The sequence below is a fragment of the Tenrec ecaudatus genome, chromosome 2, assembly GCF_050624435.1.
Source record: "Tenrec ecaudatus isolate mTenEca1 chromosome 2, mTenEca1.hap1, whole genome shotgun sequence".
In the NCBI taxonomy this organism is placed as follows: Eukaryota; Metazoa; Chordata; class Mammalia; order Afrosoricida; family Tenrecidae; genus Tenrec; species Tenrec ecaudatus.
The window spans coordinates 228,085,992-228,148,351 of NC_134531.1; the positions used below are offsets into that span (position 1 = coordinate 228,085,992).

At 39.7% G+C, this 62,360-nt stretch overlaps 2 protein-coding genes across 3 annotated transcripts; one reads left to right on the forward strand and one right to left on the reverse strand.

The window, feature by feature from the left end:
• The first annotated feature begins 3,413 nt into the window (after nucleotides 1-3,413).
• On the forward strand, nucleotides 3,414-18,369 carry CCT8 (chaperonin containing TCP1 subunit 8). Its single transcript, XM_075542385.1, has 15 exons — nucleotides 3,414-3,586; nucleotides 6,699-6,789; nucleotides 7,081-7,160; nucleotides 9,698-9,847; nucleotides 10,379-10,559; nucleotides 10,648-10,709; nucleotides 11,461-11,598; nucleotides 12,179-12,357; nucleotides 12,992-13,058; nucleotides 13,137-13,224; nucleotides 13,791-13,906; nucleotides 14,559-14,630; nucleotides 14,707-14,871; nucleotides 15,200-15,319; nucleotides 18,162-18,369. The coding sequence occupies exons 1-15, from the start codon at nucleotides 3,527-3,529 to the stop codon at nucleotides 18,237-18,239; spliced, it is 1,647 nt and encodes a 548-aa protein (XP_075398500.1). The 5' UTR covers nucleotides 3,414-3,526; the 3' UTR covers nucleotides 18,240-18,369.
• On the reverse strand, nucleotides 18,177-60,656 carry USP16 (ubiquitin specific peptidase 16). 2 transcript variants are annotated; one of them, XM_075542383.1, is made up of 18 exons: nucleotides 60,499-60,656; nucleotides 56,970-57,071; nucleotides 54,758-54,936; nucleotides 47,973-48,076; nucleotides 46,612-46,715; nucleotides 45,120-45,304; nucleotides 44,501-44,596; nucleotides 43,178-43,308; nucleotides 42,685-42,772; nucleotides 40,435-40,513; nucleotides 37,714-37,805; nucleotides 37,313-37,369; nucleotides 35,882-36,058; nucleotides 33,341-34,001; nucleotides 30,261-30,355; nucleotides 28,843-28,929; nucleotides 19,701-19,857; nucleotides 18,177-19,607 (listed from the first exon to the last, which is right to left on the reverse strand). In XM_075542383.1, the coding sequence occupies exons 2-18, from the start codon at nucleotides 57,028-57,030 to the stop codon at nucleotides 19,483-19,485; spliced, it is 2,478 nt and encodes an 825-aa protein (XP_075398498.1). In that variant the 5' UTR covers nucleotides 57,031-57,071; nucleotides 60,499-60,656; the 3' UTR covers nucleotides 18,177-19,482. The 2 variants fall into 2 exon arrangements, with proteins under 2 accessions (XP_075398498.1, XP_075398499.1); XM_075542384.1 differs by lacking the exon at nucleotides 60,499-60,656 and having other exon boundaries at nucleotides 54,898-54,936; nucleotides 56,970-57,066.
• Nucleotides 60,657-62,360: the final 1,704 nt, after the last annotated feature.

A 62,360-nucleotide genomic window follows, 5' to 3' on the forward strand; every position in this document is an offset into this window, starting at 1 on the left:
TGCAGACAGGAGCTGGAGGCACAGGGAATCCAGGACGGATGATACCTTCAGGACCAGGGCTGTGAGGGGCGATACTGGGAGAGTAGAGGGTGAGTGGGTTGGAAAGGGGAAACCGATTACAATGATCTACATGTGACCTCCTCCCTGGGGGACGGACAACAGACAAGAGGGTGAAGGGAGACGTCAGACAGGGCAAGATATGACAAAATAATAATTTATAAATTATCAAGGGCTAATGAGGGAGTGGGGAGCAGAGAGAGAGGGGAGAAAAAGAGGACCTGATGCAAAGGGCTTAAATGGAAAGCAAATGCCTTGAAATTGATGAGGGCAAAGAATGTACAGATGTGCTTTACACAATTGATGTATGTATGGATTGTGATAAGAGTTGTATGAGTCCCTAATAAATGTTTAAAAAAAAAGAAAGAAGCAAGAGGGCCCCACTTAGAGTGGGACAGACTATACAGTCTGATTGCTCTAGATGGCTGATAATCCTTATGGGGAATAACCTCTGATCTACTTTCATTGACCTCCAAGTGTATAGTCATTTGCCAGGTATAGCAAGCAGCTAAGTTCTGCAGCTATATTTGGGGGAGACAACTTGGGAGAAATCGTTCTGCTTCCCACAATTATGGCAACTGTTTTTTTATTATTCCAAAGGAGTAATCCTGACAGATTTTCTCAAAAGGCACAGGATAAGCACAAGGACTAATTGTGAAAGTTTTAAGAAAATTGATGAGAAAAAGACAGAAAAGTTGAGCTTTTTTTTTCCTTCGCCCATTACAGCAAAAAACCTTTCTTCAAAGGTTGCAAGTGACTGTCCTACAAAAATTCACTGGGAAACCTTACCTGCAGCCACACTCCAGTCCTGTTCTTGCCTCCTAAGACATTTTATTTTGTTTCCAAAACTCAAAAACCATTTCAAAGGAACACATTTTGAGTCCCCGTGGCTGCCAAAAGTGCCAATATGCCCTGGTAAATCAAAGAGCACAAAATTCTGCCAGCAACGCTTAGAAAGGTAGAGATACTGCCTTCAGAAGTGTGTAGAACCAGGAAGGTTATCTCAAGTTTCACATTTTAATTTTTGTTAAATAAATGTTTCTATGATTTTCTAGCAATACTTTTTTACTGACCCTTCAGTAGAGTGTGGTTAAGAACATGAATTTTGTTTATGATAATCTGAGTAGAAATCTTGGCTTTTACATTTACAAGCTCTGTGGTCTTAGTGAAATTATTTACCATGTGTGAATTTCAATTTTTCTTTCTATAACACAATGCATAGTTAATTTGTAAGATTTATAAGTTAATTTGTAAGTACTTAGTATGTTGAGTATTGTAGGGTACATGAGTATATATATATATATATATGATACACACACATAGCAATATCTAGGTTGTTGAACTTAATTCATTCCAAATCCATGTTTGAACACTGAAAAATTTGAGAGCTGAACCTATTTTTCCCATAAGAAATAGTGGAAAACCAAGTAATTTGTCCAATATTTATACTTATAAATTCATTTTCAAGACTTTAACACAAAATTAGAAGCTCTAGGTTGTGGAAATACCCCCTAAACATTTAAACACAATAAATACAGTAATTACATATCAGAACACAATACTGTAAATGAAATCAACTTATTTTCATTGTTTTGTTTAAAATCCCGATTTCGGAATGGCACATGGACTTTATTTTAAAATCTCCATTAGCATTCTCACATAGCAGAGCCTATCTTTCACCGGCTTTTGGCCTGGCAATGCCTTTTCCTCTTTTAGTAATGAAGGTCTAATTGGGTTGGATTTTTTTTCCCAAAAAAAAGTCGTTTTGTCGTTGAACGCTAGCTGGGAAACGAAAATCCTCCGCTGCCATTTAGCAAACGCAGCCGCAAACTTGGCGGCTTCTTCTTTGTATTTGCACACACTCCATCCCCACGCCTCACTACACTGTGCGTACCTGTTCTCTCTGGGGCTGGCTTTGAACACTTCGGGATGCTCAGCACTCGCTCCGCAACATTTCACATCACATCACTAGGAAGGCTTTTAGCTTTCTCCAGTATCACTGTCTTGGACAAGCTATTGCTATAAAGTTGTTTCTGAATATCCAAGTTAACAGTAACTTGTCAACCTGTTTGATGGTCTGGGTTGTTTCATGGTTAATGATTTCATAACTTTCGCTATATTCGCAGCTTTAAAAAAAACAATTCTTATCACATCCATACATATATCAATTGTGTAAAGCACATTTGTACATTCATTACCCTCATCATTTTCAAAACATTTGCACTCTACCTAAGCCCTGGCATCAGCTCCTCATTTTCCCCCCTCCCTCATGAGCCCTTGATAATTTATAAATTATTATTTTGTCATATATGTCTCCTTTCACCCACTTTTCTGTTGTTCATCCCCCAGGGAGGAGGTGTAATGGGTTCCCCATATATTCGCAGCTTTAATCACATTCTTTTCAAAAATGTTAATAACATTGCCTTAACCACGTTATATTCAGACACCAAATCAGACTATCGGGGACCTGATTCAAATTTGGCAGTGATTTCTTTTTTTAACTCTAGCATGGTTCTCGGTTTTCCTTCGCTTTATTGCTGGCGTCACTAACTTCCTTTGGACCTACGGTTACAATATTTTAGGGGGAGTGGGGCGGGAAGCAGTGATGAAAGCTTTAATGCACTAATACATGCAGTGTATGTTGTCTGAGCAAGAGCAGCGCTTAGACTGAAGTGTCATCCCTGCGACAAGTGACTCTGGGCCTAAAAATATTTTTTCAAGTCTGATTTTCAAGCAGAAACACACACACGCACGCACGCACACAACTTCGCTGTTTCTGTTCCATATAATGGAAAGTTCCAGCGTGAAGCCGTGAGATCGAGCTATAACTGTACGTACAAAACCAACACCAAACTCACTGCCGTGAGTCGGTGCCCACTCATAGGCACCCTCTCGGGAAGGAAGGATACGACTGCAACTCTTCACAGTAGAAAGTCCAGTCTTCCTTCGAAGCATGGATGTAAGTATATACAGGTATACACACACATTAGGTATGATAGCTGCTTGGTTTCGGAGAGACAAAAAAGGCACATCTGACCTAATGTTGCAGGCGGGTCTGGAAAATTATACGGAAATTAAGCTTGGGAGGTGTAGGCTCGGGTCAAAACGCACACACGCCCGCCGATTCTCCACCCGGGGAACAATCCTCGGGCTCCGGAACTCAAACTGCATAAGGCTCCTTGCGCAGGCTCCCAGCGCAGGCAATAACAGGAAGTGCGATCTGCGATCGACCTGCCCGATCGACTTGATTGAAGATCGTCTGCTCGGTCTGGCTGAGGGGGCTGCCATAGTTCTCGCGAGGCTTCCGCCAGGCGGTTGGGGAATGTGCTAGAGAAAAAGGGCGTGTCCGGCTGGAGAAAGGACCAGCGTGAGGCGGCAGCTGGTTGCGATCCCAGAAGGCTGTGCGCGCCCCTCGTTTCCCCCGGAATCTAGAAACGTGAGCGCGTGGAGTGCTTTCTCAGGCCGGGCCATGGCGCTTCACGTCCCTAAAGCTCCGGGCTTTGCCCAGATGCTCAAGGAAGGAGCGAAAGTAAGAAGTGGTGAAAGGGGGTGCGCTGGGAGGGGCTGCACGGAGCTGCGGGACCGCAGCGAGGGAGGAGGGCCTACTAACGGGCCGAGCGTGCTCCCTCGGCCCGTCAGGCGGGGAAGGCGAAGATTCCAGAAAGAGAGGCGAGCACGGTGGGGCGCGCCCGCCCAGACCCACGGGCGCTGTGGTTCCTCCCCGCCCCGGGAAAGGCCGGATGAACGGAAGGTCCCGGCGACCCGGGCGGGCCACGCCGCAGGGTTTACGTTCACTTCCTAGCCGGGCCTATGGGAAGCCCCTCGAGCACCTGTCCTTCACCTGTAAGATGGGGCCGATTAGATCCCCCCTTTCTGAAGGATGAAGGCGGATAACGTGGGTGAATTGCTTTGGGTTTGCGGGTCGATTCCTGTCCGGTTCATGCCGTGGTGTCTACACTCCAGGGTGGGAAAGGACGCCCGCTGAGTTTGCCGTCTGCAGAAGCAGGCGTTCAGAGCAGTAGGAACGCTACATGCAATCCTACTGGGTTCTGGTCCCCACTCCTGTTTGATATGAAATTTGGCCCTCGAGACCTTGCATTCCTCATCTTTAAAGAGGCGGGAGCCGAACTTTTGCGTTCTAACCATCTGATTTACTAATGTAACCCACAAGGCAACCGAGGCTCAGGACCAAATAACGTAATTTTGTTTTATGTTAGATCTTGAACATTCAGAAAGGAAGAGTGCGCACTAGCAGGTGCTTAGTATTTGCAAGATACCGTTTTGGGTAACTTGGACTATGGAATGTCAGGACGTAATAGAAATGCTGCAGAAATGTTGCTGCAATGGGCATTGCCTTCTCCCTTCCTAAAAAGGAGAAAAACCTAAGTCCAAGGGAAGACAATTCATTAATTAGATTTGAAAACTTATTTTATATCCACTGTCACTTAATCGATTTCAACTCATACCAACCCCATATCACAAAGCATAATTTAAATGTTTTTCAGATGTCAGTTGCTGCAGAACACTAGATGAGATAATTGGAGATATTAATTCAATAAATGACTTACAGGTCGACAGTGAAAGAGATTTGTTTCCCCAGACTTTACAATCTGAGAAAAGAATTGTCAGGGAGGAACTCTACTTAGTGCTGAGTTGATAACGAACCAATAAAGTTTAGTATTTTTTAAAACATTTTCTTAGGGGCTCATACAACTCTTATCACAATCCATACATACATCAATTGTGTAAAGCACATCTGTACGTTCTTTGCCCTCATCATTTTCAAAGAATTTGCTCTCCACTTAAGCCCTTTGCATCAGGTCCTCTTTTTTCCCCCTCCCTCCCTGCTCCCCACTCCCTCATGAGCCCTTGATAATTTATAAATTATTGTTTTGTCATCTTGCCCTGTCCGACGTCTCCCTTCACCCCAAAAGTTTAGTATTTTTTAAAGACTGAGAATTAAATGAGTTTTGAACTGTTAGGAACAGTAATAGGGATGATGGGGCTAAAGCTTATCAAGGGGTGAAAAAAATGGTTAAAAAAAAGAAATTCTAAAAGCTATAGCTAGGGCCAAGGGCTCCCTGGTAAGAAGGGTTAAACACATTGAGTTACTAACAGCAAGGTCAGCAGTTCGAAACCATCTGCCTCTGGAAAAGGAAACAAGCTTTGAATTCCATAGAGTATTACATCTTGCAAATCCACAGGTGCAGTTCTACCCTAATACGGTTGTTGTGAATGAGAATTGATTCCACAGTGAGTTTGGTTTTGGGTTTATAGGCAGGTGCCAGGAACCATAATGGGTTGTGTGCTAGCTGCAAGATCAGCAGTTCAGAACCACCCAGCCATCAGCAGTTGTTCCACAGAAGAAAGATGAGGCTTTTTACTCCAGGAAAGAAGAGTCTAGGAAGCCCACGTGGACAGTTCTGTCCTATCGACTTGCGATGATTTAGAATGGACTAACTGTGAGGTGGGCAGAAGCCAAATCCTTCTGAGACTGTATCCCTGAAGAGGGTCTTGTATTTTATTTAGGCTGAAAAGCCATTGAAAGATTTTTTTTTGAAAGGTCTTATGGGGGTGGGAGGATGCAATGTATGGTTGTTGTTTTTTTTAAGTGTGAGAGTAGGGGAGGAGTCAGAGTGGAAACCGTAAGATCAGACAGTACTGCTAAAAAAAGCCTACTTCGTTTAATTGAAGAAACTTCCAAAGTAGTGGTTATTTACATTTCTAGCTCAGAGTTGGTGTTTTTTTTAATGAATTATACAAAAGTTCTGGAACTTTCCTTCAATAATGGAAGTGTTCTTTGTACCATTAGCCAGTTGTGATTACTGAGCCACTTGCATGACTGATATACCTGAAGAAACTTTTTAATTTTTAGTGACTATATTTGCCTAGCAGTTAACTATGTTGGCACAGCAGAGCTCTAGAAGAATATTCATATGTACAGGAGGCTCATAAGAGGCCCCATATTAATTCCACCTCTAAAAAAATAATCATGTGTTCGGGGGAATTGTTTTCCAACTCAAAAGAACCTTTAGAAGTCTGTTTATGTTAGTACTAAATATTTGCAGTCCGATGTTTCATTACTTTATAAGTGTGAAATGCCGATTACCCCAAATCCTGAATGAGACGTCTAGGGTCCTAACACAAAAGAAAAATGTGTGTACATTTCAGCATCTAATTCGAAAATACTGATAAACTTGGAAGAGGTATTTTACTGGCACTCTTCCCTGCGATACTTTTTCACTGCATTAAAAAAAGTATGGGCCTTACGATTTGATGTATAAGTAGGTGTCAGCTGTCTCAAAATGTCATGTCTTACTCATCCTGCTATTGAGCAAATATAGGAATCGTTTAATGAAAACCAGTTACTGTGCTTTACATACATACGTAAGTCTGATCATCTCAGTTCTGTGAGGTAGATAATCTTGCCCTCATTTTACAGATGAAATAAGTGTTAGCTACATTGCAACAGTCATGCAGTGTGGTTAATTAACAAAAAGATTCAGAGCCAGTCGGTCTTTGAATCCATGTCCCAAATCTCTAAGTAGTACTGATTATTACAAGCAAATTCTTCAAAGACATTTACTGTATTTGTATTGAATTATGTTTCCCCTTCTTGCTTAATCAGAAATATTTTACAGCATTTTTCAGGATTAGAAGAGGCTGTATACAGAAACATTCAGGCTTGCAAGGAGCTTGCCCAAACTACTCGGACAGCATATGGCCCAAACGGTAATTTCTAATTGCATTGGAATCAAAATGTGACCTTTATTCCATTGAGACCTACTGTTTGTTACCTAGTTGAGTCTGACTCATTGCAACCCTATATAGGATTAAGGACCTGTAAATCCTTCTGTTTATTGAGCATTTGCTTCCTGCTAATCCTAAACTAAAGGAAAATCAAAAATATGATAAGATTTGGCATCCTCAACTTTCAAAATGTGAATATATTTTATAGTGCTCAACTAGGTTTACCTGGGTTTAGGGAAAGAATTGAATAATAATGTTTTTTTTCTTTTCAAGGAATGAACAAAATGGTTATCAACCATCTGGAGAAATTGTTTGTAACAAATGATGCAGCAACTATTCTAAGAGAGCTAGAAGTAAGTTTTAAAAGAATGACTGTTTTGGTAACATCAAATAGATTTTAACATAGAAGATCTTTTTTATTGCAGGTGGGTGGGACGGCAGTGAAACCTGTGTCCAGAACAAGCCAGGCTGCCTTGCTTTCCAGGGTCTTTCAGGTGTTCTACTTTGGCAGGGTGCCATGTAACTACTCTTCAATCACTTACTTTAGTGGAAAATTTTTACATTTTTATTCTCTGGCAGGTTTACACTTTGTACAAGATTTCTGCTTTTTCAGGTTTTACTGTATGACTAAATTTCCTACTTGAAAACTTATACAGAATTAATTAAAGTGTTTGAACTCAACATTTTAAGTACTCCAATTTAAAAAATCTTCATTAATGTTTAAGATTCTGTTGTGATAAAGGTTTATATGTTAATAATCAGAGCTAATAGATTCTATTCTAGTTTTATAGATTGACAATGACATAAATTATTCTGTAATATAGAAACACCTGGTTCTGAAAGCTACAGCTTTTAACCATCCATACCATTTGCTTGACTTTGTAAAAATATAATTAATGAAATTTTATTGAGCTTCAGATTTTACATTAATAGAGGCTACAGAAAGAATACTGCCATCGTGTTATCAGGAAGGTCCGGCATTGGGACACAAGGGCTGCAATATGATTGGGGAATTACATTAAGTACTTAATTCAGGGAGAAGTTTGTAAACTTAGCCTTTAACCCACCAGGACTTAATCCTATCTTTTAAATGTAACTGTAGATACATTAATATTTCTATAACCTTTTAAATAGCAATATAATTCTTTTAAGGGATGAACAAAATTTGATACTTGATGATCCAAGTTGTCTTTATGTCGATGTTAAATACAATGAGCCAAACGCACTGCCATCGAGTCAATTCTGATTCATAGTGACTCTGTGTGGACTTTCTGAGACTAATTCTTTACAGGAGCAAAGAGCCTCATCTTTTTCCTGTAGAGTGATAGTAATTTGAACCACCCACTTTCATAGCAAATAAAACAACAGTATCAGCTTACTTGAGTTGGGGTTTTAACAGAATTCAGGTGGACATCTTCCCAATCAGTAAAGGTCTGAACCAGAGGTCCTCAGACCACGGCCCGCCGAGGAAATTTTATCCGGCCTACAGGGTGTTTTTGCCGCCCGCCACTGCCTGTCCTGTTTAGCAACCGACTCGTCCAGTGTGCATAGGAATTTATTCATAGTTTCTTTTTAAACTATAGTCTGGCCCTCCAACAGTCTGAGGGATGGTGAACTGGCCCCCTGTTTTAATAGTTTGAGAACCCCTGGAACAAATTTATGGGGCTACTGACTGACATAAAACAGTAGTTTTTTACAGTGGCCCAAACATTTTAAGGAAGGTCACAGGACCTCAAAGATGAGGCAAAAGAGGGAAGATGCTCAACTTCAGCAAATGAAGATGCTGACAGAATTCCAGAAATTGGTGGATGGAAGACGACCATAACTATAAGCTAGAAGCATTGGAATCTTGACTCGGCATTTTCAATTTTAGGCAGCTTGGCCGTAGCAAACATTCAGCTTGATGGGTACCAAATGGCATTGCACAAAGATAAACTAACTGGAAGTGCTGTTTTGTTTTTTTAAGCAAAACTAAAGCTAATGAATGAGGTTGATTTTTATTTTTTTTTTTTAATGAAGCAAATCATAATCAAAGACAAGTCGTGGGATTTACCAATACAAACAACTGGCTTTTGAGAGTCTGCTGATCAAGTAAAATTCAAGACGGATCTCTAAACATTGTAGTGCCTGTTTTGGAGAACTCAAACCTTTATAGGTTTCCTCAGAGCATACAGAATGATCACAGATTTGTTAGAAGTTTTTATAAATTTGAAGACTGAAGCCAAAGGCCAGGAAAGTTGCAGGAATGATTTCTCTCCAACCTGCCCCCCCACACACACACACACACCACATCATGACTGTACCTGCTCATTCTTGGGTACAGGGATGTCCTATGAGAATCCCATTGAGAAACTAACCCACTCACCCTATAGTTCTAATCATGCCCGTCAGGCTCTCCTCCTACCACCCCAAAAGGGGTGGGGGAATACCTGACTCACGTTCCCTGAGGATGCCAGAATTGCTTTGGTGTGCTATGAATCAGAGAACACAGTATTGTTTGGGGAGGGTTTAGAAAGGGAAGCAGCACCTTTGAAGTGTATAAACCTATATAAGAGGACAGGAAATACTACGCTTCATGTTTAAATATTTTCCATGTATGTTTATATGATACTGTAGCAATGCGTTCTTGCCTTTGGATAATGATGTGCTGAGCCTTACATATAGGTAACTATCAAAAGAGATACACTTGGATTTGTTTCCATTCCTAGTGATATATTTGTGTGATTAAGCCCAAAGGGATTTTTTTTTTCATTCGTGATCAGTTTAACAGGATCTAATAGTTACCTGTCCCACAGAGAAATTGAAATCTTCATTTAAGAATAAACGGATAAATTTGTGCTGCTTTAAAGGTGGTGTTTCAACTTGATATTTAAATTTAAACCTCTTCCAGGTACAACATCCTGCTGCAAAAATGATTGTAATGGCTTCTCACATGCAAGAGCAAGAGGTTGGAGATGGCACGAACTTTGTTCTGGTATTTGCTGGTGCTCTTCTGGAATTGGCTGAAGAACTTCTAAGAATTGGCCTGTCCGTTTCAGAAGTGAGTGTTTAAAACTTCACCCTATTTTGTGTGTGTGTATATGTAGCTACTTTATAAATTTTAAATGAAATTTATACTAATAGCTAACAATCATTGAATTTACTTTTGCCACGCATTGTAGTATATAAGGTGGTTTTACAAGAGTTCATGGAAGTTCCTTATAATTTTATTCCATTTTCCGTGGGTGTTTTGAAGCTCATATAGTTGGCATTCATTGTGTCATTGTATCCTTAAAAGAATTCAGAGTATGGCCTGTATTAAAATAAGCCTTGCTTGCTTTTACATGAGCAAAGCCAGTCTTTGCTAAGAGATTAAAGGTTACCAGCTGGTGGGGTTAGGACTCAAATGCAAGCTTTCGCCAAAGCCTACATGCTTCACTAGTAGGTGCCCCGCCATAACTGCTTTTTGAGGGGGGCAGGGGGAAAGTGGTGGCTTGAGGAATGGAATTCATTATCATTTTGTAACAATCTGTAGAAATGAAATTGTAGCAATTTCATTTGAAGAAAAGTAGTTACTTTATCTACATTTCAGGTCATAGAAGGTTATGAAATAGCCTGTAGAAAAGCCCATGAGATTCTTCCTGATTTGGTATGTTGTTCTGCAAAAAACCTTCACGATGTAAATGAAGTCTCATCTCTTCTCCATACTTCCATTATGAGTAAACAGTATGGTAATGAAGAGTTTCTGGCCAAGCTCATTGCCCAGGCATGTGGTAAGTAAATGAAAAGGCCTAGGTAAAATATCTTTATTTCCTCTTTTCCAAAAAAAATCCCTTTTGATATATTTTATTTTCTTAACAGTATCTATTTTTCCTGATTCTGGCCACTTCAACGTTGATAACATCAGAGTTTGTAAGATTCTGGTAAGTTGTGAAAATATGTAATGTTACCTAGATGAGTCATTTTCTTAGGAAAAGACTCAGCTACATGATATCTCATGATTTATATATTATTTGCTTTTCAGGAGCATCAGTTTATAATATTTTTGATATTTCTAGGAAGTGTAATACCACTGTCTTTTAACATTTGAAAGGTTGTTATATGCATTTTTCCACCATCACGCTCAGGTTAATAATAGTGCATAAACAAAATATAAATTTCTGTTGTGTCTCTTGACTTGGAAAGCAATGAAAGTTGCCCTGTTGCTTTATAATAAAATTCACACTTGAGTGTTAGCATTGTGATAGGGCATATTTTCCCTAAAATGGTGTGCTTGATAAAGTATAGTGGACATTGGTTCCATGGCCAGTTTGACAGTATTACTGTTTGACTTACATAAGTGCATGGGATGTCTATATGTGTACAGATATGCCTACCACTGTTTTACTAAGTATGTTCTAATCAAATATTTATCTGATGCAAAAAGCAACGATAGTTTTTTCTAATTTGGGTTCTTTTGAGTGTACTGATGAGCAGGCCTCCCATCTTTAACAGTGGTTCATTCCCATGGTGATTCTAGCCTTGAGTGGAGTATAAATGCTATTCTTCTGTGGAGTCATTCCTTTGGTGTATTATTTTACTTTAGAAAAGAATGTTTGTAGCATGTGCATAATTGACAACTTAGCCCTGCTGGGTTTCGTAAGATCTGTGATGATTGGGTACTTGTTTCCTTAGGGCTCTGGTGTGCATTCCTCTTCAGTATTGCATGGCATGGTTTTTAAGAAAGAAACTGAAGGTGATGTGACATCTGTCAAGGATGCAAAAATAGCAGTGTACTCTTGTCCTTTTGATGGTATGATAACAGAGACTAAGGTATGTAGAACATACAGAGGTTGACTTCAAATTGAGCAATAATGGAAAACTGGTTGAACCGGGAGCTACAGAATAGTGTACTCTGTATGAGAAGTATTTTTATTTTTAAAAATACTCGTTAGGAAACAAAATATGATAATGGCATTTGAAAGTGAAAAGTCTTAAAAACTAAGTTAAAAGTTTGGAATTTATTTTGAGGTTACTGTGACTTCTCTAGAATTCTTGAAATGCAGGTGGTTGGGTTTTTTAAGATTGTCCTAGAGAAGGGGAAATATTTGTCATTTAATCCACATATTTTGAAGTTGGAGAATAACATTGTTTTAGTGATATGTCTTGATCTTCATCAGAAGACCGCTTACCTAGACACCTGCCCAACATAAGTATCCTCCAACTTTTCCAATAATGTGTATTTGGTTTATTAATAAATTGGGCTTCTATTTCATGTAGAATTTCTATTTTGCTTAAAAATACGTTTTTATCTTCATAATTTCTCCCAGTATTTTACAGTATCTCTTTTGTAAAAATAACTGAATATTTGAATTTGTTTAAAGAGCACTTGCTTGCCTGCTTGTTTTGCCAGGGAACAGTATTGATAAAAACTGCTGAAGAACTGATGAATTTCAGTAAGGGAGAAGAAAATCTCATGGATGTGCAAGTCAAAGCGATTGCTGATACCGGTGCAAATGTCATAGTAACCGGTGGCAAAGTAGCAGACATGGCTCTTCATTATGCAAACAAATATAATATCATGTTGGTTAGGTAAGGAAAATCTGTGTTCTAATAGCCTGTATGATATAAATGGTTATTTGGTGGATATTCAGCCAACGGTGAAGACTTTTAGGAATGGAAAAGTATAAGGTGATAGGACAAATGCAAAGATGCTTTAACCTAATCTGAACAGAACCAAGTCTACTGCAACTGAGTAGATTCCAGTCCTGGTGTACTGCTTTTAGTTAGGCTAGAGTTGAGAACACACTTTAGTTTGTAAACATAATTATAGGACAAGGTGAAAAACCTGCTTACTCATTCCTGCCTCTACTGCCATGCCTAATACCTGCAATAATGCACAGCGCATCACTGCTTACACAACAAAGTTGCGCCAAGTAAACATGTTTACATACTATGGAGTCCTATAAGTTTTGTTAGCACTATAGATTTTTGGCATCTTCTAGTGACTTCTACTCCCAGTTTGAGAATAACATCATGAAAGCCTACAACAGCGCTGCTGGCGAGTTGGTCCCCTCCCAGATACAGGGATTGGCTTAGCACACCATTACAATTCAGATATTCTGGGCTGGAACCTACTCAAAAGAATGTGACTCAAGAGCCAATTTCTTGTTTAACTTGTGCATTTAAAACTACTAAAGTTTGTTTTGGGGTGCTTTTTTTCAAGACTGAATTCAAAATGGGATCTCAGAAGACTTTGTAAAACAGTTGGTGCTACAGCTCTTCCTAGATTGGTATGTATTTTGGAAAACATAAAAGATTATTGGACAGAATTGTTTTATTTTTATTACAATGATTTTTTTCATCCCCAGACTGCTCCTGTCCTTGAAGAAATGGGCCATTGTGACAGTGTGTACCTCTCGGAAGTCGGTGATACACAGGTGGTTGTTTTTAAACATGGTAAGTAGTAATGGTAAAAGCTGGTTTGTAGATGTATTAGGTAGGGTTCTCTAGAGAAACAAAACCTTGATAGTTCAGATTATTTTTATATATGTGTTTATACAGTAAGAAGGAATATAACAGTCTATACAGCAGTACAGAGGGTTCAGTTCAACTAATTTTCATGGAATAGTTAATATACTGGAAGTTCTTTAACTTCTGGGCTACCAGGTCTCAAGGTCAAGGAAGCAAACAACAATCTCCAGGCAAGGAAGACAGAGTCTGAACATAGGCATCAAATGTCAGGGTGGGTTAGCAATATTCAGTAGTACAGGAGCTTATAGAAGCAGGCTGATAGGATCTGGAGCTCAAGCACAGTGATTGGATCCACCAGCCTCAAGCTCGAGTCATATACTCACCAGGAGCCTGTGTTGGCTTGGCCTGCAGGTAGTGTAGCCTATAGGTTGAAGCACACTGGTCCAATTACCAGGGAGCCAAAGGGAGATAACCTAACTATCACAGTAGGGATGTTGTTTATCTTATATAGGGTTGCTTATTTTATCTTAACTTATTTAATTTATTGACAGAAAAGGAAGATGGTGCTATTTCTACCATAGTACTTCGAGGTTCCACTGACAATCTAATGGATGATATAGAAAGGGCAGTAGATGATGGTGTTAATACATTCAAAGTTCTCACAAGGGTGAGTATTAGCAATCATTTTCTTTAGGGCAGCAGTTCTCAGTCTGTGGGTCGGGACCCCCTTTGGGAGTCGAATGACCCTTTCACGGGGTCACCTGATTCATAACAGCAAAATTATAGTTATGAAGTAGCTACGAAAATAATTTTATGGTTGGGAGTCACCACAACACAAGGAACTGTATTAAAGGGTCGTGACCTTAAGGTTGAGAACCACTGTTGTAGGGCCTTAGGAACGTTAATGGCAGGCACTTGAGCAATTTTTATATCCATTGCTGATTAGTATGACAGCTTTCCAAAATGACAGTGCCAAGGATATGTTGCAAATCATGGGGATTTTTTGTTTGGTTGTTTGTTTTTAACTGTCTCAGAGCTAGGATTATTTTAAATTATCCTGGACCTGTCTTCCCCCAGAGGACTTTTATTGGCGCGTAGCTGTGGAAACGCAGATACAGGCCCGGTGGTGTTTGTGTTCTTCTGAATGTTCTTACTTTCCTCTTCATGCATCAAACACTGAGCACCCAGCTCTGCAACAATTGTAATTGCAACAAGTAACAAGGGCTGGTTACAAACATTAGTGTGGTGGTAGTAATGGAAGCAGAAAACTGTAAAACTGCAGACTGTCTCTTAAGGTGTGTGTTTTTTATTTATTATAGGACAAACGTCTTGTACCTGGAGGTGGAGCAACTGAAATTGAGTTGGCCAAACAGATCACGTCATATGGAGAGGTATAACCTTTTGTTAGTTGACTTTTTCCCCGTATGTGATTGAAGTAGAATATTAATAAATGCATTTCTGTTGTAGACCTGTCCGGGACTTGAGCAGTATGCTATTAAGAAGTTTGCAGAGGCATTTGAAGCTATTCCCCGGGCACTGGCAGAAAATTCTGGTGTTAAGGCCAATGAAGTAATCTCCAAGCTTTATGCAGTACATCAAGAAGGAAATAAAAATGTTGGATTGGATATTGAGGTATTTTGTCACATGGGGTAGATATGACCTTATATTGTTTTGTGAGTATCCAGCCTAAAAATGGAGCCAGTAAAGTTAATTACTTTAAGGACAATCAGTAAATGTTAAGGTTTGATAGTAAATGGTTTCCTAGAAATTAGTATTCATAAAGTCTGATTAAATATTTAGTTCTGTTGTTTAATTCCTTTCTCTTTTTTGTAATATTTAAGTGGAGTGTTTCTATGCTCATTTAGTTTTCTGGTGCTGTTAGGGGGTGTGTTTTTATTGAGTAGAAACATTTTTACATAAAAGGACCCGAAGTGAAAAATGACAATTGTTATGTTGACAGGCTGAAGTCCCCGCTGTAAAGGACATGTTGGAAGCTGGTATTCTGGATACTTACCTGGGGAAATACTGGGCTATCAAACTGGCTACCAATGCTGCTGTCACCGTACTTAGAGTGGATCAGGTAGGGGAAAGGGAAATTCTGGTCTTTTTTTTTTAATATAATTTTCCATGTTTATATATTTTCGTGAAACCGAACATAGCATAGTTCTTATTACTCCCAGAGTTGTAAAGGTGTTGCCACTGATGCCCGTCCATTACAATTACAGGTTTAGTTTATTTTTGGATGCCCTTTAAAATGAAAGTCCTCCCATGAAGAAAGGCTTTTAGTGTTTGAAATTTGATCTTGTTCTATAACTTTAAAACGTTTTAGCCTTAGAATCCTTGAATAATCAAGAGGACGTTTAACATGTAATAGTAAATAATAATTATAAGTTAAAATGTTAGAATCATAAAGCCCTAGAATAGACATTGACTAGAACAGCTGTTCTCAACTTGGGGTCAAACGACCCTTTCACAGGGGTCACCTGATTCATAACCGTAGCAAAATTACATTGATGAAGTAGCAACAAAAATAATGTGATGGTTGGCAGTCACCACATGAGGAACTGTATTAAAGAGTCCAAGCATTAGGAAAGTTGAGAACCACTGGACTAGAGGAAGCCAAAGCCTGAAATTAGCTTTCTGTGGAGCAGGCTTTGATTTTTTTCCCTTTAAATTTCAGATAATACAGGTATTCAAGTCATAGCATTTCCATCATGTCTTGGTGTGCATGGGAACAGTTGTGACAAGGGGGTGACTAGATTGTCTTGTCATGATATAGTGGTGAACCTGAATTCATATTCATTTTTTATGTGTTTTCTAGTGAGCTTAATGAGGCTTCATTACTCTGCAAATCTCTCCAAGTAATTTTTAAACTGTTAAGTATTAGAAAGTGCCATTGCTGGTAGCATGGTATAAATTTATTGAACAAAAATTGTGCCAGATTAATCTTGAGAAGCAAATCCTAGGTGGAAATTATTGGGAAGAATATTAGATTAAAATTCTAAACATAGAGAACAGGAAAGCAATTTTTAGCTCAGGATAAGAATTTAGTCACTAGAGACTACTAAAAAGGACCTGGAATCTAGTTCCTACTTTGGAAATATGATCAAGCTGGGTGCACATAAACACTTAAGAGAAGTTTCCCGATTGCTGGTTGGAGTAGGAATCAGTTAGTTGAAGACATTTCTTTTACCTTCAAAGAATATCATAATAGACTTTGGTTAAATAAACCGTTTGGTCAATATAAAATTGTTACTACTTTGTAACTTTTCTAGACTTTTTAAGTGAAGAAAACATGTTAATCATCAAAAGTAGGAGAAAACAAGAAGCCATATAAAAATTTTAAGCAGGTCGAAATGTGATAGGAAGTTCCTTAACGGGAACATTTTGAATAGTTAAGAGGCAGAGGCAGATCAGCACTTGATAAAAGGGATACGTTGTAGCCTTTGCACGCTGTATGTAAAGTAAGTATCATCAGTAAATTTAATTATATTTAAAATCAGTTGTACCTGATTTTCAGATCATAGATAGTCTGGAAAGATCACTGCAAACCAAACTTGAGCATTGGGTAGTGTTATAGGGACTGGGCTTATCTCGCTATAAACAGCTATTTCACTCGATGTCAACTCAGACCGTAGAACTTGTTAAAGTCTCACTGAATCAAAAACTCTGTAGGGAGAACCTAGCAGTCAGTTTTAATAAAGTAAATATGTCCACTATGACCTTTAACTTTTTTCCTAATACAAGATATATATTTTTATTAACATACCTTTTTCTCTAATTCCATTGAACTTACATTAAAGTGGCATTCCAACAATTTCAGTTTTAGGATGGTCACTTCAGTATAGTAGCTTCTAAAGTATAAAATATTGAAGGTGCTAGTGGGTTTGTATTCCTTGAAATACAAGCCAGGTCTAGATTTCTTAATCATAAAGTAAGCGTCTTGAGTGGGAAAGCATATCCCTTCCAGCCTAATCTTGCCCCTTCTGACTTTTTGTTGCCAAAACTTCCAATATGACAAGGCGTAAGTACAGAATTCATAAGGAAAGGGTTCCTGCAATCATTGCCTTCAAAGTGTGTGTAGACCTGCATGGAGAATATGCCAAGAAACCTTAGCTTCACAGTTTGCTTTTTTTAATAAATGGTATCGCTACTCTCAATGCTGGTCCTGAGGAGTTCTATCTGTCCTGGGTTCCCTGTGTTTCGGTCCTGAGGAGTTTGTCCTGGGTTCCTTTTGTTTACAGCTCTTATCTGTACCCATGTACATGCTCCGGTCTAGCTGGATTTATAAGACTACCAAAGCTGCCAAAACTTTAAAAATCCAATATACCACATGATTGTGGTTGGGAAATGCCGAGTTAGCACATTTTAAATAAACCAAGTTACCAAAGAACTGAAGTTTATCTACTTTGGCTTATGAATACTTCCTGCCATTTGAATAGTTCTCGCTTGTAGATCATGGAAATTTATTCAGTGTTGAATGTAATTTTTTTTTATCAACTGCTTTAGATTATAAGGCGGCAGGTGGGCCTAGAGCTCCTCAGCCACAAGGAAATGGGATCAAGATGATTGGCAAGATGTGCCTTATCTATAAATAGCAAAGCAGGTGCCATGCCTTTCTAGAAGTGATGCGAGTACATGATTTTTCATTCAGTTAGTGAGGTGCGTGCCTCTCACTGAGATGTATTTTGTTGTAGCTATCATCCAGGAAAGTTAAACTTCTCCAAGTTGTTTCATTTCTAACAAGGAGGCTAAGAAACATGCTAGTGTTGCATATGCATCTCAGATAGCTTATGTTGATTGCTAGTCTTGAAGCAGGCTAATTTGTGTGGTCCTTTCAGACAAGATGGGGCGTTTTCAGGGTTGTTGGCTGTGGACAAGTGTGATCTCTTCTGTAACAGTTCCTTTTGTTTGTTCTGTAGATCATCATGGCAAAGCCAGCTGGTGGACCTAAGCCGCCAAGTGGAAAGAAAGACTGGGATGAAGACCAAAATGATTGAATAGCTTAATTTTACCCTTAAATTTGAGTAGTCTGTAGTCTAGGAATTACCCTCTTTTCTTATTCTCCTTAAGTTAAGTGCTTTGTGCTTATATCCAGCTGGATGATATAATAAATATGTTCTTATCAAAGCATTGTTGTCTGAAGTTTCTCAATGAATATATTACAGGGTTTCACATAGGTATTCAGCAATTTCGATCCTTTTGCAGACAAAATGTGCTGCCCTGCTCCAACTGGATTTCCAGAGGTTTTCTCTATACTATTTACATAGTCCAGGGTTGGTTTGGGAGTAAAAGATGGTAACAAGGAGAGATTTCTGGACATAAAATATTAAGCAAAGCCATTTCATAAAGTAGAGCCCAGGTTTCCCTCAAGGCTTACTGAAAAGGCAGTTCAATTATAATCTATAAAGCTAACTACAGATGCTGGCTATATAAAGGATTCTTCAAATATTGTTTGAAATCCTTTTACATATTACAAAAGAAATTGAAATATATATCGATGACTGGGTCTTGAAGTAACTCAAGGTTTGGGGTGATAACTCTTAGGACTGTCCTATCAAGAAGGATTAATTAGGATAAAATAAATCCTAATAAGCTATAATAAGTTTGGACATGGTATCTTTAAGGGTTCTTAAATTATGTGCAGCTGAAACACTAGCTAATTTGGATAAAAAGGAATTTATTGGAAGAGAGTACGTCCATCATGTTAGTGTTAAGGGGAACCCTGATCCCCAGTTGCAGGCACAAGGGAGAGGCCAATTGAGTTTACATCAGGATTTTCTACCCTTGCTCAGTGTCACACACTGCAAGGAAGCAAAAAAAAAACAAACTAGTGACCTGACTGCCAACTACATACCTACCAGTATCAGATATCACAGTCACTTAAACACTGGATTTTATTAGCTGCTTCAGAACATTTAATACATGTTAGCAGATATCAATACATCTTAAAACCTTCAAGTAATAAAACATTTCTGGGGTAAGTCGGTTTATTGTGTTCTGTCCCACCATCTCCACATTAAACACAAGTGGACTTGAGTAATTTAGAATTTCCAGAAATGAAACCGGTAAAAACCACTCAATATAAAACCATTGTAAATTTTTAGATTTCCTTCTGTATTTCAATAAACATGATTTCTTCTGCCATGTAGTTTTAAGTACATGTAATTTACAGTTAGTCTTGCCTTTTTATTAGCAGCCATTATAAAAGCCATAAATGTGTTTCTGGAGAATTTGAAGTTGTTACAGTATTCGCTCATAAAACAGGAGGTACGCTTGTGAGTTTAGTACTTTGGTTGTAGGCACAGCTTGCACGTGTGTGTCGCTGATGTGAAACCACTGGCCTTTAGTTGACTCCATTTCAAAATCTGTCAAGAAGAAACAGGAGATTAAATCCAAGTGGGGTCACGTCCATAACGTTTGGTTTTGCCATTTGCTGTGAATTTCCCGGGGCATCTTACCTTGTGGAATGTCACCGTGGAGTACAAGATTACAGAGGTGATGATTTGCGGTTCTTGCCTTGGCATAGGCAGTGTAATGTCCAGACCTCATGGTGCCACTGTGCTCTACAACTCCGTATAAGGAATACAGTACTCTTGTGTTTTCTTCAGCCACGTTCTTTAAAAAATGAACAGAATTCAAAAGGCTCAGTTCTAGCCCCAATCATAGGTGATGTTGGCAAATAATTTTAAACTATTAAACAAAAATAATTTGAGTCTGAACTTATCCATTTCCCCCCTCTTCTCAACCTACTCAGTTTTTATTAGAAGTTTTACTGGAAGTTAATACTACAATGGCACTTAGAAAAACATAAACCCAATTCCTATTTCCTGCTATGGGTGCTGAATAAGTGAAATTACCAGAGTTCCTTCAACACACACAAGCTGGCAGGCAGGTTGTACCAAAAAGCTTCAAATGCTCCCTAGAAAGCTGGTGAGCAGCAGCCTCATGGTGCCTCAAGTATACTTTCTCTTAGAGACACCAAAAGGATGTAAGACTTGGTAATGTAAACTAGGTGGTAGCGTACTGTTGAGTGGTTCCCACCAAACTACCCTTTCTAAGCCATCCGTACAATTGTTAGGTTCAGGCCCATCATTGCACCCAGTGTCAACCCTTATCAATGACCTCCATTGGCCTACCAAGCATGATCTTTGACATTGACTGGTCTCTGCTGGTAACATGTCCAAAGTATGAGAATCTTCACAGTAACATCCTTGGTTTTAAGAAAAAAAAATAAAACAAGTTTTAACACGTTTAAAGAGGTCTTGAGTAGATTTACCCAAAGTAACGTGCCATTTGCTCGATTTGTTTTTTTCTACGAGCATTAATTGTGGACCTAAACACAATGAAATCCTTGACAACTTCAATCTTTTCTCCATTTATCATGTTACTACTGGTCCAGTTGTGAGGATTTTGGTTTTCTTTACGTTGAGTTTTAATCCATATTGAAGGCTGTGATCACTGATCTTCATCAGAAAGTGTTTCAAATCCTCACTTTGCAAACAAGGAGGCTGTTTCTGCATATCTCAGGTGTTTAATAAGCCTGCCTTCAATCTTGATGCCATGTTCATATAATCCAGCTTTCCTGATTAATTGCTCAGGATACAGACTGAGGAACTATGGTAAGATGATGCAACCCTGAAGCACACCTGTCCTGATAATAAATCATGCGGTATTCCCTTTTTCTATCTGTACAAATTCCCTTTGATCCATGTACAGGTTCCACATGAACACAATGAAGTGTTCTGGAGTTCCCATTCTTCTCAAGGCTAGCCATACTTTGTTAGAATTCACAATCGCACATCTTGTCATAGTCAACAAATCACAACATCTTTCTGATATTCTCTGCTTTCAGCCAAGACCCACCTGACTTCTGAAAAGGTATCCCTTGTGTTACATGCTCTTCTGAATCAAGTCGAACCTGCTTCAGCTCCGTCAATGTACTGCGACAATCGGATGATCTTCAGCAAAATTTTACTTGCATGTGATATCAATGATACTGTTCTGTAATTGGAGCATTGTTTGGAATGGGTATAAATATGGAATTCTTCCAGTCAGTTGGCCAGTTGTCTTTCAAATTTCTTGGCACAAATATATGAGTTCTTCCAGTGCTTCATTAACTTGTTAAAACATTTCAATTGGTGTTCCATCAAGTCCCGGAGCCTTGTTTGATTAATGCTTTCATTGCGGCTTGGACTTGTTCTATCAGTACCATTGGTTCTTAGTCACATGTTACCTCTTGAAATGGTTTTTGGTAGTGACTCTTTCAGTGTATTCTTTCCATCTTCTTTTGTTTCCTGCATGGCTCCATATTTTGCCCAAAGTGCAGTGGTTCTCAATCTTCCTAATGCCGCGACCCTTTAACAGTTTCCTCATATTGTGGTGACCCTCCCCCAACCATAAAATTATTCTTGTTGCTACTTCATAACTAATTTTGCTACTGCTAAGAATCAGGCAACCCCTGTGAAAGGGTCTTTCGACATAAAGGGGTGACGACCCACAGGTTGAAAACTGCTGCCATCGTCTTTAGCACTGCAACTCGACGCTTCAATTTTTCTTCAATTCTTTCCAGGAAAGATACGCTGAGCATATTCGGCCTTTTTGGTTTTGTAACTCTAGGTCTTTATACGGTTTATTACAATACTTTTTTCTCAAGCTGCCCTATGTTCTGTTCAGCTCTTTTACGTCATCCCTTTTCCATCTGCCTTAGCTACCTGACAACGAAGAACAAGTTTCAGAGCCTATCCTGACATCACCTTTGATTTTTTGTCTTCCGTGCTGGCTTTTTTAAATCTGTTGCTTTCTTCGCTCAATGTTTTGATGTCATCCCACAGCTCTGTCGTTAGTGTTCAAGGCTTCAAATCTGGTCTTCAGAGGTTCTTGAAAGGCCGATGGGATATATTCAAGGTCATATTCTGGCTCTCAGATTCAACCTGAACTCTATGGGCAATAGGGTATATCAGCCCCTAGACTAGTTTTAGCTGTTATTTGTAGTCAATTTAATTTGTATATTCCACCTCTAGAAGTCCATTCATATAGTTCCCCTTTTATGTTGTTGAAAAAAGGTATTTGTGACGAAGTCATCATTGGTCTTGTGAGATTCTATCATGTGATCTCCAGTTTAATTTCTACTACTAAGGCTATATTTTCCAACTACTACTGCTCCTTCCGTTTCCAACTTCTGCATTCCAATCACCAATTATCAATGTATCTTGACTACAGGTCTGATCGATTTCAGACTGCAGACGCTGATAGAGTTCAAGTTACAACACTAGCTTTAGTAGTTGGTGCGTACATTGGAGTAACAGTTGTATTGACTGGGTTTCCTTGTATTCAGTCGGGTATCATCCCATCACAGACAGCATTGGACTCTAGATGCACAAATATCCTTTTTGAAGATGAATGCAACACCATTCCTCTTGAATCAACAATTCCCAGGCATAGTAAACCATTTGACTGCCTGTGGGAAACTGAGGAACAGGAAAAGCGTGTATTCGCGCAAATTCTATATGCTCATAAATAAGAAGCCTGGAAGGTCAGGATTCTGGTAGAGGGGGGCCTTCACATTTTTGAGTTGGAGACTAATCCCTGTCATATTCTGTCTAAAAGTCATACCCATTATGTTCTCCCATAATATTGCTACCTTAATGATACCTCTTAGGTGACTGATTACTGTACAGCCAGAGGCCTTTATCTGTAAAAGCAGACAAGTTTCTTTTGTTCTCCCGGCTTAAGGAGCAGTCCATTTCCATATGCCTGTCCCCCATGCTAGTATTAGGTCTCTCCCCCAATGAGCTTACCAACCACAAGGGTTAAGATACTGATCACCTTGTTACGTATATCATTGATGAGGTCGTCCTGAGACTATATAAACACATTGTTAAATACATTTGCTCTCTCTCTCTTGTTCTTGACTCTGTGGAAGGGGTGAGCCCTTACATGCCTGATCTGTTGTCTATTTTCCCTTTCAATTCCATAACCGCCCCTCCGGACCCATTCAGTTGTGGACTGGGCCCACAACTGCCTAAATCAAAATGGCCAGTACCAGGCCATTTAAGCCCAGTATGGCCTAGGATGCAGCCCCCCTCAGGGCCTACTTTGGCGTTTACATGTATCTACCTGGGTCCTTCTTGGGACCCACAGCTAGCTGCTCTCTCTTATCTCTTACACCCTTCCCCCAGTGCTCTCTCTGGCCACAGCTCCCCACTGTGTTTCAGTGCGCTGTTCTACAAAGTTGCTTGTGACCAGTTGTGAGCCCTAGCGAGGCTTCCACGAGGCGTGGCACATTTCCCTGAAATATCATGTACCCTTTTCAGACCGTAAAACCTGAAGCTTCTCCAGTCCTTTATAAAAACACTCTTGGTTTACCAACAGGTTTGGGCGTGAATTCTTCCTCGTGCAAAGCCAGGAACCGAGGTATTACCCACTTGGTGGATCCATACAGTTACATGTTGGCCTATGATCTGCAAAGTCAGCAGTTCAAAACCACCAGCACCTCCACAGAAGAAAGACAGGCTTTCTACTCCTGCAACAGTTAGTCTCAAAAATCCACATGGGCAGTTCTACCCTGTCCTTCAGGGTCACTATAAGTCATGACTGACTCACTCACTAGCAGTGAGTTTCCAACCTGCATCTTCGGGCACTCTTATCTGAAAATGCACTGTTACTATCCGTGAGGTTTTCAGTATCTGACAATGTTTCAGTGTATCAGGGTTTTAGTGGATAATTCCAAGGAGATGGACAACAGCCTATTCCTTCTTCAAAGTCTACTCTTTCTAGAAGTTCTGCTGCAACCTGTTAACTCTGAGTGAGCCTGCTGGCATTTCAAATCTCGGTGACTTAGCTTCCAGCATCACAGCAAGCCACGATAGTATGATAGGCCATAGAATGGAGAAAAGGACATGTGTTCTCCAAGTTCTCCAGAGCCACTTCCAGAAAACTACATTTATGTGCTCTTGTAGGAAGCCCTCCTGAATGGGATTTATGACCCTTCACTTGTATTACCCCTAAAATAAAAATCCAAAGTCACTGTCATTGAGCTGATTCCAACTCTTAACAATTATTTCTTTTGTTCATTGGATATTTTACTTCCTAAAAGACGTAAGATGTTAAATACATTACCCTTTCCTTTTCCACTTTAACTCTCCTCAGCCATCCATTACATATTCTGAGTTGACAAGCTATCCCATGGTAAGTGACTGCTCTAGAAAGGGTTCTATCCCATTCCTGTAAGCTTAGGAATACTGAATGTGACCTCACTTGGTGGTGACTGTCTTAAATACTTACTGGCCTTTAACTGCCAGTTACGAAGCATCTAGAAATATTTTACTCCACGTCTTACTACTGTAGCTATTATTAAGTAAGCGTAAAAGAAAAAAAAAACAGTGGGAAAAAAAGAATGAGTAAAAATAGGTGATCATAGCAATTCTTGACATAGAATTGCCCCTGTGGGATTTCCAAGACTGGAAATTTCTAGGGCACTAGACAGCTTCCTTTTTCTAGTGTGGAGTCGCTGGTGGTTCCAAAATGCTGACCTTGCAGCCCAACTCGTAGCTCACTATGCTACCAGGGCCCCTCTGTATTGTCCCTATGCATCTAAATTCAATTAACCTGATCTAAATTCAATTAACCTCATATTTCACCATCTTGTCTTATCTGCTTCTTCCTGGATTTCAGTGCCACATGGATGAATCGCCTGGTGTTTAAGCAACTAGCCAACTTTAGCTACCCACCACCAGGACTATATTCTGGATCTGATCATATATGTTCCTAATTGTCTAATCTCAATCCATAAACCTTCCAAATCTCAACTCACTTATTCTGTGTCTTTCACTCCACAGGAGCCTCCAACCCTTATTGTCTCCTATAAAGTCTCTGGCCTTCTGTATGAAACCTCAACCTCAACATGTAGTCCATGAGCCAGCAGCATCAGCATCTACTGAGAGCTTCCTAAAATACAGATTCTCAGGCCTATTAAACCAGACTATTTTTTTCCCAAAGCTAAGTAAATTTTTAAAATCATTTTATTGGGGCTCGTACAACTCTTATCATAATCCATACATCCATCCATCCATTGTGTCGAGTGCATTTGTACATATGTTGCCATCATCATTCTCCAAAGATCTGTTTTCTACTTGAGCCCTTGGTATCAGCTTATTTTCCCCCTCCCTCCCCGCACCCTCCTCTCCCCCATGAACCTTTACTAGTTTATAATTATTATTTTGTCATATCTTACACTATCTGACGTCTCCCTTCACCCACTTCTCTGCTCTCCGTCCCCCCCCAAGGAAGAGATTATATGTAGATCCTTGTAATCTGTTCCCCCTTTTTCCCTCACCTTCCCTCCAGCCTCCCGAACCAGGCTATTTTTTAACACGATTCCCAGGTAATTCATAAGGACATTAAAGTTTGATAAATTAGATCAAATGTATCATTTTTAGCAATAACCTCTAATATCTAACACCAAACTTGCCACAATACCAAGTTCAACATAAAAATGACACTTTTGTGTCTCTGACCTCACACTCAGACAGCTGTTATTGCTAAAATACAAAGTTGCATAACCATGTAGAATGGTACACTTATCATCTTGCACCTCATCAGGAGTCTTAGCTATACCATCTTGTCCTCAGAGGTCTCATCCATGGATGCTCTTCACAACAATGGGCCCAGACTTTGCCCACTCTTCCAGATCTAGTTGTGAAGGAGCTAATGTAACCTCAGGGTCACCCCATGTGTGTCCGAGGAAAACTGGGCTTCACAGAGTTTTCAATGAGAGAATTTTCATAAGTAGATTGCTGAGCCTTTGTTCTACAGAATCTGTGGATGGGTTCAAACCTTTCAATTAGCACCTGTGCCACCATTCCAACACCCTGCTCTCTGCCTACTTCAGGAACATTGAGACACAACCTACCCAACTACAATCTGCTTGCTGCTTGTTCTTGCTCTTAAAAAAAAATTTAATTGATCAATCCTGCACTTTTAAGTTTTGGGCCAAACTTCAATATAAATTACATGTTATCGCTAATATTCTGATCTATTTCTCAACCCAATGAAATTCTCAGCACCATTCTTGCAAAATTTACCACCTCTATATTGTCCAGTCCGTAAACACTGCCTTGTCCCCTTCTCTGACATTCTGACACTGAGGCCACTTAGTCCTTTCTTGAAACTTGAGCACAGGCCAATGGCATTATTGGAGAAGATAAAATTCTGGTGATTTCACATTTAAAACAAACCCAATCAAATGTTTATTTGGAAAACAAACTTCTGCTTCTCAGCTAAAGTTATCCCATGATAACAAATATAATTAAAAACACTACCTACCAACTATGAAGGAATTTCTATGATGTAAAATTTTGTACTTTATTAATGTTTACAGTAGTGTCTGAAATCTGTACAAAATAAAATATAGCTACTCATATGCCTTGCTGTTTCTCCAAACTCAACTGGTTTTCTCTCCCTCTCACGCGATGTTCTGAATAAGAGCTCCTATCCTGTGTTATCGTCTATGTATTGTTCATTCTCTCTCTATCACAGTCCTAACACATGTTCCTCAGGTATGTGCATTACAACATTTTCTAGACATAAATAACCACATGGATTGCTCAAAAATATCTGAAGTTCAATGTATCCACAGTGAAACACATTATCCGTCATCTACCTCCCAACCTGCCCTTATCCCTTTGTCTTCTGTCTCATCTCATTAGTCGAGTCACTCAAGTCAGGCTCCAGGAGTCTCCTTGCTGTGTCACCCTCAGCATCCACCTAGAAGTCTGCCTCACCGACCAGAGCCAATCAGAAGTGTGGAGAGTCTTACCCCCTTGACTCTCTTCTTTTCCACCCCTCTTCTGACTGCCCCAAGTTATACCCTCATTATCTGTGCGCTGAACTCAAATGCGGACTCCAAACTAGTATCCCTGTCTCTTGTCTTGCCTTCCTAAAACCAATGGATTTTCAACTCACAGCAAACTCATATAGCAGTAAAACTGACCCCACAGAATTCTCTTTATAGGAGCCAATTAACAGTTTTTGTGCTGCAGAGTTGATTCAAAGCACTGACCTTTTAGATTAACAGCAAACACTTAGCAGCACTGGGCGGGATCCTGCACCTGTCTCAATGACCTCTGGTTCTTTAGGCTTTATCCAACAGTCCACCATATTTCCTTTCAGCAATGGGAGCCATCGGAGCTTGCCATCTGACTTGCTGATCTTGAATTCATCCCATCTCTGCACCCACCAGAAATGGTCTTCCTGTTTTGCTTTTTTCCCTGCTTCCTAGTTCATCGGTTCTAGCAGCTACATGAGTTAATAAAAGCCTCTGGTTTAGCATATGACCCACAGATTTTTTTTTGTTATGAACTTGTTTGTAACTAAAGACTCCAAGCCCATTTCAATTTTACCTTTCTTCTTTTTTTTTTTTAAAGCCACTTAAACCACTGTTTAGGTTTGAGGAATAAATTCTCTGGATGGGATGCTTTTTTTTTTTTAAAGCAACACTATATATATTTACACAGCTCATCTCAAGAAATGAAATCAACAATATCCTCGTAAACCCTCTATATATGTGGGATTCATCCTCTCCCATCCTTCTCTCTCCCTGTTCCCACCCTGTCCATCTTCTCCCAGTCATCAAAGTTTTGTCTATTTTTTTATAAATCATGTTTCTTCTTGTTTTTCCATACGACAATGGTGATATTAAATATTTGTCTTTGTAAAATGAATTGTAGTTTATTAAGCATAATGTTCTCTAGTTTTGTCTTTGTCTTGGGGCATCTCAGAGAGTTGTCATTGTTCTTTATTGATGCATAGAATTCCATATGGATATACCAGAGTTGCTTTATCCATTCCTCTATTGTTGGGGCCTCTGGTTGTTTCCATGTTTTTGCTATTAAGAAAACTGCATTTGTTTACTCACTGTTTTCTTTATTGCTTTAGAGCATACGCTCAGAGATATAACTGCTTCATAAGAGACTGGTATTTGCATTTGTTTCATGAAGTGCCACACTGATTTCCATAGTACTGGTTGAGATCTATAGTCCCATCAGCAACGTAAAAGTATACCTATCTTTCCACATCCTCTCCAGAATTTACTCTTTTATTTTACTGAATTTTGCCAAAGTGTCAGGGTAAGATATCTCAATTTGTATTTCTCTTATTGCTAATTATCTTGAACATTTCATTATGTGGTTGTTGGCTGCCTGGATGACATTCTTAGTAAATTGTCTATTCGTGTCTGTGTCCATTGTTTGACTGGGTTATTTGTATTTTTCTTGTTATTATGTTATAGTTTTCTACAGATTTTGGAGATTAGCTCTTTATCTAATGTATTATTACTGAATACTGTTTCCAAATCTGTGGGTCCTGCTGACTTCTTTGATGAAATCTTTTGCACTGAAATAACCAATAACAGTCTAATACTCAAAATCACTCATCAAAGAACCTTGTTGTTGTAAAGATACAAAGACCTTAAAAGGCCCATCTACTCATTAATTTTCATCAAGTTCCTATTCATGTAAACTATTAATGGAATATTTACTAAGCTTTTGTCTTTAAATAGCTTTTTGTAAAAAGGATTTCCAAATAAAGACCACTTTCACCTACCTTGCATTTAAGAGTACAAAAAGGAGCCAAATCTAAGATTTCTGGAAATTTGATGTGTCTGTTAACTTTGCGTAGGTTAAAACCAGCCTAGAAAATAAAACAGGGCGGGGGAGAAGGGGAAGCAGATTGAGTTCTGGAAAAGTTGCGCAGGGTAAGTAAACAAAGTACATAGTCCTTCTCTTTAGCCATAAAGAATGCCAACATTCAAGCGACTTCAATCTTCTTAGGAGGTTCTTCATCCGTAACACTGATTGATGCTGTGCTGGCTTGCTCTGGCTAAGTGCATGCATACACATACCCTCCTATGGAGCCAGTTTCGGCCATCCAGTAAAGCCATCTACATGTTTTGAATGATAAAACTCAACACTAAAAGAAAAATTTTCTGGGGCACCAACAACCTGAACCTCTCTCTCCACCGAGGTTTACTGTATTTTGCAGACAAACTCCAGTAATCAAGCCGATACCAACTGTCAGTAGGAGAACATTCTAAAGAACCTGTGCGTAGTTGTGGAATTTGGAATCGAATTTGAAAGCTGTATTGTTAACTTATGCCAAAACATTTCAAGAAAATGTTTTCAAAATTATGAAATTACAGTGCTTTTTAACCAAATGTCAGTAAAAACACTAAACCAGAAAAAAAAAAAGAAGAAGAAAACATCACTAAAGCACCTATAAGTACAAGCTTTTATATCTACAGCTAGGAAACTGGGTTGGTTTGTTTGCTTGCTATAAAATAAAATGGTACCATTACTAAAAACTACATGATTTCTGGTAAAACTGAGTAAGGCCTACGCCTAAAGTGTTCTTCCATCTTGGTGTTTTTCTGCATCAAATACCTTTTTACTCATAGATATTGTTCACTTCCCTACACCTTTGTTTGTTATTAGCATCAAGAAATAACAGAAAAGCAACCAACAGAGTAAACACTGACATGTTAACAAATAACCCGGCAATAGATACTGTTGTGGACTGAATTGTGCGCGCCCACCCCCACCCCCACCCCCCCGCACCCCCACCTAAGTATGCACTGCAACCCTAACCTGCCTGTGGATGGAACCCTGTTGAGAACAGGACTTTCTTTGTTACAGTAAAGCAGTTATATCAACAAAAAAAAAAAAAAAGGAAGAAGTTGTATCAGAGCAGGATGTGTCCCAAAAGCAGATTAGACACAGGGGGAGGGATGTTTGCAAGACAGATGCGGGTGGCCCAGGAGGGGTCACCAAGAACCAAGGAATCTCGGAGTGACCATGAGGAATCCCTGTGGCCGACACCCTGGTTTGGGCTCTTAGGCAATCAATTGTGAGAACATAACTTCCTGCCACTCAGCGGTGGTACTCCGTGGTGCTTCTACTACAGCAGTACTAGAAAACTAAGGCAAATATTTAAAACAGATTGTGAGTAACAGATAAATAGGGTACCTGCTGAAATCGTTTTAAATGAAGAGTGAGAACAGGAGGAGCAAGAGAAATCAGCATCTGCTTTTTGGCATTGGTGTAAACACGCTTCCTGTCACCTGAAGAAAGAAAAACAATTTGACAGTAGAAAAACCTTTTTAAACTTGGAAAAAGTGTTACACCCCAGTGGCGCAGTGGTTACAAGTTTGGCCTGCAAACCACTCAGTCAGCAGTTCAAAACCACCAGCTGCTCCACAGGAGAGACAGGCTTCCTGCTCCTGTAGAGGTGCTCATTGTTGGAGACACACAGGGGAGTTCCACCCTGTCCTACAGAGTCCCTAGGAGTCAGAATTGATTCGATGGCACTGAGTTTGGTTTGATTATAGTCATTTCAGACCTCCAAATCAAGGGTGACCAAACTTTGCCTGCAAAGGGTCAGATAATAAAAAAGGGGAAATTATCCACACATTTTTGACAAAATTCAAAACAATATACTTTCTGTAATAGAGGTTTACTAATAAGAAGCAACAGAATTTTAGGGGGGAGTGGGGGGATAGTATCTCACGTAATTGGGGTTCAAAGTTGTGCTTGCTCCCTATCATCAAAACAATTGAAAATGCTCATGTTGGGGTCTTAAAGGCTTGAAGGTAAAGAAGCAGCCATCTAGCTCAGAAGCATCAAAGGCCACATGAAAGAAACACACCAGCATGTATGTCCATGAGGTGTCGAAGGGATCAGTTATCAGGTATGAAAGAACCAAAAATCACATCATTGTCAATGAGGGGGAGTGCAGATTGGGGACTCAAAGCCCATCTGTAGGCAACTGGACATCCCCTTACAGAGGAGGCCAAGGGAGGGGACAAGCCAGTAAAGGTGCAGTGTAGCAATGATGAAACGTACAACTTTCCTCTAATTCTTTAATGCTTCCTCCCCCCATTATTTTATCCCAATTCTACCTTGCAAATCAGGCTATTCCAGAGGATGTACACTGGTACAGACAGAAACCGGAAACACAGGGAATCCAGGACAGATGATCCCTTCATGACCAGTGGTGAGAGTGGTGATACCGGGAGGGTGAAGGGTGGGGTAGAAAGGATGAACTCATTACAAGGATCTACATGTAACCTCCTCCCTGGGGGATGGACAACAGGAAAGTGGGTAAAGAAAGACATCGGACAGTTAAGATATGGCAAAATAATAATTTATAAATTATCAAGGGTTCGTGAGGGAGGGAGGGGGGAGTGGAGAGGGAGGGGTAAAATTGAGGAGCTGATACCAAGTAGAGAGCAAATGTTTTGAGGATGATGAAGGCAATAAATGTACAAATGTGCGTGACATACAATTGATGTATGTATGGATTGTGATGAGTTGTATAAGCTCCCAATAAAATAATTTTTTAAAAAAGAAAGAAAATGCTCATATATAGTAACACACAACTCATATATTAACAGTAGACCAGACACAACCTGTGGTCTATGGCTTGCCAACCCTTGCTCTAATGTAAACAGAATGTCTTTAAAAACAACCCAACTTAAACAAGCAGCCATCTAGCTGAGAAGTAACAAATCCCACATGGAAGAAGCACACCACCCTGTGATCACAAGGTGTCGAATGGATGAGGTACATCAGGCATCAAAAGCAAAAAAAAAACAAAAAACATATCATTGTGAATAACGGAAGTGCGGAGTGGAGATCCAAAGCCCATCTGTAAGAACCTGGACATCCCCTTACGAAGGGTCACAGGGAGGGGACGAGCCAGTCAGGGTGCAGTGTAGCAATGATCAAACATACAACTTTCCTCTAGTCCCTAAATGCTTCCTCCCCCCACTATCATGATCTCAACTCTACCTTACAAATATGGCTACACCAGAGGATGTACACTGGTACAGATTGGAACTGGAAATACAGGGAATCCAGGACAGATGATCCCTTCAGGACCAGTGGTGAGATTGGTGATACCGGGAGGGTGAAGGCAGGGTGGGGTAGAGAGGAAGAACCGATTACAAGGATCTACATATAACTTCCTCTCTGGGGGATGGAAAACAGAAAAGGAGGTGAAGGGAGACATCGGACAGTGTAAGATATGACAAAATAATAGTTTACAAATTATCAAGGGTTCATGAGGGAGGGGCAGTAGGGAGGGAGGCGGGAAAATGAGCTGATGCCAGGGTCTCACTTGGAGAGCAAATGTTTTTGAGAATGATGAGGGTAACGAACGTACAAATGTGCTTTATGCAATTGATGTATGTATGGATTTTGAGAAGAGTTGTATGAGCCCCCAATAAAATGATTTTTTTTAAAAAGAACATATAACTTACATTTTGTATTTACATGTGAATAAAAAGGCCAACTAAAACATTTTAACAATTCTAGTTGAGTCCTAGGAATCTTTCCACAACCCTACTCCTATATCTTGAATGGCACTGCCCTAATGGGAAAAAACAAAAAGCAGGGGGTGGGCAGTGATGAAAATATTTTTGTCTACCTTTGAGGGTCTTAGATAAAAAAGCTCTATCTTCCTAGAACCTCATTTGGCCATGCCACAAGAATTCTAAATTAAATTTCCTGGAGCCTTGGTAGTGATGTCCAAAAAGTGTTAGGACTGCTAAAGCACAAGGTTGGCAGTTCAAACTCATCAGCCACTTGGAAGAATAAAGACGAGGCTATCTGCTCCCATGACGATTTACAGCCTTGGAAATCCATCAGGTCTCTATGAGTCAGAATTAACTTGATGGCAGTGGGTTGGTCATTGGATCCCTGGGTAGCAGGAAGATGAAGCCATCACAAATTGTTAACAGAGAATTGCCAATTCTCTGAAAGAGAACCAAGAAAGAGACACTATCTGCCAGAATGCTGAGTGACAGCATTCCTTCCCCACAGGGACAGGGCTTGGAGAGCAGACCATTCTCCACCGACTGCAGCTGGAACGCTGACAGTACTAGCCCTGTCAACAGACCCCTCCCTGCTTTGCCCTGCTTCTATCAGCGTACTTACACAGCAGCGGGCACTTAGCAATGCCACCCACCCACTCACACCACAGAAGCACTCCCTCAGCGCAAGTGCTGGGCATGTGAGCTTGACATACAGTAACATAATGCAAATACCTTGTCTGTTTGTCTTGGGGCCGCCGCACTGTCTCCGTGAGCAGACTTCACAAAGAAGTTGATTTGCATCACGAAGTTTCTCATTACGGGTGAACTGATACAAACAATGCTCGATTGACCACTCATTCGTACTGAGAGCTTCCCTGTTGGCAAGAGTACAGAAAGCAGTTTCTGGATCTTCGTTTACAACCTCATAGATCTTCGCCCCGGGAATATGACTGTCATTCAGGAGCTCTATATTTATTTCCTCTGGTTCAAGAGCAGCATTCAAGTTAAGGTTTTTAAAACCACTGGAAATGTCCACTTCTCCGTCGCTGTCTTCCTTCAGGCAGACACCATTTAAATCCTTAGTGCACTCAGTTGGGGCAGATGACAGGAGCTCCACATCATTATCCACACTGACATTTCTCATATCTGCTTCCTCTGCAGATTGGTAATCAGTTCCTTTGTCTATCATTTTTTCTTGGTCATTCAAATCTTCTTGATTAACATTATTTTCATTATTGATCACATCCTCTTGTGAGAGAAGGTTGGACTGAACATCCAGTTCCTCCTGAGGGGACCCTTCAGTATCACATTCATTATCTTCAGGACGGTCACTGGTACAAAAATCATTTAAAAGTAAAGTTTTCCCTTGCAATTTCTGCTGTCTTCGTTGGTTCTGTGTAAAGAGTACAAGACACCTTTTTAAAAAAAGGAGTGTGTTGAGCACGAATGCAAGCCTTTGGGACTCATCAGGTTTTGCTGCTATCAGTAAAAAACAAATAAATGAGTAAGGGAGAGTCTACTCTAAGGAATTTTATCTTAAAAGTTCTTTTATTATCTAAGACCAAATAAATTATGGAAGAAAGTATAACTGAACAGAAAGCAAAAACACTATTCCCAGCCAGTGAAGACTGTCACATGGGAGCACATGGACAGGGGCCAGACATGGCTGAGGGCTAAGACTGGAGACAGAAGTCACCTAGGATTAAGCTCCGGGTGTGTGACCACACATACTACAGCTAAGAGAGACATCAATGGGAGCTATGCTTGCTGGGTAAAGATTTACTGAGAAGATAAAAAATGAAAATTCAAAGCTGGCCAAGAACAGGAATGACTTGGACAGAAGCAAAAGTTAGGGAAAAGTTACATGTACAGAGATTAAAGGATATGCCACCCATAAAACTGCCTTCATTGCAGCCTACAGCCTATTTTCAGGCTGAACCTAACGGGTAGTTCTTCAAGATTCTTGTTGTTAGATGCTGAAAGACCCAAAACAGTCATCCCATTTTTGGTATAACCAAAGGACAGCATATGAAATACATTAAGAGAAATAATTCATTTACAGAGTAGTACATAAAAGTAAAGTGGAGAAAGGTTTTGAGTGAACAAATCATAGAAAAGGAATTACAAATGGCTCAAACACAGACATATGCTTAACTTCAATTGTTAAAATATATGCAGAATAAAGCTATTGAGATGATATTTTCCATGTTATCAGATTGGCAAAACCCCAGAATTATGATAACACACTAATCTCAACAATAAAAGTAAAAGAACAGATCATACATGTCAAGTAAGAGTATAATTTGGTATAACCCTATGGGAAAACGAGTTGATAACAGCCATCAAAATTATACATGCAATCCCTCTTCTCAAAACTTACACTACATATGACAAATGAATAAGATTATTTATTCCTGGTGTAAGTGGCTATAATGGAATAAGACTAGAAACTATAAATATCAATAAATAAATGATTATATGATAAATTAGGATCTATGACCTAGGTCCTTGGTGGCACAAGTGGTTTGCAATAAGCTGCTAATCTACAAGTTGGCAGTTCAAACCCGCCCAACAGCACTACATTAGAAGTCTGGTGATCTGCGTCCAAAAAGATTACAGCCAAGAAATTCCTGGGGAGCAGTTACACACTCTAACACATGCAGACACATGATTCAGAACTGACTAGATGGCAACAGGTATGCGGGCTCTATTGGTTTATAAAATGGAAGACATCATAGCTGTTTTACAAGGGAACTAAAGAAAGCTCTGTATTCTGACATGGAAGTATTTTCCAAATATCTAGCTAAATTAAAACTAATAACCAAAATGACTAGTCAAAAAGAGGGAGAAAGAGAAGGAGGGGAGTAAGACTACTCATGTATTTGTTCAAATTTGTCAAATACAAAAGTCAGAAAAATACATTAAAAACTATGAAAGGCAGGAACAAAAGGATGATTTTTAGTGTACCGCTTATTATATTTTTCTAACTTATGAAAGTCCATGTAATAAAAATTCAAAAAATTAAAATACATGAGCTAAAAAGGCTAGAAACAACTGTCACAAGTCATACAGGGTTTGAAAACAACCCAATTTTTTCTTCATACACAAAGATATTCCTCTGCTGAGATTACTTAGTAAGCTAATGCTGAAACTGCCAAATGAAAGCGCTGGGTGTAAAATGAAATAGCAGCATCCAAGGTCATTCAGACTACAAACCCAACAGTTCTAAATATAAACGAGGAAAAGTGAGGGTTTTCCTGCATAATTACCCACCTTGGCTTGCTTTTTAGCTTGCTTCTTGGCTTTTTTCTGTAAGTGTTTACTTGTTCCTGAAGAAATGTCATTTCTCTCTTTCATGTAACTGTCACTATCCTTTTCTTCCTCACTGTCTTTGTCTTCCTTCTCCATTGTCTTTTTCAGATTCTGATCATTTATACTCTTCTTGCCATTCTTAAAATATGAACAGAATATGAATCAAAAGTAAAACTTACTCAATGAAAAATGATGCATGTCACTTACGAATTTTTCTGCTCCTATTTTGCATCATGAGTCAGAATTAACTTGACAGCAAAGGATTGGCTTGGATTTTGTCTGGCACTAGACAGATTTTCAACAAAATCTGAAAATATGTCCAAGACAAAATTTATACAACTCGGGTTAACAAAAAGCAATCTTCACATACTAAGAAAATAAATAAGCAAACAAAGAAAACAGTGAAAAAAAGACAACTTAACATTCACATGTAATAGAGTGAATTTTATTAGAAACATGCTTCTTGCTTCACACTCTATATATGGAGAGGCTTCAAAAAGTTTGTGGGGAAAACCCCATATATTTTAATCCCATTTTTTTCTATGAGGTTTTCAAGTCCCTTGGTATGTCCAGGAGCCATGGTGGCATAGTGGTTATGAATTAGGCTGCCAACCTCAAGGTTAGCACTTCAAAACTGCCAGCAGCTCCATAGGAGAAAGATGAAGTCCATACTCACATAGAATTAGTCTCAGAAAGTCATCGAGTGACCTATAATAAAGGGTCACCAGGAGGGAAAACTTACTAGATATCAGTGAGTTTGGTTTGGCTAGGTCTGTCCATTTGAAAATGTACTTGGATTGTTTACGAGTGGTTTACACGTCTCCCTAAATCCTTTTTATTCTTTTTCTTTGCTCATAAATGATAGTTTTAGAGAATGAGGAAATAAAGTAAGTTTGGTGAAACTGAACAAATCGTATGCTCTCTTATTTTCTTCTATGACTCAAAATGAATCGCGTTAGCATGGCTTAAAAATGAGATATTGTCTATTTAACATTTATGGACCTAGGACCATAAAGAAGTTGCAGTTAAATTAATAATTACTCTTTAGAATGAAGAAGATAATTTCCCAAAAGATAAGGCAATCAAGTACCCTATTTAAGGAACTCTAAACACACCAACTTCTTTTTTTAAAAAGTGTATACTCCTTACAATTGATGTATGTATATGTATGGATTGTGATAAGAGTTGTATGAGCCCCTAATAAAATGCTTACCAAAAAAAAAAAAAAAGGTATACTCTTATTAGCAAATCTTAAAAATGTTTCTATCTCAAGTAGATTTCTCCGAGGTCTAGTATAGTAACACACCTGGAAAAAGTGACAAGGATTTCCCATAATATCTAACAGAATAAAAACAAAAAACTATTTAAATAAAATAAACTCAGTAGTCTTACCTGATCCTCTAAAACTGGGAGAGACAAATCAAGGAAAGATTCATGAACCAAGGAGACCTTAACCAACCAAAAGAGAAAACGTGAAAGGAAGAAAAAGGTCCACTTTAGACATTACACACAAAGAGTATCCTATCCTGAGTTTTCAAATAAACAGATACAATAAGAAAATTAAATTAAAAAAATTATAGAACATTGAAAATGCTTGACCAGAGGAAATAAATCATCTTCTTCCAAATTTGAGAGTGTTAATATTCCCAACAGAGAAACATGTATATTGAAATAGTTTAAGAAAGAACATCGTACATGTTAGCTTTTTCTGTTTTTGGAAAAAAAAAAAAAGCTGATAAACTATATTCTACTAATGTTTATACACCAACCCAGGAACATCCACAAATACTTACAGTTCTACATTCATCACACATGATTGTACTCGTCAGTTCACCACCAAAGATGCGGTCCACAAAGCTTGGTACTGATTTTTTCTTTTCGTAATCTATATAAAGAAAGAAACATGTTACTAATGATCCTTCTAGAATCTGCTAAGAGCCCGAGCAGCGCTGTCGGATAACTACCGCCCAGGGGCAGGGAGCTGTGGCTATCCAGTGCTGCAGTCATAAATCCTATACAGGGTCCTTACAAGTCAGAATCGACTCAACTGCAAACTGGTTTAAATAATCAAAAATTTTAACTCGGGGTAAGGGGGCACTGACGTTTAACTCCACTCGATGGGACTGAACAACAGAACTGTTTGGGAATGGATATATTAGATTGTTTAAGATGTGTCAATAAAACTATTACCAAAAAAAGAAAAAGTTTAAAATCTACTTACTTTACCTAACTTTAACTTTTTATTTTTAATTTCCTGACTTTTTAATTCTATCTAATTACAATTTTAATTTTTATATAACGGACATCAGCAACATATCCTCTACCTCAGCATAGTAACATTTTCTACCATAATTACTTTTCACGAGTAAGAAAATTAAGTTCTTATGAAAGACCTGCCTAGTCAGTGGAAAATGGTCAGTGGAACCTCTTGTATATCAACATCTCTACTAGTAAACTGAGATGATCAGACTAGGATACATGATATCCCAGCTTCTTTCTAGCTCAGATATTCTCTATTCATTACTAATAAAAGATAGCAACAGTGTACAAGAGACCAGGCTTACTGGTTAGAGGGAGAATGGTGGGACCCTCAAGACATGGCCCTTAGTCACTCTTCAGGTCTGGAACTGAACTCACCCCCATGACTCAGTTTCCCAGCCCAAAATAAAACCAAACTAATCTCATAGCCACCAAGTTGATTCTGACTGATAGTGACCCTATAAGGCAGGGTAGAGCTGCCCTGGTAGATTTTCTACAGCAGTAGTAGAAAGCTTCATCATTCTTAAAAGAAGTGGCTCGTGGTTTCCAGCAGTTGACCTTATGATTAGTAACCCAACTCATAAGGTCACACACAATAACACTAGTAAGATATTCATTCTCCCGCACCCCCACCCCACCCCACCCCCCAAAAAGATACTCATTCCTTAGAAGAATCAACCATTTGCGATCAGGAGCAGCATTTGCAAGGGCATAGTTCAAAAGGGTTAAGACAGAAGGAAAGGGTGAGATTAGTGGTGTTCTATTAAGGAGATTGAAAATTAATGAGGGAATCCAGGACAGATGATCCCTTCAGGACCAGTGGTGAGAGTGGCGATACCAGGAGGATAAAGGGAAGGTGGGGTAGAAAGTGGGAACCGATAACAAGGATCTACATGTAACCCCCTCCCTGGGGGACGGAAAATAGAAAAGTGGGTGAAGGGAGACGTCAGAGAATGTAAGACATGATCAAATAATAATTTATAAATCATCAAAGGTTCACGAGGGAGGGGGAAGCAGGGAGAAAGAGGAAAAAATGAGGAGCTAATACCAAGGTCTCAAGTATAAAGCAAATGTTTTGAGAATGATGATGGCAACAAATGTACAAATGTGCTTGACAAAATTGATGTACGTATGGATTGTGAGAAGAGTTGTATGAGCCCCCAATAAAGCATTTTTTTTAATGAAAGAAAAAAATGATTAAAGCATTTAAAGAAAATGATGGCAACATACATCAAGTGTGCTTGACACAATGGATGTATGTATGGATTGTGATAAGAGCTATAAAAGCCTCCAATAAAATGATTTTTTTTAAAAAGAAAATTAATGAGAACAGGCAAAATGTGTATCAACTATTGAATGTAAATCTGATGATCTACTCTGTGTAAAGTTACACCTAATTCATAATAAAAAAATTTTAAATAAATAAGCATAGTAGCAAACTTGAAAAGAATGCATGTAATTTGGTTTGTGAACTCTAAGACTTTATTCTTTTTTTTTTTAATTCAGGAAAAATCTTCCATTTAAATTTTTCCATTTCTTGAGAAGAATCTCAGTAACTTCCTCGTATTATTTCCTGGACACCCGATCTTTTAATAACATGAGAGAAACAAGCCTTATTCAAATAACCAGTGTTCATTTATGCAGAAACCTATTTTTAGAACAGATAGTATAATGTCTTTCTTACTAGTCAGACCCCAGGGGACCAAGGAGGAAGAAGTGTTTAGTGTTGATCTCATCTGTGGGGTTTCAAACATTAGCTGCTAATTGTTAGGTTATTTAAATCAATTAAAATTCAATGAAAATATCTACCGTAACTTGACGGCATAAAGAATGTTTCCATCTACACAAAAAGTTCGGGCGGCCAAGTTCAGACCTTTTGAAGGTCCACTAACAAGAATGAAGAAGAACTGGGAGGAACTAAGAAGGCGCCATGATTAATAAACTAGCCACTGACAATTCATAAAGGCAAGTATAATTCTCTTGGCACCAACCAAAATTCTTAGCTTTTGAAAAATAAATTTCCGACATCATCTTAGTTCTAGCTTCATAATTTCATTATAAAGGTGCATATAAAGACTACACATTTTTTTAAGTACCGGTATTTACTTTTTAGAGGGCTAAATGATTACAAAGTAAACAACAGTGATAAGAAGTAACATATTAATAATTAAGGGTTTGAAATACATTGCCAGCAATCTTGTTCTAAAGCACAGATGTGGTCGACAGTACTGTTTTAGTTCAAACTCAGACATTACCTTTAACTTTATTTTTTAATTCTTCATCCGATTTTTCTGTAGAATTACCAATTGCTTTAAGAATGCCTTTACTCACTCTCTAAAAATAAGAAAAAATGGAGGTGTATATTATTAACTTTTCAATTTTATTTTCCTCAGAAAAGATGAAAGCAAGAAAGTGATCAAGATGCAGCCCGACAGGTTTATTGAAATAACAATTAGTAGTTCCAAATATCACACTTCCAGAAATTACTTAAAGCAATGTCTAACCACTAAACAAATGCACTGCCTTAATTTCAAGTTCTTAGCCTATTCAAGTCCAGCCGTGGTGGGTACGCCCACCATGTCCTGAAACAAACACTGAAATCAATGTTCATGCTGGCAACAGCGTAGTGAAACGGGGCTACAGACGTGTACTGCTAGACTGAGCCCAGCTTCACTAACACTGGGTAGAGTTGGACCAGAAAGTAAACGTAGCTACATCTTCTCAATCAATAAGAGAGAATAGCAACTGCTTCCCAGCATGGTTGTGAGTACTAAGAACGGTAATTTATATGAAATGCTGAGCATACTACTTGGCATAAAGTGGGATCAATTACGTGTGAGTGATTTTCACTGTTACTATTATACTCACCAACCCTAACTATCATTTTTTAAGGCAATTAAATTATAACAAACATTCCCTGACTCTTACAAAATGAAAATACTTCCTAGATTCAAAGCTGCTAAACTATGCTCAGGAGGGTACACTGGAACTAGAGCATATTCAGGGGAAATGCTTTCTATTGACTGTAGATCTCCTGGTAGAAGCTAGTGCAACTGGACCCACAAAGAAGAATGCTGAAATTATTCATGTAATCTAAAGCACAACAAAAAAGAGTCATTTCTAATTCTCTTGCATTATTGTAAGGCTTAAAACATACTGGTTAAAATGGCCAGTGTAGAAAAAAAATGCTAAAAGCCAGTCAGGACCAATGAAACATACAACCTTCCTCTAGTTCTTTAATGCTTCCCCCACCTCCTTCTCCCCCCACTATCATGATCCCAATTCTACCTTAAAAATCCGGCTAGATCAGAGCATGTACACTGGTACAGATCAGAGCTGGAAATACAGGGAATCCAGACAGATAAACCCCTCAGGACCAATAATGAGTAGAGAGACCAGGAAGGTAAGGAGAAGGAGGGGGAGAAAGGGGAACTGATCACAATGATCTACATATAGCCTCCTCCTTGGGTGACAGACAACAGAAAAGTAGGTGAAGGGAAACATCAGTAGTATAAGACATGACAAAATAATAATAACTTATAAATTATCAAGGGTTTGTTAGAGAGGGGAAAATGAGGAGCTGATATCAAGGGCTCAAGTAGAAAGAAAATATTTTGAGAATGATGACAACAAATGTCTAAATGTGCTTGACACAATGGATGTATGCACGGATTGTGATAAGTTGTACGAGCCCCCAAAATGCTAAAAAGTACAATGGCTCAAAACCAACCAACAAACGGGAAAAAAACCCAAGAACATATTGTTGAGAACGAGAGGGGTCAGAGCAGAAACTCAAAACTCATCTGTAAACAATGGGACATGCCCTCACAGAAGGGTCACAGGGAAGGGATGAGTCACCCAGGGCACAGGACAGCACCGATGGAACACACACTATTCCTGTGGTTCCTTGAGGCTTCCTCTCCCCCCACCACACTGACCCCAGTGCTGTCTTTCACTGCCGGCTAGACCTGATCAGGTGCACACGTACAGAGAAGAGCTCAGGACACATGGAATCCAGGAACAGGAACGGGAGTAGCAATACCAGGAGGGTAGGGGGAAGGTGGGGAGAGCAGGGGAGGAAGAAAGATAATGATTGACACATAATCATCACCACCACCCACCTCCCCCAGGGGGATGAACATCAGAAACAATGGGGGAAGGGAGAAAGTGGTCAGCATAAGATATGAAAATAATAATAATTTATCATTTATCAAGGGGTCATGATGGTGGGGGTTGGGGGGTAAAAAGAGGAGCTTAATAGAAATGTGTTTAGAAAATAATGGCAACATATGTACAAATATGCTTCATACAACTGATGTATGGATTGTTATAAGAGCTATAAGAGCCCCCAATAAAATGATCTTTTAATTAAAAAAAATTTTTTTTTAAGTACAATGGCTGCAAATCACTAGCTTCCAGTCTTTAGGAACTCCCAAACATCAAATTAGAGACAAGTCCAAGAAGAAGGGCTTCTATAACTCAACGGCCATCCTTCACACGCTAACCTGGTGTTCCTCGGCTCTCATTCCATCCAACAGGTAGCGAAGCAGCTCCTGACTGTCTTGTTGCTGGTAGCCTTTGAACCGCACAGCTCTATGAGAAAGGGGGAAGAGTGATCATCTACCAAGATATGAAGCTCCTGCCATCAGATCCCTTCCAGCTCAGAGTCACCTTACGGGATGGGGCAGAACTGCCCCTGTGGCTTTTCAAGACTGGCACTTGTTACAGGAGTAAAAAACCTCACCTTCCTCCCAAGACTAAATTTATAAACTCTTAAAACTCACAGCTCAAATCTCCATCTCTCTAGGGTATCAAATTTTCTGTTTAGTCCAATTAAAAGTTAGCGATTTAACTATAACTTAAAACATACGGGTTTATTCCAAGTGACATACACCACTTTAATATGTATAACCACGTTAACTCAATGCAATGAATTGTTTCGATTTCTCAGCATCCTGCTGATGCACTAGATGGATCACAATCAAAACGGATACTCACTTTTTACAGACCTGAGAAAAGAGCTCTTTAGGCGTCACAATTCCCTTTTTGGTCTCTTGCATCTCATTGAGAAACTGGCTCATGGCCAAAGTGAGAGGTCCTGGAGGCTCCAGGTTTATTTCTAAGGATTCCTGAAGATGGGAATAAAATCACTTCCTTCATTTACTTTATCAAAATGTGATTAGTTAACATATACTGCAATAGTGAACATAGAGCAGCGTCATTAAAAAGTTTTAAACGTACATCATCGACAGTAACGTTTTCTATTCCTACCAAACGGCCAAAGCATTACCATCAAATCCATTAGGATTCACAGCGGCGCAGTAGCACAGTGCAGACCTGCCCTAGAAGACTTCCAAGGACGTCACCTCTGTGGACGCAGATTGCCACATCTTTGCCTAGCAGAGTGGCTAGGGGCGTCAAACCTCCAGTCTCCTGGTGAGCAGCTCAGTGCTTAACCACTGAACCACCAGAGGGCCTCTCTTACTGCACAGGTTTGTACTTGAGGACCACAACACGAAGGTGATTTAAGCCCGCCCAGCAGTAACACAAAAGGAATGTCTGGTAATCTGCTGCCATAGTGATTACAGCCAAGAATCCCTGAGGAGTAGCTCTTCTCTGTAACACGTAAGGTTGCCAGTACTCAAGATTGACTCAGTGGCCGGGGATTTTTCTTAGCTGAGACTATCAAGAACTTATGTCGGACAGTGTAAGATATGACAAAATCATAATAATTTCTAAATTATCAATGGTTCATGAGGGAGGGGGGAGCAAGGAGGTGGGGGGAAATGAGGAAAAACTATCAAGGGCTCAAGTGGAAAGCAGATGTTTTGAGAATGATGATGGCAAAAATACACAAATGTGCTTGACACAAGAGATGGATGTACGGATTGTGATAAGAGTTGTACGAGCCCCCAATAAAATGATTAAAATTTTTTTAAAGCTTAAAAAATAGTACTACAATATAAGAACAGAAAATCTAGGCAAACTGTAAATAATGTAGTCAAATAGGGTAAACTCATTTGACTACACAGCAGTCACTTTGTTTTTAAAATATTAAAAGTAATCATATAGGCCTAGGGCTTCACAAATCCCAGCCATGCTCCAAAGGAAGCCAGGGACAGACACGGTACACACACGAGGAAAACTATACGTGAAAGTCCCTTGTAACGGCTCTTCACATGACGATGTTAACTGGGTGTCCCAAAACACAACAAGGGTAAGTAAAAAAGGTGAATCTGGGTGTCAATTGTTCAATGACTTAGAATGTGGACGCTCAGAAGGGAATGCGCCTGACGGAAGAAGAACATTTGGAGTACGTACTGTTAATGCCAAGTCAGGTGGCTCGATTTTCACAATTGTTCCAGACATTCGGACTTCTTTTAGGAGTTGTCGAAGCACTGGAGTTTGGGACAAATTCTGGAATGAAAAAAAGGAAGAAAATCATTGAAAAGATAACCAGTTTATCTAAAGGCTTCTTATGTGTCTATGCTATCAAAACAGAGCGCACTACAATCAGTGTTCCACCTACCCTTGGGGATGAAAGGCGATGGCATGCTCTTCTCTTCTCTGCACACTATTGGGCTGTTTCAGACTGACTCGCACCCAAGAAGTGCATTCTCCAACCACTGAGCAAGAAGTAACTATCTATCCACAAGCACCACCCGCCCCGATTTTCTCTCCCCTACCTTTAACCAGAGATCTGTTTCTGTTCTAGGTTGTCCTTTGCTTCCTCACCCACAGCCAAGCTCCATAAGGGCAGGGACCGTGACTGTGTTGAACCCCAACGAATCCCATACAGTACAGTGTTTGACTCTCATGCAAAATGAAATATTTTTCTTTGAAAGCACAGAAATAAGTCACTTAAGAAAAAAAAACCCTACAATATTTTTAAAATGCTAGAAGATTCTTTAATTTAATAAGGGGGGGGCAATACTGGCACCTGCATAACTGCATTGAAGAAGCATGTATTTCCCAAATTGCTGAGTCCTTTCACAGTTATTTGGGAAGCAGAATTCGTGGTAGGATTTTCTTTAGCCATATTTTCCTTTTTCTCTCTCTCTTGTTCATTTTTACTTTCTTTTTCTAATTTTTTATTTTCAAGTTCAATATTTCCATTATCTTTTGCTGCTCAAGAGGAAAAGAAAATTTAAGGGGAGAGAGAAAAAAAGATTTAGCAGAATATGAAATAGTTATGCCAAACAAATACAATGTTATTATTAAGCCAATGTATGAGAAATTTTGAATGCTACCTATCAGTACTTGTCACTAGTTTTTAAGTGCTAATTAATATAGGTAAATTATTATACAAAGCAAAGCCAAAATAATTAAAAATTGACATAATTCATTGGACAAATGAAACCAAACAGTATAAGCTTTCGTATAAGTCTTCCCTTTGCTACTCCATAAAAATTTCTTTACAGGGGGGAGCAGGGAGGGAGGGGAAAAAAAAAAGAGGACCTGATGCAAAGGGCTTAAGTGGAGAGCAGGTGCTTTGAGAATGATTGGGGCAGGGAATGTATGGATGTGCTTTTTACAATTGATGTATGAATATGTATGGATTGTGATAAGAGTTGTATGAGCCCCTAATAAAATGTAAGAAAAGAAAAAAAAAAAGAAAGAAAATGATTAGGGCAAAGAATGTACAGATGTGCTTTATACAATTGGTGTATGTATATATGTATATGTATGGATTGTGATAAGAGTTGTATGAGCCCCTAATAAAATGTTTAAAAAACAAAAAAAAATTCTTTACAAATGAGTGTATCTTATACTGAGAAATTAAAGTAGGAAATAGAGTTTGCAAACATCGAATAAGAGATTGTAAACACAAGTCAAAAATCAATCTAGAGTGCAGAACCAACAATTTTAGTCCTTCCAAAGATATTTCTGTAACTATTTTATCAACTTTTCTCAGCAAAACTATTAAGCTTAAAGCAAATGAGGTAAACCAACATAATTAATTCAATTATTCTTGAAAAAATCCTGAGATGTATCATGTTCCTAGAAGTACCTTACTTTTATATCATCCCAACATATGAATTGCAATCTTGCTCTTACAAAATTTAACACATGCAATGAGTGTGGACCTTAGTGTCAGTATAAGGTCCACAAACACACTGAGACCAAGGTCTGCATTCGGCATCAGCTATACCTGAAGCCCCATCCCAGGGTAGAGACAGGAAATTACTACCCATTACTCTGATTAAGATTCTTCATCACATCTAATTTATGTCTCAGATCATTTCGAAATCTAATACCTTACAATTGTTATGTATTTGTTTTATATCTATAATCAAAATTAGCTTCACTATAAATCTGTTTATTATAGCCAACTATAAATCCTTTTACCCAGCTTTATGCTAATGTTGGAGAATTATCAACAAATAGGTAAGTCAACATTACACTGTACATTAAGATATAAATTGTTTTACCTGATTTTGGAGTTGCAATACCAACTTGTTTTCTAATATAATCAACCACCTGACCCAATCGATTTGAAGTACAATACTGGACCTCATTATCACACAGGTAACACCTGTTTCCCAAAAAAGCATAAAGAAGAAAAATGACACCCAACCAAAAGAGGGAGCCAAATTATAATTTCTGGGCTACAAAATGTATAAAAACAAAATTATTGTATTAAATAAACAAATAAATTTCTTTATTTAAATTAAAATTATTTGTTTTCTTTAAAAAGACTACCCATAATAACTCTGCTATACTTTTACTACAGTTAGCCAGTATTGTGGCTATATTTACTGGGAAAAAATGCCAAACCAACATTTTACTGGAATGGCTATTTATAACACTAAAGTGAAATTTTTTCTAAATATATATTTTAAAACACACATATATAGTTCAAAATACCAACAAGATTAACAAGTCACATAACTTACAATGAACGCTGCTATGAATATACATGAGTTTGAAAGACGTGAACATTGACTGGAAACACAGGGAATCCAGGGAGGATGATCCCTTCAGGACCAGTAGTGTGAGTGGCGATACCGAGAGGTGGAGGGAGGGTGGGTTGGAAAGGGGGAACCAATGGCAAGGATCTACATGTGACCTCCTCCCTGGGGGACGGACAACAGGAAAGTGGGTGAAGGGAGATGTTGGACAGTGCAAGATATGACAAAATAATAACTTATAAATTATCAAGGGTTCATGAGGGAGGAGGGAGTGGAGCGGGATGGGAAAAATGAGGACCTGATGCCAGGGGCTTAGGTGGAGAGCAAATGTTTTGAGAATGATGAGGGCTATGAATGCACAAATGTGCTTTACACAATTGTGTGCTTTACACAATCGATGTATGTATGAATTGTAATAAGAGTTGTATGAGTCCCTAATAAAATGATTAAAAACAAAAAAGGATAAAAAAGATGTGAATATTGAGTTTAATGATATAACAACACAGAACTACAACATACTAGACACCAAGATTTTTATATGATGTACTGTCAATTTTTACTTTATTCTCAGCTATCTGAAATTTACTCTTAGTGGCCCCCAATTTTTAAACTAAAAAGGGCCCACTGAACACTTCTTGATATCACTAGAAAGAAAAAGCAAAAGGGGTACGATCTCTCTGTCTTCTACAGGACATAATTGTCCATTTTGTCTAATACTATGCAAAAGCTTTACATAACATTCCATTCTCTAGACTTCTGAAAGTATTTAAGCAAATAAGCCAAACCGCTAACTTTTTGGTTTCTTAAAACATTATGAAGCATCTCCATTCTCCATTATTTCCAAGAATTTCCAGGCGATGTACGTAAGACTTAAAACTCACCACACGCTCCAGTTGTCCAAATTAAGAACGAGGCAGTGAGGTTCAGATCTTGGTATCATATAGTGCTTCAGGGCGTGCTGCTCCTGAGAATTTCGGCCACAACCCTAAAGAATCATAACCATAGAGCTCAAAAATTCAAGAAGCAAAGAGAATTCATAAACGCTAAAGAACACAGAAGTGGCTAAACCAAGTCTGCCAGTTACACAATTTTGAAAATAAAGCATTAACAAAAGTTTGGGTTCTTATTAAAACTTGAATATCTATATGCAATTAAAGACATTTAAGAAAAAAACGTAGTTAGGAAACTATGCACTAAAAGTATTCTTTCTCTCCAACTTATCCTGTCCAGTGCTAGTTACACCACACTAAACCACTATTAGGTGCAAGACCATGTAAAAGTATCTCTTTTTTCTTTTTTTGTAAAGGTCTCTTAACTGTTCTCGAGTCTCTTCCATAAACCCATATTTCCTTAGTTTCCTAAAACAAAGCTCTACTCATATACAGTTCAAAAATTATCAATAGCTCTCAATCTCCTAATAAACAACTCCAACTGCTAAGGCCCATATTCTCCTGTGCACAAACCACGTATCACCTGAAACTACACTAAGCACTTTTGCAACCACACTCCTGTCCTGTCTGTCCTAGGATCATCCGCTGCTGCTGCTGCTGCTGCTGCTGCTGCTGCTGCTGCTGCTGCTGCCACACGGCCAAATCCCACCTATTTGTCAGGATTCTGATCAAGAAATAAATCCTCCCAAACGTCCAATCCTTCCAGAAGAAAATATTATACACTTCCTATAAAAAACCTCTTACAAAACATGGTGTAAAGTCCTGTTGTTCTGGGAGGAGACGAGCCAGTGAGGGTGCGATGTAGAAACAATGAAACATACAACTTTCCTCTGGTTCCTAAATTATTCCCCCCTCACCCCCCCATCATGATCCCAATTCTACCTTACAAATCTGGCTAGACCAGAGGATGTACACTGGTACAGATAGGAAGTGGAAACACAGGGAATCCAGGGTGGATGATCTCTTCAGGACCAGTGGTGATAGTAGTGATACCTAGTGGGTGGAGGGAGGTTGGGGTAGAAAGGGGGAAGCGATCACAAGGATCTGCATATAACCTCCTCCCTGGGGGGTGGACAACAGAAAAGTGGGTAAAGAGATGTCGGATAGTGTAAGATATGACAAAATAATAATTTATAAATTATCAAGGGTTTATGAGGGAGGGAGGAGCGGGGAGGGGGGAAATGAGGAGCTAATGCCAAGGGCTTACATGGAGAGCAAATGCTTTGTGAATGAGGGTAACGAATGTACAAGTGTACTTTATAAAATTGATGTATGGCACATCAGATAAGACCACAGAAGAAGAGATCAAAAAGGTGGTACCCTTCACAATAGCCAAACACAAATTGAAATATCTAGGGATACACCTGACTGAAAAAACAAAAGATCTATATAGGGAAAACTATAGAACACTATTACAAGAAACCAAGAGCGACCTCAACAAATGGAAGAATATTCCATGCTCTTGGATTGGGAGACTTAATATAGTTAAGATGTCAGTTCTGCCAAAGGCACTATATAAGTTTAAGGCCATCCCGATACAATTACCATCATCTTTCTTCAAAGAAATGGAAAAACTGATTACCAACTTCATATGGAGAGGGAAGAAGCCCAGAATTAGCAGAGAACTCCTCAAGAAGGATACCGTGGCTTGCTTTACCTGACTTTGGCACATACTATGCAGCCACAGTTCTCAAAACTGCATGGTATTGGTACAATGACAGATACTCAGAACAATGGAAAGGAATTGAAAACCCAGAAATAAAAGCATCAGCATACACACAGCTGATCTTTGACAAGGGCCCCAAAAATATCAAATGGGAAGCAGATGCCCTCTTTAACAAGTGGTGCTGGAAGAAATGGATATCAACATGCAGAAAAATGAAGCAAGACCCTTATCTCACTCCATGCACAAGAATAAATTCAAGGTGGATCACAGACCTTGAAGTTAAACCCCAAACTATTAGGGCCAACAATGAGGGAATTGGGACCAACTTGAGAACTTTGGCGCAGGGAATACACGGGCTATCAGAAATAGGGAAAGACACAAACACAGAGGAGGCACAAATTGACATATGGCATATACTGAAGATAAAACACTTGTGTACATCTAAAGAATTCACCAAGAGAGTAATAAGAGATTCCACAGACTGGGAAAACATCTTTAGCAATGACACATGAGACAAAAGCCTTATTACTAAAATTTACAATAGTCTGCTAGATTCCAAAAAGCAAAAAACCAATAGCCCACTTGAAAAGTGGGCAAAGGACTTGAACAGAAATTTCACAGGGGCAGAAATCCGAATGGCCAACAAACATATGAGAAAATGTTCCCAATCTTTAGCCATAAGAGAAATGCAAATTAAAACAACAATGAGTTACCACCTGACACCCTCAAAGGTAGCCCAATTCAAAAAATCAGAAAGCAACAAGTGTTGGAGGGGCTGTGGGGAGACAGGAACTCTCATCCACTGCTGGTGTGACTGTAAGTACATACAGCCACTATGGAAATCACTCTGGCAATACCTAAAACAGATGGAAATAGAGTTACTATATGACCCATCAATCCCCCTACTGGGCATATACCCAGAAGAGGCAAGGAACAAACCAAGACCAGACATCTGTGCTCCAATGTTCATTGCGGCACAGTTCACAATTGCAAGGAGTTGGAAGCAATCCAAATTTCCATCAACTGACGATTGGATTAAAAAACTGTGGTATATACATACAATGGAGTACTACGCATCATTAAAAAGCAGTGATGAACGTATGAGGCACATAGCGGCATGGGAAGAACTGGAGGAAATCATGCTAAGCGAGGTAAGTCAGGCACAAAAGGACGAGTACAACACGAGCCCGCTGAGGTAAGAATTAAAATTTTTTTTAAAAAAGCAAAAGTGGCATAGGGGGAAAAGATACTGTATACAAACATTTGTGGTGTGAAGACTGTGTAGTATGGCAGAGACCAGACCAAAACCAGGGATGCACATGGTAGACAATGGTGGAGAAGGAGGAGAAAGGAAAACAAAAGGATGAATATAAGGAAGAAAAGGGGAGTGGGGGCATGGGGCACTAAACCACCCAAGGGGAGGGTATTGTTTATATCTCCACAGGGAAAGTGGGACCAGACTTCAACCCAGTGCCACAAGGTGTGAATGCAATATCCCGGCGTGGAGTAGGGAACCAGAGGAGAGGTCTGGGAGACTGGCCCCAGCACCAAAAATTAAGTGGATTCCTGCCCCTCCCCCCAAAAAAATTTGTTTCAAAGGATGACATTGATTCTGCAGCTCCGGGAGATGGACATATCTGATCAGAGCACACGGGAGAAGATGAAGGGGAAGGAGGAGAGAGTGGAACACAGCCTGGCCCACCAGGCCGTGATGATGATGTTCCTGAGTAGAGCAGCCAGTTCACAGAGAGAACAACATGGCTGGCCACACTATGAGAAATGATGCCCCTCAGTGGCTAAGAGCGATACAGGGGACAGCACCGGAGACACAGTGTGGGAATTGCACCTGACCTGACCCCACCACACCGAGGCAAAGCACTGGGAGAGTGCAGCGGAACAGCAAGGGAATGGAGTGGCAAGGTCCCCAGGGAATGCTGAAAGTGGACTTTGGGGCCAGGGCGTGGTGCCCCAATAGACTGGACTGGAAAACGCTCCTAAGGGCCAGCAAACGATCCCTGAACTAACTACAAACTTTTCTCTTGGGAAGTGTTTTGTTTTGTTCTTTGTCAGTGGTTTGTTGTTGTTGTTTTGTCTGGTTGTATACAGTTGCTTTGTTTTCCTCTGTCTTGTTTTTGTGCATGGTAGTGTCTCCACAGGTCTGTCTGAATAGGACAGGCTGGATGAACTATCTGGAGGAAAAACAACGGGACCGACAGTTCCAGGGGGACTTGGGGTGGGGGGGTAGGGGGGGTTAGAAGTGGTGTTAACAAACACAGGGACAAGGGAACAACATGGGACCCCAATGGTAGAAAGGGGGGAGTGGCAGGTCTGGTGGGGAATGATCAGGGGTAAGGTTGCTGAGAGAAGAGGTATCCTCTAGCCCAGGTGGCCACGAAGCATGGTAGTAGGGCAGGAGGAAAGTCAAAGGAGATGGAGGAAATAGCTAGGAGTCAAAGGGCATTTATGGAGGTCTAGACAAAGACATGTACATGCAAATATATATAGGAGGATGGGGAAATTGATCTATGTGTCTATATTTATAGGTTAAGTATTAAGGTGGCGGAAGGACCTTGGGCCTCTACTCAAACACTCCCTCAATGCATGAATACTTTCTTTTATTAAATTGGAACTCTATGATGCTCACTCTCCCAACACAACGGCTGGAGCCAAAGTGGGTGAACAAGTAAATGTGGTGAAGAAAGTTGATGGTGCCCGGCTATCAAAAGAGATAGTGACTGGGGTCTTAAAGGCTTGAAGATAAACAAGCGGCCATCTAGCTCAGAAGCAACAAAGTCCACATGGAAGAACACACCAGCCTGTGTGATCGAGTGGTCCCGAAGGGATCAGTTACCAGGCATCAAAGAACAAAAAATCATATCATTGACTGCACACCTCCATGATAGGATCGCTGAAGACAAATGGGTGCATAAGCGAATGTGGTGAAGAAAGCTGATGATGCCCAGCTATCAAAAGAGGCAGTGTCTGGGGTCTTAAAGGCTTGAAGTTGAACAAGCGGCCATCTAGCTCAGAAGCAAAAAAGCCCACATGGAAGAAGCACACCAGCCAGTGCGATCACGAGGTGCCAAAGGGACCAGGTATAAGGCATCATGCAAAAAAAAAAAAAGATATGTGTATATGTATATATATGGGGGTGTGTATATATGTGTGTGTATATATTGAATGAAGGGGGAAGTGCAGAGTGGAGACCCAAGGCCCAAGTGTTGGCCACTGGAGATCCCCTCATAGAGGGGTTTAGGAGAGGAGATGGGTCAGTCAGGGTGCGAGGTAGTACCGATGAAGAACACAGCTTTCCCCCAGATCCTGGATGCTTCCTCCCCTCAACTACCATGATCTGAATTCTACCTTGCAGGGCTGGATAGGGCAGAGGTTGTACACTGCTACATATGAGGGCTGGAGGCGCAGGGAATCCAGGGTGGATGAATACCTTCAGGACCAAGGGTGTGAGGGGCGATGCTGGGAGAGTGGAGGTGAGTGGGTGGGAAAGGGGGAACTGATTACAAGGACCCACACGTGACCTCCTCCCTGGGAGAGGGATGGCAGAGAAGGGGGGGAGGGAGACTCCGGATAGGGCAAGATATGACAAAATAACGATGTATAAATTACCAAGGGCACATTGAGGAGGGGGAAGTGGGGAGGGAGGGGAAAAAAAAGAGGATCTGATGCAAAGGGCTTAAGTGGAGCGCAAATGCTCTGAGAATGATTGGGGCAGGGAATGTATGGATGTGCTTTATACAATTGATGTATGTATATGTATGGATGGTGATAAGAGTTGTATGAGTCCCTAATAAAATGTAAAAAAAGAGAAAAAAAAGATAATGATTAGGGCAAAGACTGTACAGATGTGCTTTATACAATTGATGTATGCATATGTATGAACTGTGATAAGAGCTGTATGAGCCCCTAATAAATTGTTTTAAAAAAATTGATGTATGGATGGATTGTGAGAAGTGTTGTATGAGCCCCCAATACAATGATTTTTTTTAAATCCTGTTGTCATTCCTTATTTTCCTCCTTGTATTAAAGAAATCAGTGTACCTCTTTTCTCCCCTGAACTGTATGCACTGAAGGTACAAAGTATGGTTTATTAACCTTTTATAAAACCAAAAGACCTAGACCATGAGAGATGGTAAATAAGCCTTAACCAAACAAATAAAGGGACGCTTTCCACCTAAAAGATGTACCAGCTGGTTAGGTCACCACTAAAATATACTGTACTTATCTGAACGAGGCCATCAACCTCCTTGGACTACACTACAGTAACTCATCCTGTTCACACTAAAACTAAAAATATGCTTTAAATGGGGGGAGGGGGAGGCTGTTTGCCCCATCTGAAAGCCCTACCTAGCAGCCTAGCTTCCTAACATATTAACTCTCACCCACTGAGGGTGATCAAAGACCCGATGCTGGGTAATATATGGAGACTGGTAATGTGTTGCCAGATCCCCCATTGAAGTAGTCATTCCCCTAGCTGACAGGAATGATGCCTACTGACAGCTCAGAGTCCAGTCAATCCTCAGAAGCTGTCTGCACCCAATAGGGCAGCCCATTGCAATGGCTAGTCAAAGAGTAGGTACAAAGGCCTGGCCCCTTCCCTTAATTCGGGGCATCTTTGAAGGGCTACAGTTCCCTATGGGATTGACTGAGGCCCTATAACAATTGCTTCTTCGTTCATCTTCTCCCTCTGCCTAAGCTGGCCTCCCTTACTCTTTACCTGGTGTGGTACCTGAGAATGTCCCACAGTAAACCAATGATAACTAGTTTTCATTTCAAAATCGTTCCCCCAGACAACATGACCTATGCCAGCTGGCATCCTAATCATACATCATCCATACCGTACTTTTAAGTAACGCCTATAATAAAGCATGCTAAAAACAGCGGCCATTGAGCCCATTTCAACCCGTGTTAGCGACTAGAGCCTCTCCGTAGGCTTTCCCTCACTGTGCTCAAGCACATCCATTTGCACCACCCAGGAACCCCAAATAAGTTAAGTGTTTCTCAAGTCCCATCAGTTATCAAAATCTAAATATACCTGATGACCACATTTAAGACACAGCCAAACTGAAGAGTTCTCTTCTGTCTCCTCGTCAGACTTATCTTTTACTTTATTGTCTGTCTTACAATCTTGACAGATATTCCACTCCACGCTCACCAAAGCCTTCTTCAAATTACCTTGTTCCAATCCTTTTCTAAGGTGTCTGCACACAGGTTCTAGTCGAACAAGGAACAGAGAAATGCACGAGATCAAAATTGGTTTTCTTCAATTAATCTCAGAACTTACCTTTCAAATTTCAAAAATAAATTAACTCAAAAAATAGTTCAAAAAATAAATAAATCGTTCAACCGACATTTTATTTTTGTTGAGATGATTCGATGGCACTGTGCCAGATGCCATGGAGGCTGCAAGTGACCAAATCACAGCTTACAGTCTGACAGCACAGACACACAAATACACGTGCAAAACTTCAAACATGCTACAGCAGCACAGGGAAAGCCAATGCTGTCAAAGGCTTCATGACAATCCTAAAAATGGCTACTGTTACAAACTTACTGAGAGCCTGGCACTGCGCCTATGATGGCATACATCGTGTCATGTAATCGTCACAACCACGCCATAGGAAAGATACTATTATCTTCAAGGAGAAGACAGAAAACTAGGATTACACCCAACATTAACAACTCATTGGCTGTGGCAGAATTTGGACTCAGGTCTTTCTGCTCCCAAGGCTCACAAATCATGACCTCAGGGGGTGAAGGACACTCTGAAATGTCAATATCCCATGAACAAGAGCATGGGAGGAATAGGAGCATATTGTTGTCTCCCCAAAAGGACCGGTAATTAGATGTGACAAAATCACACAATGTTGTGAAAAATGAGCATCTGAGCCTGAGGCTGCAAACCTTGTTGGGGCCAGATTAAATGAATGATTTTGTATATTATTCTAAAGCGTGGTTCTCAACCTTCCTAATGCTGCGACCCTTTAATACAGTTCCTCATGTTGTGGTGATCCCCAACCATAAAATTATTTTCATTGCTATTTCATAACTGTGATTTTGTTAGTTAGGAATCATAATGTAAGTATCTGATATGCAGGATGTATTTTCATTGTTAAAAATTAACAATTAAATCATAATTATCAATCACAAAACAATATGTAATTATATATTATGAAATATTTATTTCTAATTATAAATAAATGAAATTTTGTCTTAAAGTATCATGTACAATGGGTAACAGTCTTCACACCAGGTACTCAAGTAGGCAGATCTGCATGTGGGCGAGCCCACCTGTAGAGGAATAGAGGAGCAGTGTCTTGGTTCCTAAGACCATCGGAAATATGTATTTTCCAATGGGCTTAGGTGACCCCTGTAAACGTGTCGTTTGACCCCCCGAAGGGGTCGCGACCCACAGGTTGCTACTATAAAAGCGTTTTAGCAAAGGTCCTGGAAGATTAGAAAGTAGTCTAGAGGCACAATTAACTATCTTCTAATAACCTTGCAATTCAACAAAAGAAATATAAATGCAAATAAGATCATGTGAAAACTATTGAACTTCAGTACTAGCCAAAATACAAACTAAAAATGAGTTGTTAACTAGGTACTGGTGAAGGGTAAGGAAGTGACATTTATTTGCTGTTGCTTTTTGTTAGCATCTGTCAAGCCACCCTGACCCAGAGTGGCTCTGCACAAAATTGACTGGACCATTGTGAGTCACAGGTCTTCACCAGTTATTTTTCAGAAGGAGGATACCAGGCCTTCCTTCCTCCCCTGTCTTCATCCTGAAACTCTGCTGGGACCTGGTTATCATAATAGCAACATGCAAGGTTCCACTGGCAGATAGGTGGCAGCTAGCCGTTTGCATTAGTAAAACAGCCCTAGAGAGTAATTTGGCAATAATATCAAGAAAGCTTTGAAAATATTTATACTGTCATCTAGAAATTATATTTCTCCAATTTGTACTAAGGAAATAAGTGATCATAAATTCAGCCACATAGACTTTTTTGTTGTTCCATTCATATGGCTAAACAGTTAAAGACTATCTAAATTTATAATAGCTACATAAACTATGAAGGATGTATAATGACCCTTTAAATCAACAAAATACTATGCCAATAAAAACATTATAGCAGAATATTAAATGTCACTTAAGTATATCTATTAAGTTAAAATGCAGATTATATCGTATTGATGCACACCTTTCTTTTTTCTTGTATAAATATTAAAATTTAACTAGTGAAATATACCTAAAGATTCAGAAGAATCATCAATTGGAAGAGTTTTTCCCTTTGTTCGTTTTTTCCCCATGTTGGTACTTTATAGATGACGTAACGACACAAAGTATTAATCTAGAAAACAAGATAAAGTTAGCTTGACCAAAATGAAGTGTCTTATATTTCTTTAAAAGATAGTAATACAATTAAGCCACATATAAGCTAGTCTTTTATTTGTAGCACACTTTACATAAATTACAAAGACCACTGATACAAGTACATAATTTAATTTTCAATAAAAAGACCGTGCAGTAGGTAGAATTGTTTTTTTCACAGCCTGGGAAATTGATAATGAGGTTGAGATGTTTAATAAACAAAGTGAGTGAGAGCATCGGTCTGCTTACACAGATCTTGAAAAGTCACATCACGTTACACTATTAGCAATCTAACTCTAAACTAACCCAAATTAATTCTTCCTTTTCCTTTAAATCTACTTTTCTTAACTTTGCAGTCTATGCAGATGAAATTAATAATTTTCCAAAGAAAAAAGTTTAATTGTCCTGAAGTGTTAGAAAATTAACTAAACAATTTCAAAGTCAAATAGAAGTCATTTTCCACACCAGGATTTCCTATGGCTATTAGCATAGAATAAATTATAACGATATTCTCACTCTTTCTAGTATATCATTGCTAAAACCAATTTGGTTATGACAAACTCTTTAAGATGAACTTCAAATATTCACCTCTTTAATCAACAATTCAAAATTAGAAGATGTAGCCAGTGCTAAAAGGACACACAAGAAATCTACCTAGCTTTATATAATAGTGACAAGTTTGAAAAGTTGTATTTATCAGTTTTATTTTTTAAATGGTGTCAAAATCATTCAAAATTATTAACTCCCTCACAGCTCAATTACCTTGTGCGCTTATTAGAATTCTGATTCCTTCTAAGAAAAGAAGTGTAGCCCGGAACACATGCTTTGAAACACTGCCCAAGTAATCATGCAATGCAGCTGTCACCACTACTCTGGTTTAGAGTTCGATGTATTTTTTCAGCTCTTGATAGATTAGTGTAATTAAAAGTAGGATAATACAAAAAGATTTGTCCCCCTCCCAAGGGGACAGACAACAGAAAAGTAGGCAAAGGGAGACATCGGTCAGTATAAGACATGAGAAAAAAATTTATAAATTATCAAGGGTTCATAAAGGAGGGAGGGAGGGTGGGGAAGGGAAGGGAGCAAATGAGAAGCTGACACCAAGGGGTCAAGTAGAAAGAAAATTGTTTTGAAAATGATGGCAACAAATGTACAAATGTGCTTGACACAATGGATGGATATATGGATTGTGATAAGAGTTGTGCTAGCCCCCGATAAAATGATTTTTTTTAAAAGGTAAAAAGATTTCTATAAAAAATAAGTACCACATAAAGTAAATGACAGTAAAACCTTCTCAAGGACACAAAACAATGTCTATAAAACAAATGAAAACAGTAACAAAGGAACACACAAAGCATATGGGTATATATTAAGATAAATTTCATATACTAGTCCTCACCATAAACATGGCATTTCCTATAACTTGTCTAAGAGAAATGACAGGTTTTTATCCCACACCCCCAAAATACTAAAATACTATGCAATTTCTTGCCTCTAATCTAACTCCCTCGAGTCTACGCTGCAGGACCCAGTTCACCTGTCAGCATCGTTTTCATCACCTCACTCTCGTGACTGTAATCACTTAACAGTTTCCCAGTGCAAACTCCCAACATTTAGCCCCAACATTCTGGGAATCCTGAATCTCATGACTGCTCAAAAAGCACCATTATGTTTTTGGTTTCCATTTTTGTGTGTCTAAAAAAAAAGTTTTTGAGTGTGGTATAAACACTCATAGAGGTAACAAAACATGTTCCATTTCAATATGAGACCCCCTGGCTTCAGTCAATTCTGACTCACAGCAACTCCAGAGCGGAGTAGAAGTGCTCCTGTGGTGTTTGAGGCCGTCAATCTTTAAAAGCACAGACAGCATCATCTTTCTCCTGAAGAGTGGCTGGGCTGCCAACCTTGTAGCATGCAGCCTGGGGATTTGACCCACTACCCCACAGGGCTCTTTATATGAACATTTTAATTATATGATGCTATGGGGCTTCAAAGGGAGCCCAGGATGCATGCAAACTGAAGTGCTAACCACAGGTCAGCTCTTTGAACTCACAGTTGCTCCGCTGGGGAAAGATGAGGCTGTCTGCTCCTGTCTCAGAAACCCAAAGAGACAGTTCTGCTCTGTCAGAATCAACTCTATGGCAGTTACAGACCCTCTAGAAATACTATCTAAATCGAAGTAGAATAAGAGAATGGTCATGGTGCAATAAAAGGTGGTTATAAGGTGCAAAGATGGGTACATAAGGATGAAGCAAACTAAGAGGGTGAAAGGAAAAGAATGCAGAGTGACGGATCGGCATTAGGAAATCTGGCTTGAGGATGGTAGGAGGCAAGACTCCAACGAAGAACGCGACAGAATTGTAACAGGGGGTGAAGGGGGGTAAGGTGTCACTTCAGTGATGTAGAAAGAGCGTCAGCAAAATGTTGACAGGGCATGTCTAATTAGTCTGAGAAGAGAGTATTGTGAATGCTCTCAAAAAACATAGTTTGGGGGGAGCAGGGAGGGAGGGGAAAATGAGCAGCCGATATTAAGGGCTCAAGTAGAAGGCAAATGTTGTGAGAATGATGATGGCAGCAAATGTACAAATGTGCTTGACACAATGGATGGATGTATGGATTGTGATAAGAATTGTACGAGCCCCCAATAAAATGATTAAAAAATAAATTAAATAAAAACAAATAAATAAGGAATACCCATCAGTAGGAGAATGGCTGAATAAATTCCCACCCTGTCAAAAAAAAAAAAAACAAATGAATTTTAATTTCCAGGCGTGTCTTCAGAATTAAAGCTAGCCTTGCCGGTTCTCCTATCCATCCCTTTCCCTCCCGCTTCGAGCCCTCTCAATTGTCTCCTGCTGCTCGGACCCATTAAAAAAAATACAAGCGCGGGAGGGGGTCCCGAGGGCTCACCCATGGCTTGTTTAGATAGCTCGGTCCTCCCCAGGCAGCAGCGTTGGGTTGGGGATAGACCCTAGATTTTCCTATTAAAAACCACGAGAGCACGGCTGCAGTATCACGTCCAAACCTTTGGGTGTCCCCAGTGGCGTGTCACCCACAAACCTTCGGGTGTCCCCAGTCGCGTGACACCCACAAACCTTTGGGTGTTCCCAGTCGTGTGACACGCGCCACACCTCCCTTTCCCTTCCAACTGCTCTGCACCCACGGGAGCACCTCGGGTGCATGAGGTCAAGAGGACTGACTGCCAGCCCCGGTGACTAATTGGCCACATGCTGGAAGTGACAGGATCGACAACCTATTCGAACGCAGGGCCGGGCGGGAGGCAGGGAAGCAGAAGGCGGCAGCCAAGACGTTGGAGAGCGACCGAGGTCGGAAGCGAACATTCGGGCTCCTCCGCGGGCTCGCAGTCACGGCAGAGGCGACTGCGAGCCGGCGTGGCCAGGACTTACCCACGGCGACAGCGCCCATCGCGGTGGCCTCCACTGCGCTCTGGCGCTAGGCAGGCATCTCTGTCTTCCTCCGGTGACGAGGAAGAAGCGACCGAGGCGGAAGCCAGAGCGACCCGAGGCTGCAGCAATTTCCGGAACGTGGCATGATGGGAAGGAACTTCGCCCCACGGCGGCGGCGGCTCCCCGGGCGCCTGGGAGCGCTCCGCGCCGGAAGTGTCCGTGCGTCGGCCGCCGGGAGTCTCCCTGTGGGTTTTAACTGTGCGGTCACTTAAATGTGTTGACCGTGTCGGGTGTTTGTTTGGTGAGGGTCACTGGTTCGAAACCTCCAGGCTGAGAACAAATAAATTAGTGCCTGGTGTCTTCTGAGTTCCACTGTTAAGGACGTTACAGGTTAACAAATGTCATTTCCATTTCCCCACCATTGGCATCTTGATTTAAATGATTGTACTCACTGGCCTTCCTTGTAGACACGTGCTGATTGTCCTCTCATTGACAGCTGTGTACTTCAGGATAGACTTTAAATGTTCATTTTGACAATGAATGTGATATAGCTCCTCCTCCGTTTTCATTTCCTGCATAGTGGATCATAGGGTTGTCTGATGAAAAAAGGCCAATACTAGTCCATTTCAACTCACTAATGTCTAGGTAGATCTACAGAGAGTAAGTGGGTAGGGGAACAGCAGGGGAGGATAGTAGGGGTGGGAGAAAACAGCAGTAAGTATTAAGATAAAAATGTTTTAAAATTATAGTGATGATTGCACAAATCTTAACATGATTACATTTTATGATATGTAATATATGTGCCAATAAAACTATTTTAATAGAAATAAAAACTTGTGCATCCATTTAGTGGAATACAATAAGCAGTAACTATAGATAAAAGAACACCGGCAGATATTTTAAATATAGTGAGAAAAAAAAGTTACAGCACTGCATGATTCCATTGATTTTAATTTCTAAAATAATTAAACCTAATTATGGTGGAACAAAATGAGAATAGGCTTGGGTGGGGACTCATGACAAAAGATAGCATGTGAGGGAGGAGAGATTGGGGAGGGAGAGGTAAAATGAGTTGCTGATAATAAGGGCTCAAGTAGAAAGCAAATGTGAGAGTGGTGATGGCAACAAATGTATAAATGTGCTGGACACAATGGATGGATGGATGGATGGATGGATTGTGAGAAGAATTGTATGAGCCCCAATAAAATGACTTTTTAAAGGTAAAAAGGAACTTTCTGGTTATGTTCTGTATCTTCTTCAAGTTTGAGCTACACAAATTTAACTTTAAATTATGCATGGTTTACAAATTTTACCCTTGTCTTTGGAAATTCCACATTAAGAGTGACACTTCCAAGTATTTGAAATACTAGTAACATAATATCCAGCATCGCAGCAACATGAAAATCACAACAGAACAACAAATTTACAGACTAAGCTTCCAGACTAAGGCAGACTAGACAGAAGGGCCTGGCAATCTACTTCTGAGAAAATCAGCCAGTGAAAACTTTATGAATAATGGTAGGACATTGTCTGGTAATGTGCCTGAAGTTGAATCCCTTGGATGGGAAAATCTTCAAAATATATCTGGGGAAGAGTTTCCTCCTCAAAATAGAATTGGCGTACTGATGCAGATGGAGTAAAGCTTGCAGGACCTTCATTTGCTGATGTGAATGACACAATGAGAATAAACCATTGCAAACATCCATGAACAACTGGACTATGAATTGTATCAAATATGAATTTGGGAAAATTGGAAGTTGTAAAAAAACTAAATTGAACACTTGAAGTTCAATCCTAGACATTAGTGAATTGAAATGGACTGGTATTGGCCTTTTTTAATCAGACAACCCTATGATCCACTA

What these genes read in the sequence shown, in the direction of transcription:
- CCT8 (XM_075542385.1), top strand. Translation starts at nt 3,527, where the DNA reads ATGGCGCTTCACGTCCCTAAAGCTCCGGGCTTTGCCCAGATGCTCAAG. An exon ending in GCTCATTGCCCAGGCATGTG is followed by an intron (nt 10,560 to 10,647) that starts GTAAGTAAATGA and finishes TTTTCTTAACAG; the next exon opens with TATCTATTTTTCCTGATTCT. An exon ending in TATAATATCATGTTGGTTAG is followed by an intron (nt 12,358 to 12,991) that starts GTAAGGAAAATC and finishes CTTTTTTTCAAG; the next exon opens with ACTGAATTCAAAATGGGATC.
- USP16 (XM_075542383.1), bottom strand. Translation starts at nt 57,030, where the DNA reads ATGGGGAAAAAACGAACAAAGGGAAAAACTCTTCCAATTGATGATTCT. An exon ending in TATTGCAACTCCAAAATCAG is followed by an intron (nt 45,305 to 46,611) that starts GTAAAACAATTT and finishes CCTCTTGAGCAG; the next exon opens with CAAAAGATAATGGAAATATT. An exon ending in ATTAAAAAATAAAGTTAAAG is followed by an intron (nt 37,806 to 40,434) that starts GTAATGTCTGAG and finishes TTCTTTATATAG; the next exon opens with ATTACGAAAAGAAAAAATCA.